Source organism: Rattus norvegicus, chromosome 5, assembly GCF_021556685.1.
Source record: "Rattus norvegicus strain SHRSP/BbbUtx chromosome 5, alternate assembly SHRSP_T2T, whole genome shotgun sequence".
Taxonomy (NCBI): Eukaryota; Metazoa; Chordata; class Mammalia; order Rodentia; family Muridae; genus Rattus; species Rattus norvegicus.
The window spans coordinates 14,774,592-14,846,580 of NC_141538.1; the positions used below are offsets into that span (position 1 = coordinate 14,774,592).

Genomic DNA, 71,989 nt, shown 5'->3' on the forward strand with positions numbered 1-71,989 from the left:
GTGGAATAGTTTGGATAGTATTGGTATGAGGTCTTCTATGAAGGTCTGATAGAATTCTGCACTAAACCCGTCTGGACCTGGGCTCTTTTTGGTTGGGAGACCTTTAATGACTGCTTCTATTTCTTTATGAGTTATGGGGTTGCTTACATAGTTTATCTTTTCCTGATTTAACGTCGGTACCTGGTATCTGTCTAGGAAATTGTCCATTTCCTGCAGATTTTCAGGTTTTGTTGAATATAGGCTTTTGTAGTAGGATCTGATGATTTTTTGAATTTCCTCTGATTCTGTAGTTTTTTTCTCCCTTTTCATTTCTGATTTTGTTAATTTGGACACACTCTCTGTGTCCTCTGCTTAGTGTGGTTAAGGGTTTATCTATCTTGTTGATTTTCTCAAAGAATCAACTTTTGGTTCTGTTGATTCTTTCTATGGTCCTTTTTTTTCTACTTTGTTGATTTCAGCTCTGAGTTTGATTATTTCCTGCCTTCTACTCCTCCTGGGTGTATTTGCTTCTTTTTGTTCTAGAGCTTTTAGGTGTGCTGTCAAGCTGCTGACATATGCTCTTTCCTGTTTCTTTCTGCAGGCACTCAGCGCTATGAGTTTTCCTCTTAGCACAGCTTTCATTGTGTCCCATAAGTTTGGGTATGTTGTACCTTCATTTTCATTAAATTCTAAAAAGTCTTTAATTTCTTTCTTTATTTCTTCCTTGACCAGGTTATCATTGAGTAGAGCATTGTTCAACTTCCACGTATATGTGGGCATTCTTCCCTTATTGTTATTGAAGACCAGCTTTAGGCTGTGGTGGTCTGATAGGACGCATGGATTATTTCTATCTTTCTTTATCTGTTGAGGCCTGTTTTTTGACCAATTATATGGTCAATTTTGGAGAAAGTACCATGAGGTGCTGAGAAGAATGTATATCCTTTTGCTTTAGGACAGAATGTTCTATAAATATATGTTAAATCCATTTGGTTCATGACTTCTCTAAACGTAGTCTATCTACGTTTCTGTTTAATTTCTGTTTCCATGATCTGTCCATTGATGAGAGTAGGGTGTTGAAATCTCCTCCTATTATTGTGTGAGGTGCAATGTGTGCTTTGAGCTTTAGTAAGGTTTCTTTTATGTATGTAGGTGCCCTTGTATTTGGAGCATAGATATTTAGGATTGAGAGTTCATCTTGGTGGATTTTTCCTTTGATGAATATGAAGTGTCCTTCCTTATCTTTTTTGATGAATTTTAGTTGAAAATCAATTTTATTCGATATTAGAATGGCTACTCCAGCTTGCTTCTTCAGACCATTTGCTTGGAAAGTTGTTTTCCAGCCTTTCACTCTGAGGTAGTGTCTGTCTTTGTCTCTGAGGTGTGTTTCCTGTAGGCAGCAGAATGCAGGGTCCTCATTGTGTATCCAGTTTGTTAATCTATGTCTTTTTATTGGGGAGTTGAGGCCATTGATGTTGAGAGATATTAAGGAATAGTGATTATTGCTTCCTGTTATATTCATATTTGGATATGAGGTTATGTTTGTGTGCTTTTCTTCTCTTTGTTTTGTTGCCAAGATGATTAGTTTCTTGCTTTTTCTAGGGTGTAGCTTGCCTCCTTATGTTGGGCTTTACCATTTATTATCCTTTGTAGCGCTGGATTTGTAGAAAGATATTGTGTAAATTTGGTTTTGTCATGGAATATCTTGGTTTCTCCATCTATGTTAATTGAGAGTTTTGCAGGATACAGTAACCTGGGCTGGCATTTGTGTTCTCTTAGGCTCTGTATGACATCTGTCCAGGATCTTCTGGCTTTCATAGTCTCTGGCGAGAAGTCTGGTGTGATTCTGATAGGTCTGCCTTTATATGTTACTTGACCTTTTTCCCTTACTGCTTTTAATATTCTTTCTTTATTTTGTGCATTTGGTGTTTTGACTATTATGTGACAGTAGGACTTTATTTTCTGGTCCAATCTATTTGGAGTTCTGTAGGCGTCTTGTATGCTTATGGGCATCCCTTTCTTTAGGTTAGGGAAGTTTTCTTCTATGATTTTGTTGAAGATATTTACTGGTCCTTTGAGCTGGGAGTCTTCACTCTCTTCTATACCTATTATCCTTAGGTTTGATCTTCTCATTGAGTCCTGGATTTCCTGTATGTATTGGACCAGTAGTTTTTTCCGTTTTACATTATCTTTGACAGTTGTGTCGATGATTTCTATGGAATTTTCTGCTCCTGAGATTCTCTCTTCTATTTCTTGTATTCTGTTGGTGATGCTTATATCTACGGCTCCTTGTCTCTTCCTTTGGTTTTCTATATCCAGGGTTGTTTCCCTATATTCTTTCTTGATTGCTTCTATTTCCATTTTTAATTCCTTCAACTGTTTGATTGTGTTTTCCTGGAATTCTTTCAGGGATTTTTGTGATTCCTCTCTATAGGCTTCTACTTGTTTATTTATGTTTTCCTGCGTTTCTCTAAGTGAGTTCTTCATATCTTTCTTGGTCCTCCAAAATCATGATCAAATATGATTTTAAATCTAGATCTTGCTTTTCTGGTGTGTTTGGATATTCAGTGTTTGCTTTGGTGGGAGAATTGGGCTCTGATGATGCCATGTAGTCTTGGTTTCTGTTGCTTGGGTTCCTGCGCTTGCCTCTCGCCATCAGATTATCTCTGGTGTTACTTTGTTCTGTTATTTCTGACAGTGGCTAGACTGTCCTATAGGCCTGTGTGTCAGGAGTGCTGTAGACCTGTTTTCCTGTTTTCTTTCAGCCAGTTATGGGAACAGAGTGTTCTGCTTTCGGGCGTGTAGTTTTTCTTGTCTACAGGCCTTCAGCTATTCCTGTGGGCCTGTGTCCTGAGTTCAACAGGCAGGTCACATGGAGCAGAAAAGTTGGTCTTACCTGTGGTCCCAAGGTTCAAGTTTGCTCATGGGGTGTTGCTTATGAGCTCTCCGTGAGGGCAGCAACCAGGAGGACCTGTGCCGCCTTTTCCGGGAGCCCCCGTGCACCAGGGTTCCAGATGGCTTTAGGTGTTTTCCTCTGGAGTTAGAAATGTGAGCAGAGTGTAGTCTCTTCTCCCATTTGTTGATTCTTGATCTTAGATCATAAGCCATTGGTGTTCTTTTCAGGAAATTTCCCCCAGTGCCCATGTGCAAGGTTCTTCCCCACTTTTCTTCTATTAGTTTGAGTGTATGTGGTTTTATGTGGAGGTCCAAGATCCACTTCGACTTGATCTTTGTACAGGGTGATAAGAATAAATTGATTTGCATCCTTCTACATGTTGACCCCCAGTCAAACCAGCACCATTTGTTGAAAATGCTGTCTTTTTTCCTGTGGATGGTTTTAGCTCCTTTGTCAAAGATCAAGTGTGGGCTAATTTCTGGGTCTTCAATTCTATTCCATTGATCTACCTGCCTGTCTCTGTACCAATACCATACAGTTTTTATCACTATTGCTCTGTAATACAACTGGAGGTTAGAGATAGTTATTCTCACAGAAGTTCTTTTATCGTTGAGGATAGTTTTCAATATCCTGGGTTTTTGGTTATTTCAAATGAATTTGCAAATTGCTCTAACTCTGTGAAGAATTGACTTGGAATTTTGATGGAGATTGCATTGAATCTGCAGATTGCTTTCCACAAGATGGCCATTTTTACAGTATTAATTCTGCTAACCCTTGAGCATGGGATCTTTCCATCTTCTGAGATCTTCTTCAATTTCTTTCTTCAGAGACTTGAAATTCTTGTCATACAGATCTTTCACTTGCTTGGTTAGAGTCACACCGAGGTATTTTATATTATTTGTGATTATTATGGTGTCATTTCTCTCATATCTTTCTCAGCCTGTGTATCCTTTGAGTAAAGGAAGGCTACTGATTTGTTTGAGTTAATTTTATATCCAGCCACTTTGCTGAAGTTGTTTATCAGGTTTAGGAATTCTCTGGTGGAATTTTTGGGGTTGCTTAAGTATACTATCATATCATCTGCAAATAGTGATATTTTGACTTCTTCCCTTCCAATTCATATCCCTTTGACCTCTTTTTGCTGTCCAATTGCTCTGGCTAGGACTTCAAGTACTCTATTGACTAGGTAGGGTGAGAGGGGGCAGCCTTGTCTAGTCCCTGATTTTAGTGGGATTGCTTCAAGTTTCTCTCCATTTAGTTTGATGTTGGCTACTGGTTTGCTGTATATGGCTTTTACTATGTTTAGGTACGGTCTTGGATTCCTGATCTTTCCAAGACTTTTATCATGAAGGGGTGTTGAATTTTGTCAAATGTTTTCTTATCATCTAATGAGATGATCATATGTTCTTTTCCTTTGGGTTTGTTTATATAGTTGATTACATTGCTAGAATTGAACCATCCCTGCATTCCTGGGATGGAGCCTATTTGATCATGATGGATGATGATTTTGATGTGTTCTTGGATTTGGTTTGCGAGAATCTTATTGAGTATTTTGGTGTAGATATTCGTAAGGGAAATTGGTCTGAAGTTCTCTTTCTCTATTGGGTCTATGTGTGGTTTAGGTATAAGTGTAATTGTGGTTTCATAGAAGGAATTGGGTAGTGTTTCTTCGGTTTCTATTTTGTGGAATAGTTTGGAGAATATTAGTATTAGGTCTTCTATGAAGGTCTGATAGAATTTAGCACTAAGTTGAACTGGTCCTGGGCTTTTTTTATTTATATGTTTGTTCGGGAGACTTTTAATGACTGCTTCTATTTCTTTAGGTGTTATGGGACTGTTTAGATGGTTTATCTGATTCTGATTTAACTTTGGTACCTGATTTATGTCTAGAAAATTGTCCAGTTCATCCAGATTTTTCAGTTTGGTTGAGTATAGGTTTTTGTAGTAGGATCCGATGATATTTTTAATTTCCTTGGTTTCCATTGTTAAGTCTCCCTTTTCATTTCTGATTTTGGTTTTTGGAATCTGTACCTGTGCCCTCCGGTTAGTATGGCTAAGGGTTGTTCTATCTTGTTGATTTTCTCAAAGAACCAGCTCCTGCGTTTGTTGATTTTTTTTTTTTTTTGGTTCTTTTTTTTTTTCCGGAGCTGGGGACCGAACCCAGGGCCTTGCGCTTCCTAGGCGAGTGCTCTACCGCTGAGCTAAATCCCCAACCCCGTTTGTTGATTCTTTGTATAGTACTTTTGGTTTCTACTTGGTTGATTTCAGTCCTGAGTTTGATTATATCCTGCCATCTACTACTCTTGGGTGAATTTGCTTCTTTTTGTTCTAGAGCTTTCAGGCATGCTGTCAAGCTGTTAGTGTATTCTCTCTCCCAGTTTCTTTTTGGAGGCACTCAAAGCTATGAGTTTTCCTCTTAGCACAGCTTCATTGTGCCCCATAAGTGTGGGTATGTTGTACCTTTATTTTCATTAAATTCTAAGAAGTCTTTAATTTCTTTCTTTATTTCTTCCTTGATCAGGTTATCATTGAGTAGAGCATTGTTCAGCTTCCATGTGTATGTGGGCTTCCTGTTGTTTTTGTTGTTATTGAAGACCAGTCTTAGTCCATGTTGATCTGATAGGAGGCATGGGATTATTTCAATCTTCTTGTATCTGTTGAGGCCTGTTTGTGGCCGATTATATGGTCAATTTTGGAGAAGGTACTATGAGGTGCTTTTGTTTTAGGATGAAATGTTCAATAAATATCTGTTAAATCCATTTGTTCATAACTTCTGTTAGTTTCTCTATGTCTCTGTTTAATTTCTGTTTCCATGATCTGTCCAGTGATGAGAGTGGGGGGTTGAAATCTCCTGCTATTATTGTGTGAGGTATAATGTGTGATTTTAGCTTTAGTAAGGTTTCATTTATGAATATAGGTGCCCTTGCATTTGGAACATACATATTCTGGATTGATAGTTCATCTTGGTGGACTTTTCCTTTGATGAATATGAAGTGTCCTTCCTTATGTTTTTTGATAACTTTTGGTTGAAAGTCAATTTTATTCGATATTAGAATGGCTACTCCAGCTTGTTTCTTCAGACCATTTGCTTGGAAAGTTGTTTTCCAGCTTTTTACTCTGAGGTAGTTTCTGTCTTTGTCTCTGAGGTGTGTTTCTTGTATGCAGCAAAATTAGGGTCCTGTTTACATATCTAGTTTATTAGTCTATGTCTTTTTATTGTGGAGTTGAGCCCATTGATGTTCATAGATATTAGGGACCAATGATTGTTATTTTCATTGTTAGAGGTGGAATTATGCTTTTGTTGCTCTCTTCTTTTAGGTTAGTTGAAAGAAGTTTACTTTTTTGCTTTTTCTAGAGTGTAGTTTCCCTCCTTGTGTTGGAATTTTCCAGTTATTATCCACTGTAGGGCTGGATTTGTGGAAAGATACTGTGTAAATTTGATTTTTTTCATGGAATATCTTGGTTTCTCCATCTATGTTAATTAAGAATTTTGCTGGATATAGTAGCCTGGACTGGCATTTGTGTTCTCTTAGGGTCTGTATGACATCTGCCCAGGATGTTCTAGCTTTTATAGTATCTGGTGAGAAGTCTGGTGTAATACTTATAGGTCTGCCTTTATATGTTACTTGACCTTTTTCCCTTACTCTTTTTAATATTCTTTCTTTGTTTAGTGCATTTGGTTTTTGACACTATTATGTGACAAGAGGAATTTCTTTTCTGGTTCAATCTATATGGAATTCTGTAGGCTTCTTGTATGCTTAATGGGTATCTCTTTCTTTAGGTTAGGGAAGTTTTCTTCTATACTTTTGTTGAAGATATTTAGTCGCCCTTTAAGTTGAGAATCTTCACTCTCCTCTATACTTTTTATCTTTAGGTTTGATCTTCTCATTGTGTCCTGGATTTCCTGGATGTTTTGGGTTAGGATGTTTTTGCTTTTTGCATTTTCTTTGACTGTTGTATCAACGTATCTTCTGCCCCTGAGATTCTGCCTTCTATCTCTTGTATTCTGTTGGTAATGCTTGCATCTATGACTCCTGATCTCTTTCCTAGGTTTTCTATCTCCAGGGTTGTCTCCATATGTGATTCTTTATTGTTTCTATTTCCATTTTTAGATCCTGGAGGTTTTGTGCAATTCCTTCACCTGTTTGGTTGTGTTTTTCTGTAATTCTTCAATGCATTTTTGTGCTTCCTCTTTAAGGGCTTTTACTTGTTTACCTGTGTTATCCTGTATTTCTTTAAGGGAGTTATTTATGTCCTCTAACATCATTATGAGATTTGATTTTACATCAGAATCTTGCATTTCTGCTTTGTTGGGGTATCCAGGACTTGTTGTGATAGGAGAACTGGGTTTTGATGATGCCAAATGGCCTTGGCTTCTGTTGCTTAGGTTCTAATACTTGCCTCTTGCCATCTGTGTATCTCTGGTGTTAGCTGGTCTTGATGTCTCTGACAATGGCCTCATTCTCTGTAAGTTTGTGTGTCAGCACTCCTGGGAGACCAGCTCTCTTCTGTTGGAATCTGGGTACGGAGAGCTGTGGCACAAGTTCAGCTCTGGGTATAGATGGAATCTGAAAGGATCCTGATACTATAATTTTAATCTTAGACTTTTGAAGACAATTCTAAATTAAGGGCACTAAAAGAAATTTGGGTAATGGCAGCATTAATGGAAGGACTGTGAAATCCCTTAAACAATCACCAAGAAGACATTTTAAAAATTTTAGAGAGAGAAAATTTTTTTTTTGGTTCTTTTTTTCGGAGCTGGGGACCGAACCCAGGGCCTTGCGCTTCCTAGGCAAGCGCTCTACCACTGAGCTAAATCCCCAACCCCGAAAATTAATTTTTTTAAATGAACCAAAATTTTATTTATTTATTTCTTGCATTTGAAGTACTCCTCGATGACATCCTTGGCCTGAGATTCTTTGCCATAGTCCCTAACCACTACGTGACTGCAACCAACCACTCTCCGTGGTTTCCCCTCTTTATCGATTTTACAGAGGCCTACCCATTCCCCTGGTTTCTTGTTGTCATCAACCTTTACCTGGTTGATCTGGTGCTCAGCAGTGGCAGAAAAAATGGGGAAAAATAATTTTTAAAATTACTTTAAAAACTACTTTTCCTTGAGGACTAGGGGTGTAACTCAGAGGTAGAAGGCTTGTTTCATATGCATAAGGCCCCAAGTTTGATCCTAAACCCAGAGGAAAAAAACTTTAAAGTAGTTGAAATTTTTCTTTTTACATTGTATTGTGTGAGTTTGTGTGTGAGTGTATGTGTTGTCACATAAACACATGCCACAGAACACACGTGAAGTTGAGAACATGAAGGAGTCTCTCCTACTATATGGGTTCCAAAAATAGAACTCAGGTCATCGAGTCTGGTGGCATGTATCTTTACTGGATGAGTCATCTCACTGACCAATGACATAGTGTTATGTCAAGAGGAGAGTTCAAAACAAAGATGACACAGTTGCCACATGCTCTTTGTATTAGTTACTGTCCTTGTTGCTGCTATGGGTGCTGGGAACTGAACTTGGGTCCTCAGCATGAGCGGCAGGTGCTCTTAACTGTGGAGCATGGGTACCATGACAAAATCAAGCCAAGGCAGAAAGGATTTATTTTGGCTCACAGATGGAAGGTGCAGTCCTAGCAGCAGGAGCTTAAGTCATCCGGCCAGAAGAAACAGAAAATGACGAGTGCTGTGCTCGGCAGGCTTTCTCCTTTAAATTTTGTCAAGGACCTAACCCATGGAATGGTGCTGTCCACATTCAGGGTGGGTCTTCCCATTTCAACTCTTATAACCTACAACATAGTACTTATAGACATGCCCAGTGGCTTATCTTCTAGATGACTCTAGAGCAGAGGTTCTCAACCTTCCTACTGCTGTGACCTTTAATACCATTCCTCATGTTATGATGACCCCAAACCATAAAATCATTATGTTGCTACTTCATAATTGTAATTTTGCTACTGTTATGAATCATTATGTAAATATCTGATGTGCTACCTACCCCAATGGGTGTCAAGACATTGGTTGAGAACTACTATTCTGGATCCTGTTAAATTGACACTGTTACCTGCAATACCCTACATGGTTATGGTATATAAAACAAAAAAATTAATGTTGGTACAGTACTATTGACCAAACCACAGATATAATTGAGATTTTACCATTGTTTCCACTAATGTACTTTTCTTCTTCCACCATTCAGCTTAGAACACCATGTTGCATTTAGTCACTATGCTAAATAGAAGATATGTCCATTCATATGTGGTCCTAGAGTAGCCAAATTCATAGGCATAGAAGGTAGAGTAGTGAATGCTGGAGGCTGGGAGAGAGGGAAGGATAGCTATAAAATTGCTCAGTAGCTATAAAATTGCAGTTTAGTGAGATAACAATTATTCTGGAAACTGGGGACGTACTTACTACTAAACTATACACTTAAAAATAGTTAATAAGAACCCAGATGCTCTTCAACAGAGGAATGGATACAGAAAATGTGGTACATCTACACAATGGAATATTACTCAGCTATCAAAAACAACAACTTTATGAAATTCGTAGGCAAATGGTTGGAACTGGAAAACATCATCCTGAGTGAGCTAACCCAATCACAGAAAGACATACATGGTATGCACTCATTGATAAGTGGCTATTAGCCCAAATGCTTGAATTACCCTAGATGCCTAGAACAAATGAAACTCAAGACGGATGATCAAAATGTGAATGCTTCACTCCTTCTTTAAAAGGGGAACAAGAATACCCTTGGCAGGGAAGAGAGAGGCAAAGATTAAAACAGAGACTGAAGGAACACCCATTCAGAGCCTGCCCCACATGTGGCCCATACAAATACAGCAACCCAATTAGACAAGACGGATGAAGCAAAGAAGTGCAGACCGACAGGAGCCGGATGTAGATCGCTCCTGAGAGACACAGCCAGAATACAGCAAATACAGAGGCGAATGCCAGCAGCAAACCGCTGAACTGAGAATAGGACCCCCGTTGAAGGATTCAGAGAAAGAACTGGAAGATCTTGAAGGGGCTCGAGACCCCATATGTACAACAATGCTAAGCAACCAGAGCTTCCAGGGACTAAGCCACTACCTAAAGACTATACATGGACTGACCCTGGACTCTGACCTCATAGGTAGCAATGAATATCCTAGTAAGAGCACCAGTGGAAGGAGAAGCCCTGGGTCCTGCTAAGACTGAACCCCCAGTGAACTAGACTGGTGGGGGGAGGGCGGCAATGGGGGGAGGGTCGGGAGGGGAACACCCATAAGGAAGGGGAGGGGGGAGGGGGATGTGTGCCCGGATACCGGGAAAGGGAATAACACTCGAAATGTATATAAGAAATACTCAAGTTAATAAAAAATAAATAAATAAATAAATAAATAAATAAATAAATAAATAGTTAATAAGCCAGTGACTGGAGAGATGGCTCAGTGGTTAACAGTATTTTCTGCTCTTGCAGAAGACAAAGGTTCAATTCCCAGCGTTTCATGGTGGCTCACAACTCTCTGTAACTACAGTTCCATGAGATTTGACATCCATACATGATGTTCATATACGCATGTAGGCAAAACATTCATATACATAAATCTATAAAACAAATCCTAGAGTTAAACCAATAAATTACATATTATGTACCTTATCATAATTTTAAAAATAATGAAGGGAATTGGGGAGAGGGGTGAGCAGTTAAAAGCACTTTCTGTTCTTGCAGGGGACCCAAATTCAGGTCCCAGCACCCACATCTGGTGGAGGATCAATCCAATGCGGCTGCTCTCCTCAGGCACCTGCACACTCCCTATACATGTAATTAAAATGAAATAAAAATAAATCCAAAATGAATTAAACTATGGCTCTAAAACTATCCTGGGGCAGGGTGACGGCTTAGTTGGCAGAGTACTTGAGGTCCAAGTTCCTCCCCTGAGCCCACATAGGAATACTGAGCTTAATGGCCCATGTGTACAGGCAGAGCCAGGAGGATCCCTGGGACTTGCTGGCCAGCCACGGTGGTCTATTTGGTTTCGGGTCAAAGGAAGACCCTGTCTTGATGGAAGTAGATGGCTTTTTTTAAAAAAAGATTTATTTATTTATTATATATAAGTACACTGTCACTGTCTTCAGACACACCAGAAGAGGGCATCGGATCCCATTACAGATGGGTGTGAACCACCATGTGGTTGCTGGGATTTGAACTCAGGACCTCTGGAAGAGCAGTCGGTGCTCTTAACCTCTGAGCCATCTCTCCAGCCCAGTAGATGGCTTTCTTGAGGAATGACAAACATGCACTTGCATGTGTACACACACACACACACACACACACACACACACACACACACACACTTCTTCCTTGTCTCTCATTTATTTGGAAGTTCTGTTTGACTGTATTATTTTTGGGTAAAATGTTAGAAACATTGCCATTACAGTCACATTATGTCTATACCTCTGGCAAGAAGGAAAACCACAGGCACTGGGAGGAAAGGTTTGGGGATTTTCAGACTTAGACAAGTCGCATTTTATTCTGGAATGAGTGGAGGACCAGGCTTGAAACAGAGTCCAGAAATCAGAAAGTCTTCCCCAAATTTTTGAAACATTTTGTTGTTGTTGTTTGCATATACAGAAGCAAAAAAAAAAAAAAAAAAACCAACTAGTCTAGAGCCTGACATAGTTGATATCCAAGGAATCATAGTAATTGTTCTTCCTCACTGGACTCCTGCAATCTCCAAATTCTCATGTACTCTTACTATTATTGAAGATTATTCTATGTTAAATCCAGAAATTACTACAAATTCCACAAGGGCAGAGATAATGTCTTGTTACCTTCAAATCATGAATCGTATCTGACATATAGGATATTCTCAGTAAATGCCTGGTGAATAGATGAATAAAGATTCAGGCCCATATTTTGTGATAATTATAGGATGAAGAGGTATCAGGCAATCTAATTAAACAAACATTTATCAATCTCTTATTATATAAAATCTCTGATCTAAGCTTAAGAAATTGAATAAATAAGCTGTGACCTGAGCTCTCAAGATAACTTCAGCGAGCCTGGGAGATGGCTCAGCGACCTTCTCTCGAGTGCCTTCTACCTAGTCTAATGGCCTTTCTTCATCAAACTGACTGTAGGCACGCCTGTGGGCATTTTCTTGATTAGTAAGTGACGTTGTGAGGGGGCGGTTCCGCTCCTAGGCAGGTGGGCCTGGGCTGTAGCCAAGCACGGAGAATCAAGCCAGTGAGCAGCACTTCTCCATGGCCTTCGCTTCAGTTCTCCTCCAGTGGCCTGCCCTTGCTTGAGTTCCTGCTTTGGCTTCCTTCAGTGGACTATGACCTGGGATAGATAAGACAAAAAATACCTTTGGTTTCCCATAAGTTGTTTTTGGTAAATGTTTTATCATAGCAATAGTAAGTAAACTCAGGTCATATGACAACATGTTGAAGCAACAGAACCAAACTCCAGGGCTCTGATTCTAGTTACGACAGGCATGAAGATCCTTGTGCCATTGACCTCAGAGGCTAACCACAGCAAAGCATTCTTTAGGGAGGACTTGTATCCAGTTGAAGAGAATACATATTGTTTGCCCGGTTTCTTCTTGTATGTATATTCTTAAGGTAGAAAATCACTTGGCTTTTACTGATGCTATCTCCAGTTCAACTATTTGTCATTTTCTAGCTTTAGAGATTAAGAAGACCATGGTCAATGAACTGAAGTATCATCTTAATTGTTTTAAGAAGGGCTTGTGAAGCTCTCTGCTATTTCCAGATTCTGGTAATTCAGTAACAGCTGGCAGACCTGAGGGTGGACGACAACATTAAAGCATTGGGATGTGGGGATGTGGCCTCATGGGTAATCTGCTTGCCTGGCATGCATAACACTCTGGATTTGGCCTCAGGTGACATGCAAATGATGTATGGTGGTGAGTAGCTGTCATTCTATAATTCGGGATGTAGAAGTTGAAGAATCAGAAGTTAAAGATCATCCTTGGGGGTTGAGGCTCACCTAGGTTATGTAAGAACCTGTCTCAAAAATATTAAACACTAGGCACATTCTTATTAAACAGCTTGGATACAGGTGCCAAGTGTGGTGAGCTTTATGGTTCTTTGGGTGTCCTGGATGCCCGATACTTCAAAGAACATTCCAGAGATGGTGTGACTTACTGGCAATTTCAAGCTAAGCCTCAAACTCTATATTTTGCTCTCTTCCTTCTCTCCTTTCTCTTCTCTACTTTTCTCCTTTTTTAATTAAGATACTATAAGACTATACTTACAGGGACCATTTCTATAGTTCAGTACATTAAGGGCTTTTGTTATGAAGTGGTGAGACATTTTGCAGAAAGCTCTAGTTTCCATAAGTCAATGACATAAATCTTGAAATTGAGAGGTAGATGGGGAGAGGGGACAGAATAAAAGAGAATTAAAAGTTCTATGACATCATTTTTATCCTGACTGAACAACTGTAAAAGGATTTTTTTTTTAGAATTACATTTCTTTTTTAAGATTTATTTATTTATTACATATAAGTACACTGTAGCTGCCTTCAGACACACCAGAAGAGGGCACCAGATCCCATTACAGACGGTCGTGAGCCACCATGTGGTTGCTGGGACTTGAACTCAGGACCTCTGGAAGAGCAGTCAGTGCTCTTAACCGCTGAGCCATCTCTCCAGCCCGTAAAAGGATTTTTTTAAGAAAATCAAGACTATTTGGTTATGAATGGGGCTGGAGAGACAGTCCAATGGTCATGAGCACAGGATAGTCCTCCTCAGGCTTTCTCTAGATGATACTTAGTTGCCCTAAGTTCTTAATTTAAATTGTGGCTTAAGCCATTCTTTCCACTCTCAAAGCCATTAAAGAAGATTTTTCCAGGAGCTGAAAGGATGGTCCAGCAATTAAGAACACTGGGTTCAGGCTGGAGAGATGGCTCAGTGGTCAAGAGCACTGACTGCTCTTCCAGGGTTCCTGAGTTCACTTCCCAGCAACCACATGGTGGCTCACAACCATCTGTAATGAGGTCTGATGCCCTCTTCTGGTGTGTCTGAAGACAGCTACAGTGTGCTCAATGCCTACATGGTGCTCACAACCATCTGTAACCACGAATCCAGAGTATCTAATGCCTTCTTCTGGCTTATGTGGGCACCACATACACACACACACATGCAGATAAAACATTCACACACATAAAATAAATAAATCTTTTTTAAAATTTTAAAGATGAGCCTGACATGGTGGTACACATCTTTAAACCCAGCCCTTAGGAAGCAGAGGCCCTGTGAGTTCAAAGCCAGCCTGCTCTACAAAGTGAGTCCAGGATAGCCAGGGCTACACAGAGAAAACCTGTCTCAAAACCACACACAAAATTTCTTTTTGAAGAATATTTGCTAATGGAACTGGTATTAGACCTTATTAATTGCTGCTAGTTTTTCTGATATGTTATTACGTTATATAAGAAAATATTCATATTTTATGAAGGTTTTTTAAAAAAATGTATGTATGTATGTATGTATGTATGTATGTATGTATGTATGTATGTATCTGTTTGTGGGTATGTGCAGAAAAGTTGCAGGTGCCCTAGAAACCAGAAGAGGGCATTGAGTCCCCTGGAGCTGGAATTAAAGGTGGTTCTGAGCTGCCAGATGTAGGTTCTAGAAACCAAACTCAGGTCCCCTGAAAGAGCAATGGGTATCCTTAACTACTGAGCGACCTCGAAAGCCCCAGAAAATGTTTATATTTTAGGGATGAATGATTAATACACCAAAGGACAAAATCCCACATCTCGAAGGTGTTCTGACATAGTTCAGCAAAGGAAGAAGACGAGGGCAGGCAGATGAAAACATCAACATAACGAATAATCTGATTGTTCAGAATAAAAATGGTTAAGATAATTCTTTTCTTTTGCGATAGGGTCTTCCTACATAGCCAGGCTGGCTTACTTCCCTGCGTTTCCAGGTCCTGGGATAACCCATGTGCCTCGCCACACCTGACTTACAGAGGTTGTCACTTGGTACTTACAACTTCCTAAAGTTGTCCTGAGTTGGACACTTGCTTCTATCCAGACAAAGTCACTTTCCACCTACTAGCTACAGTTATACTGAAAAACAGAAACCCCTGTCACTGAGGTCATGTGGATGTCTGTGTTCTGTAAAGGACAAGGAAGCTACTTTGGCAGTATTATTGATGACTGCAGACTTACAGTTAAGAGGGACATAGAAGGCTTCTATGACAACACTAAACCCCCAAAGTAACAGCCTAACAATTTCGATAGGGATGCTGAAGTGAATCTCTCCACAATGGAAGGCTTCTGGTGGAGGGAGGGGAATGTCGGGGAGAAGGACTCAGTTTTGCTTTGTTTTTTGTTTTGTTTTGTGTTGTTTTTTGCCACCACGCCGACTTTACTGAATCCAGTGTAGATTCACAGGTCTGTGAAGACAACATTTGCGTGTGTGTAGTGTAAAGGGTCGAGGCCTCAGTATGATGGGAGAAGCCAGATGTGGACTGGAGCATGGGACAGGACTAGAATCTAGAATGTTGTGTCCTCTGAGAAAAGACTTGAGCGACTGCCACAGAGGTGGTGGAGACAACAGTGATGCAGACGATGACCATAAGGATGTGACGATCGGGGAGCTGACGTTCTGGTACTTTCCAGTAGGGGCATAGGCCTGGGCTCCAGTCACATCATCTACCTTCTTCCTGTCCTTGAATTCCACAGTGAAGCCCAGGCAGCAGCCATTCAAGAATAGTGAGTTGGACAGGGACCAGACCACCTGGTCAGGCACAGAGACCTCTCTGGGTATGTTGATCATGGTGGTTCTCACAATAGCTGAGTTGTGGGGTTCCTCCCGCTTAGTCGTCCCTTACTCCTCTTTGATTATCTCATAGTTTGGAGAAAGTCTGGCACTGGTGGTCAAGAAGGCTTAGGAATTGTGGCTTATGGTGTTGACTCTAGAACAAGGAGCTCAGTTATCTTTCAGGACTGGCCACTGGGGGTTGGACCATGCTCCAGTGAGTATAGGGGCACCACAAATTGTACTTGTGTTTCTTCTCTGATCAGAGTTATGATGTGAAATTCCCAAATAACTAAAAATATTATGTTGAAAAACAAAACACAAACCTTTTGTTTTATTCTCTGCTTAAAATCTTTCAAAGGATTCTTGTTCCTGAAATGTAACCAGAAGTTCCTGTGGGAGCTGGCTGTCTCAGCTATCTCCCTCAATCAGCCTGCCCTTGCTGGCTTCTTTCAGATCTTCGGGGCCAAGGTCTGTATGAGCCCCTGACCTTCCCTGAGATGGTCATGGGACACCCTCCTCTACCCATTGTTTTCTCTGCTCTACGATCCAGTAACGTTTATCCACAATTTTTAGAACTTGTTCTTTTGTTTCATGACTGTTTTTTCCACTTCTGAAATCTCCGTGTGTATTCTATTTACTACAGTACAGACACCAGCACTTCATTTTACGGAGTCACTAAGAAATGTGTTTTTCTAAACTTCAATCTTGTGTCACAGAAGTACACTTGAAGTGTAAGCGTAAAAGTGTTAGGAAGAGGGAATTTGGTGAATGCTATCTAAAAGGTTGGCTCAAACTTGAGAAGAAACAGGGCTGAGGAAAAATAAGGGGCAGCTGAATGAAGCATCGGAGGGCAGTAAGTGGTAATTAGACTCCTAAGTGAATTATTAGAAACAGGGACACCAGGCAACCACAGTGGTTCTCTGTGTGTCTCATTTCATTGATTTCTAGGTCTGTGATGCCCCATCTGCTCAGTCAGTGCCTGAGCTGCAGCTGAGTTCTCTGACGTGCAGGGAAGGAAGCACAGCCCCTCACTAATGGGCTGAGTCAGGGGACAGGAGGCACATGAAGGGCATGGGCTCTCCCTTGCAGCTGGAGGGCCAGAGTTGAAGGAGACACACACAAGTGTACCACTGCACAAACAGAGAGAGTCGAACACCACGTTCTAGAAACAAGAATAGGCAAACACACAACATTCTAGTAAGAGAGTTAACAAACTGGAGCCTATAAACTTATGCGGAATTGCATAATCATATTTAGTTTCAAAACTCACCACTGGTAGTGGCTATTCCTGGTTGTCAACTTGACTATATCTGAATGAACTACAATCCAGAATTGGTTTTAATTCTGATCTGGAGACTTGGAGATACACGTTTCTGACTTGGATCTTGGTATGGAGATCTTGAGGCAAAGTGGCTAAGGATCCCAGGAGCTTGAGGCAAGGAAATCTCTGAGTTCCAGGTCACATGGGACACAGCAAGTCCCAGACCCAGGTGTGGTGGTACACAATTTTAATCTGGGACACAGCTTCTGCTGGAGATTTACATAAGGACATTGGAAGAAGGAAGATCTCTCTTTTTCACCTGCCTGCCTCGTGAGACTAAGCCACTGCTAGGTCCTTGGACTTCCATTCACAGCTGCTGCTGATTATTGTTGGGGGGTTGGACTACAGACTGTAAGTCATCAACCAATTCTCTTACTGTCCGTAGTCCTGAGACTCTAGAGAACCCTAAGACACCACTACATAGCATTTATGGAGAGGGTACTAGAACTCATTTAAAGAGTTAGAGAGTAACATTAATTTCCAGGCTCTATGGAACACTTTGAAAAGCACCACACACAATCTCCACCAGCAATTCAACACTGACAGGTCTAATGAGAGGGAGCTCAGACAATGAAAGCATGGAAGAGTGCTGTCCTTGACAAAGGAAAATAAATACGGGATGACAGAGACGACTGAGGAGGGGATAGATGGAGGGAGGGAAGTGGGGGGAGAAAGAAATCAGAATTGAGAGACGTTCTACACAAGTAACTGTCTGGCACAATAAGAATGTCAGCATTGTGTTGTCCATTGTGGTACACACACACACACACACACACACACACACACACACACACACACACACACACATCCTAAGCACTTGGAGAACAAGACGAGAGGATTGCCAGTCCAAGGCCAACCTGAGCTACACAGCGAAACTCTGTCTCAGAACCACCAGCAGCACAAGGCCAAAGAAGATAAAGGCTGAGAAGCTGACTCCTCAGAATTTAGAAGATTAAACACACAGATCACGAAACAATGCCCAATCCAGGATCTTCTGTAGCCATGAAATAGACATGTTATTAGGACAATTGGTGATCTTGTAGACTAGTCTTTTATAAACATCGGCTTCCAGGATTTTAAAAATTGGTCTATGGTTATGGAGAAAATGTCATTGTTTTAAATAAGGACTGGGGTACTAGGGGGTGGGAATCCTTATGCCTGTAAATAAGGTAGTTCAGAAAAGGTCTGTACATGTAGTACAGAGATAAAGACAAAATAAACAGGAGAAACTAACCTCAGGGAAACCATAGTGGGCAAAAGAAAAAATTTCATTATATTCCTTCAATTTTTCTTTAAAAATTTTAATATGCATGTATGTGAGTGTGTGTGTGTGTGTGTGTGTGTGTGTGTGTGTGTACTTCCTCCCCCACCCCCCAACACCACCCAAGAGCACACTATGGAGTGAGAGAACTACTTCCTGGTGTCTCCTTGTCTCCTTTCACCTGCTTTCCTGGGCAGGGTCTGCCTCGAGGCTGCCATGCTGGGCTTTGTATGCAGGCTAGCTGGCCCTGAGCTTTCTTCCTCCCTCCCTCACCAGGTGCAGGGAAGCTAGATTTACAGATATGCACCATGTTATCTTTTTTACCAAGATTCTGGGGACTGAACCACGTCGTCAGGTTTGTACAGAGAGAACCTGTAGTCATTGAACCAGTTCTTTGGCCCCTCTTCCAATTTCTCTAAAACTTTGAGATGGAATGAAAAGAAATGTATATATGTCAATATGCGTCAAAAAATTTAAAGTTACTGCATTCAAAGGTCTCAGTTTTGCATAAGTAGGTATTTTATTATCCCTTGTATGTTTTAAATAGTTTATAATTTAAAAGGAAAAATTTAATCTTGCCATTAAATCTAGGCTTTGTTCTTAAAGGGAATGCCCTGAGTCAGAATTGCTGAGCGGTTGTCACCCCACAGAAGGTCACCTGTAGGTAGGACAAAGTGCCCTCTGGGCTGCATTCCTAAGGCTTTAAGCATACAGGATGTGCTGAAGTGACCTGTCCAGTTCAGCAGCTCTGGCCTGACATCTTATCTGTAAACAGTAGGGGCTCTGTTTTTCTCTTTATGTTACAGGATACAAAGGTAAAAACACTTAAAAAAAAAAAAAAAACCTTTTAAACCTGTTTACTCCGTCAGTTCCTGTGCATTTGCCAGTCCAGTCAACATTTATACATCACACTGTAGCTGAAGCACTGTACTGATATAGACAGGTTATCAAAATAAATAAAAGGGGCCTTTGAGGTGGCTTAGCAGGTAAAAACATTTGCCCAGCAACCTGCCGGCCCGAGTCTAACCTCCAGAACCTGTGGTGGCAAGTCAGAACCAGGTCTTGAAAGTTGTCCTCTGACTTTCACATGTGCACTGTGGTACAAACATGCCTTCACACCATACACACACACACACACACACACACACACACACACACACACACACACACACACACACACATTGAGTAAGCAATCAAATAAAGACACCGTGAGCTCTTACTCCAAATCCACAACCCAGGATAAGGGCCTGGAACATGGAATCCAAAACCAAAAGTGAAGTCCAAGAGGAGTCAACTCGTTCCATGTTACATACCTCGTGACTAAGAAAGACAAGATTTGCCGTCTTTCTGACTCCAAGCCTTCTGCACATCACAGGGCAGAATTTCACAGACCAGCTGCTTTTGGGGTGAGTCATGCTGGAGAGAGACATAAGTCAAAAGCCACCCTCTGAGGAGCTACTCAAGGTGAGAGCAGAAACTCCAAAATCACCACGGGGAAGGTTTCACCCCTAAGTCATTGTTACTTCCTGAGATTCTGGGATTAGAAGGGTGGCATAGCTAGTCTTTATAGAGAGTCTCCTTCAATCTTCTGGCAGAAGATGGCTAAAAAGCCCTTTAAACAGTTTTGTGCTCCCCCAACCCACATGAGACAAACTGATATTCCAGTAATACTTTTAGTATATAAAAGAAGACAAGAACATCTGCAAAAACCCCCAACCAACATTTCAAACAGTTAGGTTTGCTGATCTGCCACACATTTTCCTGTATGTTAAACCCCCTGAGGTGTTCCAGAGAGCACACCTGCCCTGCCCTGGGAGGGGATTCCAGAAAGCACGTGGTTCCATAGAACTGTCTGAGCACTTCTGCCCTGCCATATATATATGCCTAGTTTGGTCTTGAACTCATGATCCTCCTGCCTCAGCCTCTCAGGTGTCAGAATTATGGTTATGTACTGCTGCTTCCTCTCTGATTAGTATTTTGCTGTTTCCTGGTTAGGAAACTTTGAGTATTTACCAAGAGTCCTAGAAAGTAATCTAATGAGTCACTCCACTCTTCAATATATAATCTCCCTGGTTGTAGTTTCCTTGTCTGTATAAAAAGAAATAAAAGCCTATCATTCCAGCACTTGGGAGACAGAGGTAGGAAAATCAGAAGGCCAGCCTCAGTTACATAAGTTCAAGGCCATCCTGGTCTTTGTGACATCTTATCTCAAAACAACAAAAACAGGTGCCTCTTTTAATCCTAGCACTCAGCAGGCAGAGGCAGGCAGATCTCTGAGTTTGAGGCCATCCTGGTCTACAGAGTTGCAGGACAGCCAGGGCTACACAAAGAAAACCAAACCAAATTAAACTCTAAACACCAGAAACCTTAAATCAAACCAATTCAAAGAGCAATGGGCACACAAATGCAAACAACAAACAAATAAACAAAACCCTGAACTTATGAAGATCAGTGGGGAAAGCACACAGGTCTCTGATACACAGTGGGTACTCAGAAGCGGTTCTCTTCTCCACCTCTCCACACGTATCTAACAATAATGATCGTATGACGACCCATCCTCAGCACATGGCCGATGATGTTCTAAGCACTACCCAGGATCTCCCTAATTTAGTCCTCACTGCAACCCTCAGAATGAGCACCTTTATTTTATAAATGAAAATACCGAAACACAAGTTTACTGGAGTTCAATCAGGCACTAAACAACCGAGCCAGGACTTATTCTAGGCTCAGAACCAGCGTTTGTAACCAATTCTGCAGTCGGAGGCAACCCTCCACACTTGCTGTATACATCCTTCTGGTCCTTCTCCCCAAACAAGGAAACATCTGTGAAGGTAGATTCCTGTAGGGGAAGGAACAGCCAAACACAGTCATTTTTATTTTTTATTCTTTATTTTTGGCTGTTGATATTGTTGTTTGCTGCATAATATTTTTAAATTTTCAATATCAAGCTATTGAAATTAGAACCTCGAGAGGACTTATTAAATCTGCACTCTATCTTTTTTTTTTTTTTTTTTGGTTCTTTTTTTCGGAGCTGGGGACCGAACCCAGGGCCTTGCGCTTCCTAGGTAAGCGCTCTACCACTGAGCTAAATCCCCAGCCCCAAATCTGCACTCTATCTATACAAACAAATATGTAGGCTGCTTGTGCAATCTCCACACCTTTGTGGATGATGTCTATTAAGGCTTATAAAACATAAACAATTGAAAGTTTATGAATAACTTGCTATAACTAAAATGACATAAACACATATACATAAAGCAAATAGAGAAATTGGTGAGTGAGTTATATATCATATGCTTTTAAGTATGAATTTTTTTTAACATACCAGTCCCAAAAAATGTGTTTTAAATTGCTATTCTATGCCAAGGAGGATACAAATGCTTGCTCTCTTATTCTCAAGATAGAAATACCAATTTAAGCATCCTTTCTACAAAAACAATATAAAAATGTAACCTTTTAAGCTGTCTAGGAAATTTTACCCTAAAATTCTACTTTCTTAAAGGTTTCTTTTGAAGAACTGACAATGTAGAAAATAAACATAAATCATAGCAGAACTACAGAAGCAATTCTGGTGATAACCAATTCTTTGTACTGTATTTAATCCCAGCACTTGGGAGGCACAGGTAGAGGCAGGCAGAGTCCAGGTCAGCCTGGTCTGTAGAGCTAGTTCCAGGACAGTCAAGGCTAAACCAAGAAACCCTGTGTCTGTAGGGAGGAACTTGCATAAAAGAGGGAGTTATAATTTTAACGGCAGTATGTTGCTTGGAAACAGCACTTTATTAGTAGTGAATGTTTTCCCATTATTAGGTAGTGTTTTAGAACATGTGATTGAGAGCAGGTATGGGCTAATTACAGTAACCCTGACTCGTAAGTTGTTTAACCGCCTCCGTCACTGCCTTCTTTGGATGTTTCTCATCTGTAAGCAGAGATCTTGCTTATCTATCAGTCAGGGTCACTGTAGACTTAGGACAATACAAGCAAAGCACTCACCCCTTCCTCAGGAGCACTCAGCAGTTTTCCTATTGCGTGCGTTTAATGGCTGAACAGTGTCTCTTAGGGGAAATACCCAGACTCATTTAATCAGGCCCAAACCTGTCACCTACTTTCACTATTGGCAACACAAGCGAGAGGAACATTTCCCACACAGTTCCATTTATTATTTAGGATTAAATCCTTCTAGGATGATCACTGAAAACTTCTGACACATCAGAACTACCTATCAATATCTATTTACTAAGTTAAATATTCTCATGTTGCTTTAAATATCTATTCAATTCTGGCCCATACTGGATTTTTTTTCTTTAAGAAAGATCTATGCTAACTTTTAAGGCAAAACCCTGCCCTGCTTTGCACATTTCCTTTTGTGCATCTCAGAGTTTTTTCTTTTGTTATACTCTTTAAAGTATGAGAATGGCTCAAAAAGAAAAAGGTGAAATAGATTTTTTTTTATTTTTTTATTTTTTTATTTTTTTCGGAGCTGGGGACCGAACCCAGGGCCTTGCGCTTCCTAGGCAAGCGCTCTACCACTGAGCTAAATCCCCAACCCCTAGATTTTTTTTAAAAAGTTAAATCTCTTCTTCATACTATCTACAATACAATTCATGTGGATTAAAACGTTAGTGGGACAGGTTTCTGTGTAATTTATAAGAGAGTATGAGCCAGCATAAACTGGATTTTAAAGGCTACTGATAAAAGTGGAAGCCATGAGCAGGGTGCCATTTGTACTTGGTTTTCCAAATGTGTGCTTCTGACATGGTTTAAAGTGGTTCAGTGGCTAAAGCTAGGGAAAATGCTACTTATCAATCATGCCAAGAGGATGGCTTCAGAAACCAATACCACGATTGCCTCTCCCTCTCAGCAATCCAAGATCGCCATACAATATACACTCTACACAATGGAAACCCAGCAGAGTATCTAAAGGACATGGCCCAAAGCATATTGTGTGTGTGTGTGTGTGGGGGTGCACAGAGATTCTCTGCATTCTCTAAGTACCCTAAACCAGGCCAGTAATCTTTATCTTTATCTTCCTTCCCCACCCTTCGGACAGTCAGGAGCAGCCACCACACCTGGTTTCTTAAAGGAGACACATGACAGACTCCTGTCTTCAGACATTCTGGAGCCACCACTTGTCCTCTGCGAAATGAAGTCATTAGCACGGGAGGTTTGGAGAAGAACTACCATGGAAAACAAGTCAAACTAACTGCATTCCTTACTTTTGGTTGCTGTGATAAAATGCTATTATTAAAGGTAACCATGGAAGAAAGAGTTTATTTTGGCTGGGGGAGGTGTGTGTGTGTGTGTGTGTGTGTGTGTGTGTGTGTGTGTGTGTAAAAGTCCATCATGACATGACAAGGGGCAGCGTGGACATAGCAGCAGGAGTAAGGAGCTGAGAGATCACGTCTTCAGCCATTAATACAAAGCAGAGAGAGCAAACTGGAAGTGTGTGGTAGGTAGCTATTAACTTTCAAAACCTGCCCCCAGTGACTTGCTCCAGCAAGGGTACACCAACAACTGGGGACCTACTGTTCCACTGTCTAAACCTACTGGGGACATTTCTCATTCAAACCACCACACTGATTTTGTCTGACTTGACTAGAGAATCTTTCCTTCACTTTGATGCTACTCACCTCCACATGAGTCACGGTGTACACCCTAAAACATACTTGAGTAGGACAGCGCAGTTCTTTGTAGGAAGTGCTATTGTCCCTGCATTGTAATCTTATTGATTGAGGCTCCATTTGAAAGACTTTCTGACATGCCCTATTGAGACTCAGTGCTGATGTTGTAAATACTCCACATTAACTTGTTGCTTGCCACTGCCTCCAGAAGATTGCTTTGGACTTAATTTTTGGTATATCATCATTTTGATATACTCACACGTTAAAAAATACAAAATGATTTACATTAGTAACCAACAGTTTTAAAACGTATTTTGAATTATACTCTTGCTCTTATCCATTAAAATATCTCTTATGCAAAAATAGATACAAAAAATCATGAAGTACACTTTGTTATGATCTTAAGTGTCGCAAAATTAGAACGAGGTATACGTTTAAGAAACAGAGCTAATGGGGCTGGGGATTTAGCTCAGTGGTTAGAGTGCTTATCTAGGAAGCGCAAGGCCCTGGGTTCGGTCCCCAGCTCCGAAAAAAAGAACCAAAAAAAAAAAAAAAAGGGCTGGAGGGATGGCTCAGTGGTTAAGAGCACTGGCTGCTCTTCCAGAGGTCCTGAGTTCAATTCCCAGTAACCACATGGTGGCTCACAACCATCTGTAATGGGATCTGATGCCCTCTTCTGGTGTGTCTGAAGATAGTTACAGTGTACTCATATACATAAAATAAATCTTTAAAAAAAAAAAAAGAAACAGAGCTAATGAGAGAGAAGGAAAAAGGAAGGGAATTGGAAGGAGAGGAGTAGAGACTAAGACCTTCGAGGAAAATGCAAGGTTATTAGAGTTAAACTATAGCTGTTAAGTGACCTTGTAAACCTTATTTTCTTTCCTAACAAAAGTATATATTGTGTACCATGTAAAATGGGGGGGGGGGAGGAGAGAGAGAGAGAGAGAGAGAGAGAGAGAGAGAGAGAGAGAGAAGAGGAAACGAAATACAAGTGCAGTCACAAGCAGCCCTGGGGCACTGGTTACTTAGACTGGCTATTTAAATTAATATTAATTTGAACTGTAAAATGTTAGGTTTTATGCCCCTTAAGATTCAACCTCAATCCAGGCACAATGGTGCATGCCTTTAACCCCAGCAATTGGGAGGCAGAGGCAGACAGACCTCATAAGTTCTATGCCAGACTTGTCCACAGAGTGAATTACAAGTCAGTTATGATTACATAGTGGCAGCCTGTCTTAGGAGGGAAAGAGATTCAACTTCAGGCACATGTTGTATCTGTAATCAGAACCCACAAGGTGGTGGTGGGAAGACTGAGTTTGAGGCCAGCCTGAGCTAGGGGTCAAGAATGATAGCCTGTGCTACATAGAGAGACCCTGTCTAGCAAAACAAAATATGACAAAAACAAAGCAAAGACAAAGCCTATGGAGCACATAGTGTGTGCCTATGGAGCACATAGTGTGTGCCTATGGAGCACATAGTGTGTGCCTATGGAGCACATAGTGTGTGCCTATGGAGCACATAGTGTGTGCCTATGGAGCTAGTAATCGCAGCAAGCCCAGAGGCATACACAGGAGAACAGAAATTTCAAGGGTCTATCTGGGCTTCAGAGCGAGTTCCAGACCAGCTTAAGCAACTTGGACCTTGTCTCAAAACAAATAGTAAAAAGAAACCTAAGGTTCAGTCGTACAGTTCATTTCTAGCTTCCATGAAGTTCAATCTTCAACATTTCAGATAAAAAGACAGGTTTGGAACTTCTTTACATTTCTTTATGCATGCACATGTGCAGCATACATGTGGAGGTCAGAGAATAACTTACGGGGCTCTGCTCTCGCCTACACCATGTGAACACCAGGGATCAAACTCAACCTTGCCAGTGAGGGTCTTTACCCACAGCACAATCTTTCCAGCCCAGATCCATTTGTATCTTAAAGGTGTGTGATTGTATACCCAGAATCTTTTACACATGGATTTGCTTTTAACCCTAATCATGTGACCAATGAGGAGTCAGGCACTGAGTCTGTTAACTTCCTGTTGCTCAGTTTCTCCATCTCCAAAATAGAAATGATTATGATGGCACCTGTTTCAATGATATTTTAACATTAACTCTAGAAAGACGCTAATGTACAGTTGATGGGAGGTAGGCATTAATAGCTATTATTGTTGTTACTATTATTATTAAACAATTTTGATTCCTTTAAAAACAATAGTAAGGGGGCTGGGGATTTAGCTCAGTGGTAGAGCGCTTACCTAGGAAGCACAAGGCCCTGGGTTCGGTCCCCAGCTCCGAAAAAAAGAACCAAAAAAAAAAAAAAACAAAAAAAAAAACAACAGTAAGGAAAGCTCATATGGCCTCAGCCCTACACAAAGAACTCCAGGCAGTTAAGGAATGCTGAGAGGAGATGAAACAGTCTTCTAGTCTTATCCCATACCAAATAGTCAACCTTGAAAACATTCATACAACATTACACAGACCGAACAGGTTGTATCTATGTATTTAGAAATATGTAACCATGAAAAGTAATGAAAAAAGCTATTATTAATAATCAGATAACTTCAAGAAAACAAGTGGACAGAAATAAACATAGAGAATAATTATCCTGAATTTCAGAGAAAAGATAGTTTATTTAACACAAAGAACAATTATAGATCTACATATGTACACACACACACACACACACACACACACACACACACACACACACACAGTTTGAAAAATGCATCAGTTGAGACCACAAATTTGAAAGAGAGCAAGGAGGGGCATATGTGAGGATTTGGAAGAAGGAACGGGAAGGAAAAATGGAATTTTATTACAGTCTAAAAAAATAAGGGGTTGGGACTTTAGCTCAGTGGTAGAGTGCTTGCCTAGCAAGGGCAAGGCCCTGGGTTTGGTCCCCAGCTCCGAAAAAAAGAAAAGGAAAAAAAACAACCAAACAAAAAAACAAAAACAAATTGAAAAGCTCCTACATATTATGCAAACTGGGGTTATATCTCAGTTAGCTTGCCCATCATGCACGAAGCCCCATGTTCAGCCCTTAGCACTGCATTTCCTAGGCGTGGTGGTATGCACCTCTGACTTTGACATTTGGGAGGTGGAGGCAGAGGACAGAAAATTGAAGGTCATCCTCCACTATAGGGAGTTTGAGGTCTGCCTGGGCTCAATTGCTGATCCATTTACTGAATGATATAGAAACACAAATGTTTTCTGGACTCAAGAAGGTAATTTGTCTCAAGGTGTTTTGATGTTAAAACCTTAAAAATCTAACTTCTTAGGAACTGTTGTTCACTGTTCAAACACATGTTTAACGACAACAACAACAATATAATAAATTTAAATTTCTTGTGATCCAACCAAAACAGCCAGATTTTGCCACTGACCACCAGTTGTTGCTCACTTCTTGTTAACTTTCTCTCACATTAGAGCAGTGGAGTACATTTACGAATGTAAATGTGGATTAAATTACGAATAAGGTAGAAGCTCAGTTATAGCACTTGCTAGCTAAGTGGTAATACAAAAATGATACCGTATTTGAACAATAAATATACTAAAAAAAAAAAAAAAGCCTCATAGAAAACTCCCTCTCCCACTTTCTTAGGACCTTTAACCCGGACAAGCAGCGGTGGTGGACTTTAGACCCTCTTCCACGCCATTCCTTTTCACTTTTCTTTCCTCCAAGCACACTCCTTTCGGCGCAAGGGGAAAGTACGGCGGGACACTACCCATAGCATCCTAGGAAATGCGGTTTCTCTGACTCTTTCTCCTGGGCCATAGAATGGGGGACCGGGGAGGGGGGAGCAAACTACAAAAGGGATCCAGTTAAAAATACAACTACCGACAATCCCCGCGAGTCATCGACTTCCTTTCTGCCCCCACCTTCCGAGTGCCTTCCTCTTCCTCCTTCCCGCGTGCGTCGAGTTGCTTTGCATCACGGTATTTGAAGTTCTTTGTGGACAGAAGCGCCTAACACTCCTTCGCGAGAGGGGAGCCGGAAGACTCTCGTTCCCAGAGGGCAGTGCGGAAGCCACGCCTGCGCAGTCTCAGTGAGGGCGTGTATGTCTGTATCTGAGGGAGAGAGCGAGAGTGAGTGAGTGTGAGTGCGGGGTGGGGTGGTGGCCGTTACGTTCGGGGCAACGGCTAAGGCTGTGGAGAAGTGAGAAGAGAAACAACGTCCGGCGCTTCCGCCTTCGCCTAGGAGGAGGAGGAACTGGTAGGGAAAGGAAAGCCATTCGCTCTGGGCCTGGACTAGACCTCGTCGGGCCGGCGGAGGTCTGGCTATGTGCCTTTGAGGGTCGCTTGGGACGCAGAGCGAGAGCCGAGAGCGATGTCTCAGCCGCCGCCGCCTCCTCCGCTGCCGCCGCCGCCGCCTCCCCCCGAGGCTCCGCAGACTTCGTCGTCCCTGGCGGCGGCGGCTACTCCGGGGGGCCTTTCGAAACGAAGGGACCGGAGAATCCTTTCCGGGAGCTGCCCGGATCCCAAGTGCCAGGCGCGGCTCTTCTTCCCGGCCTCAGGTTCTGTCAGCATCGAGTGTACCGAGTGCGGACAGCGGCACGAGCAGCAACAGCTGCTGGGAGTGGAGGAGGTGACCGACCCGGACGTAGTGCTGCACAATCTGCTGCGGAACGCGCTACTCGGGGTGACGGGGGCTCCCAAGAAGAACACGGAACTGGTAAAGGTGATGGGCCTCTCCAACTACCACTGCAAATTATTGTCGCCCATATTGGCACGCTATGGAATGGACAAACAAACGGGCCGCGCCAAGCTTCTCCGGGACATGAACCAAGGCGAACTGTTCGATTGCGCGTTACTCGGTGACCGGGCCTTCCTCATCGAACCAGAGCACGTCAACACAGTGGGCTATGGCAAGGACCGATCTGGAAGCCTCCTATATTTGCATGACACTCTCGAGGATATCAAACGGGCCAATAAAAGTCAAGAATGCCTTATTCCAGTGCATGTGGATGGGGATGGACACTGCCTAGTGCATGCTGTGTCTAGGGCTCTAGTAGGCCGAGAGCTCTTCTGGCATGCCCTGAGGGAGAATCTGAAGCAGCACTTTCAGCAGCACCTAGCCCGATATCAAGCCCTGTTTCATGACTTTATTGATGCTGCAGAGTGGGAGGACATTATCAATGAATGTGACCCTCTGTTTGTGCCACCTGAAGGTGTCCCCTTAGGCCTGAGGAATATCCACATATTTGGCCTTGCCAATGTGTTACATCGTCCCATAATTCTCTTAGATTCCCTCAGTGGCATGAGAAGCTCTGGTGATTATTCAGCCACCTTTCTACCTGGGCTCATACCTGCAGAGAAGTGCACTGGGAGAGATGGTCATTTGAACAAGCCAATCTGTATTGCGTGGAGTAGCTCTGGTAGAAACCATTATATTCCCTTGGTAGGCATAAAGGGGGCTGCCTTGCCCAAACTACCCATGAATTTGCTACCTAAAGCATGGGGTGTGCCTCAGGACCTTATTAAAAAGTACATCAAGCTTGAGGAGGATGGTGGTTGTGTTATTGGAGGAGACAGAAGTTTGCAGGATAAGTACTTACTTAGGTTGGTTGCTGCTATGGAGGAAGTCTTTATGGACAAACATGGTATCCATCCTAGTTTGGTTGCTGATGTACATCAGTATTTCTACAGAAGGACTGGGGTGATAGGAGTTCAGCCTGAGGAAGTTACAGCAGCTGCTAAAAAAGCAGTAATGGATAATCGCCTTCACAAGTGTTTGCTTTGTGGTGCCCTTTCTGAACTTCATGTCCCTCCTGAGTGGTTGGCTCCAGGAGGAAAACTGTATAACCTGGCAAAAAGTACTCATGGACAGCTGAGGCCTGACAAAAATTACAGCTTTCCTTTAAACAATTTGGTTTGTTCATATGATCCAGTGAAAGATGTTCTGTTACCAGACTATGGATTGAGTAATCTAACAGCTTGTAATTGGTGCCATGGCACATCTGTGCGAAGAGTCAGAGGCGATGGCTCTATTGTATATTTGGATGGAGACAGAACTAATTCTAGGTCTACTGGTGGCAAATGTGGTTGTGGATTCAAACACTTTTGGGAAGGTAAAGAATATGACAACCTTCCAGAAGCTTTTCCTATCACTTTGGAGTGGGGAGGAAGAGTAGTCAGAGAAACAGTATATTGGTTCCAGTATGAAAGTGATCCATCTTTGAATAGTAATGTTTATGATGTTGCAATGAAACTTGTTACCAAGCACTTTCCAGGTGAATTTGGGAGTGAGATCCTAGTTCAGAAAGTTGTCCACACTATATTGCATCAGACTGCAAAAAAAAATCCTGACGATTACACTCCTGTAAATATAGATGGTGCTCATGCTCAGAGAATTGGAGATGTGCAAGGACAAGAATTGGAGTCTCAGCTACCAACTAAAATTATTCTTACTGGACAGAAAACAAAAACTTTGCACAAGGAAGAATTAAACATGAGTAAAACTGAAAGAACTATTCAACAGAACATCACAGAACAAGCTTCTGTGATGCAGAAACGGAAAACAGAGAAATTAAAACAAGAGCAAAAGGGGCAACCCAGAACTGTTTCTCCAAGTACTATTCGTGATGGGCCTTCATCTGCACCTGCCACCCCCACGAAGGCTCCCTACTCACCTACCACTTCTAAGGAGAAGAAGATTCGCATAACAACTAATGATGGACGGCAGTCCATGGTTACCCTTAAGTCTTCAACAACCTTTTTTGAACTTCAGGAAAGTATAGCCAGAGAGTTCAACATTCCTCCATATTTACAGTGTATTCGATATGGTTTTCCTCCTAAAGAGTTAATGCCACCCCAAGCAGGAATGGAAAAGGAGCCAGTTCCTTTGCAGCATGGTGACAGAATTACCATAGAGATCTTAAAAGGCAAAGCAGAAGGTGGTCCATCCACTGCTGCACACTCAGCCCACACTGTGAGACAAGAAGAGATTGCTGTTACTGGCAAGCTGTCCTCCAAGGAACTTCAGGAGCAAGCTGACAAAGAAATGTATTCCTTGTGTCTTTTAGCAACATTAATGGGTAAGAGCAATTGAACTCTGATGGTATATATATATTTTTTTAAAGATTTATTTATTTATTATATATAAGTACACTGTAGCTGTCTTCAGACACACCAGAAGAGGGCATCGGATCTCTTTACAGATGGTTGTGAGCCACCATGTGGTTGCTGGGAATTGAACTCATGACCTCTGGAAGAGCAGTCGGGTGCTCTTAACCGCTGAGCCATCTCTCCAGCCCCTGATGGTATATTTTAATTGTGAGTATAAAATACTGAGTTGTTTTGTTGTGAAGAGGAATAAAACCTTGTTATCATAAATACTTGATTCTATAGAAAGGAGAAAGTTATTTTCCTTAGTGTTTGGTAGTAGATAATAATATGATTATTGAGTGAATATTAGAACAGCATGAAACTACAGAGTGAAAGTAGTTACTCAACTGTTATCAGACTAATTACATATATATTAAACTTGCTTTTAAAAAATGTATTTATAGTTAAAGCCCTTTTTCACCCTGTCTGAGCTCTTAGGTCTTTCTATCTTGATCCTTTTTCATTTATTTTTAATTTCATTTTCCTGTCTGTCATGTGATTTCAGGACTTCCTGTTTGATGAATTGCAGTTTCTGGTGTTTATAGTGTGACTGCACTCCCACCTACTAGCCTATCTCCTCCATTTCCTGTTCTTCCTTCATCATGTTTTTCTTACGTGTACGATAGGTTTTGTGTTTAGTTTTATGGTTCAGGGACTGCCATAATTACAGTGCATATCTCGGTAAGAAACAAGAAAGATGACAATGCGGTTAGAAATTTTTTTGATAATTTAGTACAAATTGAAGGAAAATATATTATCAGCTAAATACGGTAACTTTAGTCTTTAGATGATTTGGGATCCTGCTTCAGTCTTTAGATGATTTGGGATCCTGCCTAGTGGTATGCTTTTTACATTATTTGCTTAACCTTTGTCTTTAAGTTGGTGTTAACATAAGCCTTATACAAGTTTTCAAGTATGAAGTAAAATTTAAAGGATAGTTGTTAGAAGAGACTTAATTTTGTTGCGATTAGAATTTTTAGCTAGAAAAATGCTGGCTTTTGATTCTGTTTTCTCAGACTACTAAATAGTGAATTGGCCTTGGCCTACGATAATGATTTATTACTGGCTTATTAAGTTGGAAGCCTACTAGTTTATGGGAAATATAAAAATGGTACAAACTTTCAGCTTGATATTGTTGATTTTAGTTTGCTATGCATAAGAACTGAATTAGAGAAACCAACGTAGGTATTTTCCGTATTTCTGAGACATTGTGGTTTCTTAGAGACTTCATGGAATAGAGGAATGGCTGTATGATTTTGGAAATCAGAAGGCACAATCTGACTTTAATATGGTCTAATACTTATTAGTGATTTCAGGGAAACTATTAACTCCTCAATACTTCAATTGCTTCTGTACCAAAGATCACTTGTAGTTGATTTGAGCATAGATAAAGTGTTTCCAGGATTCTGAAAATAACATCCTCACAAAATGGGCAAAATTAGGTACATACAGAAGACATTTTAAGACTGGCGGTTTCTCAGGTTAAAACAGGATGATAATGTCTGTCTTAAAAGAGGATAAATGAACATTTTTGTGGCGAATATCTCCTATTGACTCTATATCCAGTAGCTAGTGCCTAACGAGTAGTAAGCAGTTTGAAGGGATTTGTTTTGTTTTTAACTGAATTTAACATGTCTAAAAGAAAGACTGTATCTGCAGAAATGGAATGGATGGTCAGCACTCAACATTGAAAAAGAGTCGGAAAAGCAGAATTTGGCAATGCTTATGCACTGTCGTACAAAGGAGAAATATATCACCTGGGGTTCATGATAATTCTGGTAACTAGAAAGGTAATCTTTGCTGAAGAATAGGAATATTTTTGTGAGTCCTGGTTTTGGCCTCTCTGCCATAACACCCTCTTTATCTGATTCCATGACTCCATAAAAGGATTTACTTTTACCATTCATTTAGCTTCATTTGGTAACAGGTGAGAGAGAGTATAGGTAAGGAGTCCATTTACTCCATTGTAAATTAATACATTGGCATGAGTCACATTATAAATCAGTGGTCTTAAGTACTTGCTCAGTATAGTAATATGTTCTGTAACGAAAGTTAGTAAAAATACTAGCTTATAGTTACTTTAAAAAAATTGATTTATGCTTCCTGCATCTAATTTTCTAGGAACTAGTATAAACTGTAATGAGTTCCCCAATATACCACTTCTATTCTGATCCTTTGCCTCTTCACCTTTGATACTTACATGGCTGTCCATAAGCCATAAGATTTTTTTTTTAAAGATTTATTTATTTTTATATATGTGAGTACACTATAGCTGTCTTCAGACACACCAAAAGAGGGCATCAGATCCATTACAGATGGTTGTGAGCCACCATGTGGTTACTGGGAATTGAACTCAGGACCTCTGGAAGAGTAGTTGGGTGCTCTTAACCGCTGAGCCATCTCTCCAGCCCTAAGATTTTTTTTTATATGTATCCATTACCAACACAAAATTTAAGTATAAAGGAATTTTGCTAATTTAAAGTAGTAGCATTTGAGAAATTTTTGCTCTAAGAAATAACACAAGCCTGGTAATCCTAGCATTCCAAGCTCTTGGAAACCTAAGGCATAAAGATGATGTCTTGAGCCTGGATTACATAGCAGTGCCCTGTCTCCAGTGATGACAGCAACATTAAAAAAAAAAAAAAATCATCAAAACCCCAAATAAGCAAAGTACTAAGACTGGCTGCGTTGTATATTAGTCTTCTCTTTCTAATTGTTTTTTAATTATATAGAAGGTACTCTCTAAATGTAATGTGTTTGTAAAAATATTAGTTTTGGAATAGTTATATACATATGACTATATATATAGCAACTTGGTGTTTAGATTGGTGATGCTAAAAAAAAAGGAGTTATTTGGAAATTTGCAAATTTCAAAATGTAAAAATTAACTCCTTTTATGTTTGTTTAGAAATAGCTTGAAAATCAAGCTTTACAAAATTTATTTGCCTTCTCCCTTGTATTTAGTTTTGAATACATCCTCTCAAGTTTGACCAACTTCTGCTTACTATTCTAAGTAGATCCTCTTTATTTTATATCCTATTAGTTTTCCTTACAGTACCTATTGCAGGCTTAATGATCTTATTTATTTAATTATTTATTTGCCCCTTCCCCACTAGATTTGAAGTCTACAAACATAGAGAATAGAACCTGTTTTAATGGATGCCTTATCACCTAGTACAGTCCTGCCACATTTTATGATACCAAGCAAATGCTACTGAGTGAATGAACACTCAAAATTAATGTATGCTGTGAGCCTGAGACTACTTCAGAGGTACAAAGATGTATGGAGACATAGTTCCTGCCTTCTGTGAACTTATGTGCTAGCTATTTATCTATTGCTATGCTAAAGCACAATGACCAGGGCCACTTAATAGAAAAAGGGCTTATGGGTCTGGAGGAACAAGAGAGTACATTACCATCATGGCAGAAAAATGTGGCAATATGCAGGTATGGCATCTGCAGCAGTAAGCTGAAAGCTCACATCTAAAAAAAATGACAGCAGGAAGCAAAGAGCTTCCTGGGAATGGCATAGGGAGGCTTTGAAACTGAAAGACCTCACCTAGTTGACAGACTGCCTCCAGCCAGCCCACACCTAAATCTATCCCTAAACAGTACCACTGACTGGGAACCAAATAATCAAGTGCTGGAGACTGGGGATGTGGGGGAGGCATTTCTCATTCAGATCATCACAACTTGCCTGGCAGGGTCTCTGCTGAGGGTCTTCTGATTTTATAGCTTTTATCAAAACACGACCAACCTTCTTTTCTATAGACAAAAAAAAAAAAAAAAAAAAAAAAAAGATAAACCTCAAATATAGCCATCATAGCATTTTAGAAATATTTCCTATTTAATTCCACACACAAACACACACACAGATTGTATGTATTTGTGAAATGTTGCTGACTTGTCGGGGTTGTGTTTTTTTTCTTTTTCCTTTCTTTTTTTTGAGGCTGGTTTTGTTTTTTAGCTAATGGCTTCAGAAGGTTCAGTTTATCATGCTAGGGAGGGTGTGATAGAGCACAGTTTATATCATGGAGGTCATAGGGCAGAAAAGGGGACTGTTTGAGCTTTTATTTGTTTTTGTGGTGCTAGGATTGACTTAGGACCTTAACTTTCTGTTGTTTTTAAGTATAATATTCATTAAATAGATTTTGTATTATATCAACAAAATAATAGCTTGGTATGGGGCATTCATGGAAATAGTCACAGTTGCTTTGAAATATATAACGATAGTACAAAATATAATATTTTTCCTGTGATATTTCACATGTACTTTTAATACATCTTATCCAGACCATTGGATTTTTTTTTCTTTCTTTCTTTTTTTCGGAGCTGAGGACTGAACCCAGGGCCTTGCGCTTTCTAGGCAAGCGCTCTACCGCTGAGCTAAATCCCCAACCCCAGACCATTGGAGTTTATTTAACTTAGTTTTTACAGACTGCCATCTTCATTACTTATATAGTGTTTAAATCAACCCCCAACTATGGCTTTGCAAAATATATTAGTACAATTCCTTATAGATCACTTGTTTGTATTTTATTATATGGTAACTATGGTAGATATAATCTACCCTAAGAATTTGGCTCATTTCTTTTTTTCTTATTATTTTCTGATTATCATAGCATTATCAGGAGGTAAAGATATATTTAGTGAAAACAAAATTTGACTGTAGTTAAGTAAAAATGTGTTATTTATCTTAGTTCACTACCAACTTTTGAAAAATGGAGAAGCTTATTGGATTTTATTACACTGTTTTTCTTCCTGAAAGGACTGTGGCTTTTTACTATATACTTTTAAAATATAGGGCCTATTTGGATCAATCTCCAGCATCCAAAACCCTCATAACACTTGTAATTTCTTTTTTACTTATTGGTGAAGGTGGTATTGGTAGTTGAATCTAAGATCTCATGCATGCTTAGCAAACATGTTTCTACTTACTAAGCCTATCATAATAACTCAGGATTTTCCAGAATCACATTTGGAAGTCAGATAGATGGTTATTTTTTTAGGTGATATTGGATCTCTGTATTAGTATTCTCTTTTTATATTTTTCTTCAAATGCTAGGTAAAAGTTTAAAATCTAGATTATGGCTTATATATACTTTATTCTGTATTGCCATTGAATGGTTTTACTTACATGTAATACAACTGTAGTGAGAATAGTCATAAAGTTGAATAAAATGTTGATAAATGTCTTTACGCATACCTTACAGGCAATTTTTAAGTTATACTTTGAAGATTAAGTTAATCACTTTCTACGATTTAGCCATCTGATACATTTTATTTTTATTTTCTTCTCAAGAATTCCAACATATATATAAAATAACATGTGGTAGGTCTTCACTTTGTTTTTGCTTTTTGTTTTTTGAGACAGGGTTTCTCTGTGTAGCTCTGGCTGACCTGGTACTCGCTTTGTAGACCAGGCTGGCTTCAAACTCACAGAGATCTGCCTGCCTTTCCTTAGGATTAAAGGTGCATACCACCATACCCCACCTTGAAACAGAGTTTTTAATGTGAATTTAAAAATCGCTTCTGAAATAGAAAAAACCCTAGTAGATAAAGTAGAAGAAAATCATCTGTAGTATTTCTGCTACCTATATCTCTGTTTATAGAGCAGAACTGAAGGCTCTAGGAAGGATTCCAGAAGAAGACAGTGAAAAGAGGCTATTTATGGTGGTATATTTTCTATCTTCACACATAGTACATCAACTAGAAATGTTTTACTTTTGTACCATGAAAAACAGCTGATTATCAAGTAAAGCTAGTTGAGAGACTATCACAGGAAAACTGTTGATATAATGGAGATGTCACTATGATATTCTTCTCTTAAGAGTTTGTCCTAAAGAGATGGAGCCATTTTTGTGTTTGCTGCGTTTGTCCTGAAAACAGGTGTTGCTATTGGTTAGGTTTTACAGATTTGGTGGGAGACAGTTTTGTTACTTCCATTCTTTCTTTTTTTTTTTTTTTTTTTTTTTGGTTCTTTTTTTCGGAGCTGGGGACCGAACCCAGGGCCTTGCGCTTCCTAGGTAAGCGCTCACCACTGAGCCAAATCCCCAGCCCTACTTCCATTCTTTCATTTGCATGCATGTCTGTACCATTTTTTTTGCCTAGTGACCCCAAAAGCCAAAAGAAAGTGTCAGATCTCCTGGAACAGCTGATTATAAGTTACCAAATATGTGTTGAGAATTGAACCCAGGTCCTGTAGAAGAGGAGCCAGTGCTCTTAACTACTGAGCCATCTCTCTAGCCAGAAAAAAACCAAAAAACAAACAAACAAACAAAACCAACCTTATTTGTGGTACTCATTCTATGTGTTTACTCAACGAGTATTAAGAATGAAGTTGAGGGGTTGGGGATTTAGCTCAGTGGTAAAGGCCCTGGGTTCGGTCCCCAGCTCCGAAAAAAAAGAAAAAAGAAAAGAAAAAAAAAAAAAAAAAGAATGAAGTTGAGTCTAATGAACTACTGATCTTTCCCTGAATCTGAAAACCTTTTAGTTTAAAAGAAGAAAAAAGGTAAACTAAATTAGCCAGCGGTATAATGGTGGTCTTGGTATTTCTGTAAATGTTGACATCAAAGTAAGTATTACTCAACCATTCAGATGAATTGTAGAGGAATTCTATACTTTATGGTTGTTGTATTATTTAATCAGTGTGTGTACGCTCGCCTGCTTATATGTGGAGATCAGAGGACAGCTTGAGGGAGTTGGTTCTCCTCCCACCATGAGGGTCCTGGGATTGAATTTGGATTGTCAGGCTTGGCAGTGTGTTCCTTTACCTACGAGCAATTATTGAATTTATCACAATTTATAAATTATAAATTTATTCTGTAAATTGCCTTTTAAGGAATACATAACAATTATTGGCCTTTGGGCACTGGAATAGTTTGTGTTGCATCATAAAAATCAAGGCAGAGGGAACTGGGCTTGATGGTGCATGCCTGTAATTGCAGCAGTCAGGAGGTGGAAGAAGAGAAAGGATGACTGGGAGTTCTAAGCTAGTCTCAGCTACCTGGTGAGACCCTGTCTCACAACAACAAAACAAAAAAAGTCAAGGTAAGGTGTGGTGTGAGGATGGTAGAGAAATACTAGCTCTTGTATTATATAAGAAAGGATCTTGGACTTTATCTATGTTCTTTTCTTTTCCCTTTTTTCCCCTTTCCTTTCTTTATTGTCCTATAGCTTACACTGGCCTTAGGACTCCTGTGTAGCTGAGGATTTCTTTTGGACGACTTTGCTGCAGTATGGGAGATTTAACTCTACATGAACAAGGGAGTTGGGGAGGACGGACTCAGGGAAAACTGTTGAGTGGGGCCAGTATTCTCAGCAGGAGGCCAAGACAGCAGTACTATAGATGGAGAAGGTGCTATGGAGAGCTTTATGTGACTGTGGTGGACTTGTACAGAGATCCTGACCTCTAGTCTCCTCTCTCGTTTCCCTTACCAACAAAGATAACTTATTGGAGGTATTTATATACCGAAGGAAATAATTTCTCCTTTCTACAGCCAGGTGATACCATACATATTTATAAAACAGGATTATGAATAGAGCATGTTTGTTTTAACATGATTTGCACTTAGTAGATGTTTAATTTTAGTGTTATGTATAAACTTTTGATTGTGTAAAGATTCATACCCTATCTTGACACTTATTTGCTGCATGATCTTGGGAGAATTCTTTAATCATTGTTCTGAGCTTTGCTTGTAAATGAAGTAGAGAGAACTTGGTTGTGACAGTAGAAGAAGTGTTAACAGTACCTTCTCAGCTTAAAGACCGGTAAATAATAGCAGCTTAGATGATGTTATACTTCCTTTAACCACAGAGTGATGATGTAGTATTACCCTTCCCGGGGCAAAAATTTCTTGGGGGATAGAGAATGAAAAATTTTACCCTTAATGTATAAAATTAAGCACAAATATATAACATAAACAAAACAGTATAGTAGAGTATCTGCTGTTTGTACTTTATGGGGAATGCAGCTGATTTGGAAAGTGTCTGGAGAATCTTTATGTGGAGATGATGGAAACAGAGATCCATGACTGCTTAATAAGAAAAGACATGGTCTGGGTGTCAAGTGCTAAGAAATGTGATTTCTCTCACTACTCTCTCTTTGGCACCTGTTCACAGTATTAACCCAAAAAGAAAAACAACAACAAAAAACCCCAAACCAACCCCAAACCCTGCTACCTCTACTTTTTGATGTTTTCCAAAATAATAATATCCTTGAGTATTTTAGAAAAACTAACTATTGAGGCTAAGAGTGACCATAATTAAATGAAAGGTTATCACCATAGAAATACATTTTCTAGATAAAATTTGGTCAGTGTAGCTGTTATTAGTTAGGAGTTATTAGTATATTTGTACTTGTGGGGATTTGATATTTTAAATCAAACTTTTCTGCATGTCTTCATTTAAATAGAGCCATTTTGGTAATAGTACTGTATCATCAGTAAAAAGTGTTAGTGTAACTGAATGTTCTGGTTAGGCAAAGGTTTATGTGCCAAGGCTTTAAACATTTTATATTTTAAATTGATTAACTAAAGATAACTAGGTGAGTATTACACAGCTTCATATCTCTCTGGTATGGGAAAGGATTGCAGACATATGATTAATTAGCATCACTTATTTCTATACAAGACGCAGGCCCAACAGTATACTTTTCTAGTAGGAAATGGACCCATTATTGCTCTGTGTTCTTATTTTCTATGATGTAATTTAATAATGATGAAAATAATGAAAATATAAAGGAGCACATCAACATAGTTCTGTTCTTCCACTCTGATGCTTTCAAACGCTCTTATCTTTTTCCCTTTTGTTGGTAGGGAGTGAACTCTGCCCACTTACGTTCTCACTGGCTATTTCTTTTTCTTTTTACTCACTTTTAACACACACATACACAGTACAATTTTATATTCTAGTTAAAAGTGAGTATCTTTTCATAATCTTTTCCGTTCCTGACCAGTGTTTACCAGCAAATTTTCCTTGAGGTATTCTGAAACTTCAAATATATTTTGTTTAGTATGATTAATACTGATTTGTGCAGTTTTAAGGATTTTTTTTTTTGGCTCCTATATTTAAAAATTGAGGGAACTTATTAAAAATTTAGGTTGTTATGGTGTCTTGAAAAGTGACATGGGCCTTCAAACACTAGGTTAGTCTCCTCTGTGATAGCAGTTGGCAGTAGCTCTCACCTTTCCGTGGCCCTCCATTTTCTGGAATGCCATTGTATCACATCTGTGTAGCACTCATTCTGGATCTGGGCCTTCAGTCTCTGTTCTAGGTTAGCTAACCTGGGTCAGCATAGTCAAGGATGGCAGTCTTGTGTTTGAGCTAATACTTTGTATGCTTTTGTCTTTCAGGAGAAGACGTGTGGTCTTATGCAAAGGGACTTCCTCACATGTTCCAGCAGGGTGGTGTATTCTACAATATTATGAAGAAAACTATGGGTATAGTTTAATTCTGATTTTATTCTTGGATAATGTTTCCATCTAAGCTGTTATAAATTTGAGAACATCCAAATAGGGGCCAAGTGAGATGGCTCAGTGGGTAGAGGCACCTGCTGACAAGCTTGACAACCTGATTTCCATCCCTGGTACCTACATGGGGGAAGGAGAAAACTGCTGCTGCAGTTGTCCTCTGACCTCCACATGTACACCATGGTACATGTGTACCCATGCACATACACACACACACACACACACACACACACACACACACACACACTAAGTAAAATGTGATATTATAAAAACAGTCATGATATTTTTAAAAAAATATTGACAGTTAGGCCTAGTACTATATGCCGATAGTCCAAGTTGGGGTATTGATACTAGAGAGCCCCTTGAATCCAGGAGTTCCCAACCAACCTAAGCAACATAATGAGATACCACCTACCATCTGCCACCTACCACCACCTTTTTTTTTTTTTTAAATCTAGTTTATTTCTTGGTTACACTTTTTTCCCCATAGTATCTTTATTGATTATTTTGGAATTGCACGTCATAAACCATGATCACACTTCCCAGTCCTCCCAGATTTCCCCCTTCTCAATCCTTGTGGCTTTACCTTCCACTCCCAAAAGAAAGAAGGAAAAAAAAAACAAATCCAGTTTGCGTTGCCCATATACTCACTGGAGCATGATCAAACTGCCAGTGGTTAGCCCCTTAAAGAAAACTTGAGTCCTTCCCTATCCACACCCCTGCCAGAAGCCATAATTGTGGAGAGCTATACTTCAGCAATTTTTGTGATTTCTTGTCAGTGGTTTTCTGTTTGAAACAGGCTCTGTTCTGTTTTTGAGGGAGGTGGTGTGGTAGGGGTACGGGTTGTCATAGAAGCCTTCCATGCCCCTCTTTATCAACTGTGAGTCTGCAGTCATTAATAACACTGCCAAAGTATCTTCCTTGCCCTTTATAGTCAGCGGGAGCACGGATGATGGACTTCCACATAGTTTCTTACAACACCATGGACCATGGATATCCACATGAGATGCCCCCCACTTCAAGATTTATTTTATTTTAAATTATACGTATACATATGTGTGTGTGCACATGAGTGCAGGTATCTCAGACACCAGAAGATGATGTTGGATTTCTTTGAACTGTCTGACCCTATGTGCTAGGGACTGAACTTGAGTTCTTAACCACTGAGCCATCTCCATTGCAAGAGACGACACCCCCTATATTCTTTTTTTTTTTTTTTAATTATTGTTGTTTTGTTCTTTGGGGTTTTTTTTGTTTGTTTGTTTTTTTTTTTTTTTTAAAGATTTATTCATTTATTATATGTACACTGTAGCTGTCTTCAGATAAACCAGAAGGGGGCATCAGATCTCTTTACAGATGGTTGTGAGCCACCATGTGGTTGCTGGGAATTGAACTCAGGACCTCTGGAAAGCAGTTGGCACTCTTAACCGCTGAGCCATCTCTCCCTATATTCTTTTTATTTATTTATTTTTTTTCCTTTTTCTTTTTTTCGGAGCTGGGGACCGAACCCAGGGCCTTGCGCTTGCTAGGCAAGCGCTCTACCACTGAGCTAAATCCCCAGCCCCCCTATATTCTTTTTAAAGTGTGTGCATGTTTGTTGCTTTTTTTTCCTCTAGTGCTAGAGATTGAACCAAAGGCTTCACTCATGTTAGGCAAGTGCTCTACTACTGAGCTTCATGTATGTGGGTGTGTATATATGTATAAGTGTCCTACCACTGGGCTACATTCCCCCAGCCTTGTATGTATAAGTGTGTGTACATACATATATATGAATGTGCCTATGTGTATGAAAGCCAGAACAGAGCCTCAGGTGTCATTTGTTCCTCATGTGCTACCCACAGGGTTTTTGGGGTTTTTGTTGTTGTTGTTGTTTTGTTTTGTTTTTTGTTTTATTAAGCTAAGGTCTCTTGGCCTGGAACTTTCCAAGTAGGCTAGGTTAGCTGGCCAGGGAGCCCTAGAAATCCACTCATCTGTCTTCTGCATTGGTATATTAAACATGTGCCACTTTTTTTCTAACATAAGTTCTGGGGATTGAACTCAGGACTTCATGTTCACAGCAAGTGCCTTACTAATAGATTCATTCTCTCCTATGAGTGTGTGTGTGTGTGTTTATTTAAATATATTTTTTCTTTACCAATCTGACTTGTTGTTCTTATGATGTGGTCAGGTATGTTTCTGTGGTGTAATTAATACATTTTTATGTTGCTTTCTTGCTTCTATTTTGGTCCCTTTTTTTTTTCTTTTTTTTGGAGCTGGGGACCGAACCCAGGGCCTGCGCTTGCTAGGCAAGCACTCTACCACTGAGCTAAATCCCCAACCCCTCTATTTTGGTCCTTAATGATGAAAGAATACAAGCTATGAAATTAGAGGCAAAACTGATTACACAGCTTGTGACTGTCACAGAACCAGATAATACGGTATTTTTATTGTTTTGTTTTAGTGGTGACTGGCATATATTACTGCTTTTTAGGTTTCGGGAAACAGCTTGTTTTACATTTAACTTCTTTGTTTATAAAGATAAATACAACTGTATGTAAGTGTACAGTTATACCTTTAGGATTTAAAGATCTTGAGAGAGAAGTTGGCAGGGCATATATTTGACCTCATGTGTTTGCAGTGATGTATGATGAGTTCTTTTGGCTTCAGATTTATCATTTCTGGTTTAGCTTATGTCTCCTACCTATCTTTACAGACATTAAATGCAAATTTTTGTAGTGTACACTTATTTTTTGAACTTTTTTTCTTCAAAACAACAAATCCCAAGTAGGCTGCTGTAGAAATGTTTAGACATAGAAAATAGCAAGGATGTTATGAATCCCATGTACCTGTTACCTGGCTTCCACAATTACTAGTCCATTTTGACTTTCATCTCAGCTGGGCTGTTTAAGCTAGTCTCAGATATATAGTTTCAGAACTAAGTCCTTTTAGTATGTATATAAGTGTGAAATACTTTAAGCAGTGTTTAAATATCAAATGTTTTCTTTCAGTTCATTTGAGTCATGGAACCAAAGAATATCTAAAAAAAAGGGGTTATTGTTGTTAAACATCTTAATTTTATTGGTATTGTGTATAAAGTGGTATGTGTGTGTGTCTGTGTGTGTGTGTCTGTGTGTGTGTCTGTGTCTGTCTGTGTGTGTGTGTAAGGGTGTCATATTCCATACCTGGTTCTTCATTTGTGGTCAGCAATCAAGTCTTTCCTTTCCCCTTGGGTCCCGGCATTGGTTGGGACATATATATGTAGGTCTCCTACTCTTGTTGTCAGGCTTGTTTGTTAAGCACTTTTCATATGCTCAGTCATTGTGCCAGCCCAGAGACAGGTATAGACTAAGTATCATATGCCTGAAATATTTGGAACCAGAAGCATTCCAGTCCTTGGAACACTGTGCATATACATCATGATCTATTTGACTCAAGTCAAAAATTCATTTGTGTGTCCTACCTGCCTTAAACACATCACCTGCAGATAATCTCACATAATCTCCTTAAGTAATATTATAGTAACATGAAGTAATTTTTCAGTTAAATGAAGCCAGTTTCATAGTGTGGAGTCTTCTACTAGTGGCATAATTTTTGTGCTGAGGAAACTTTCAGGTCTTGGCACAGTATGGATTTTGGATTGTTGGATTAGAGGTGCTCAGAACCTGTATATTCTTTAATACACTGCATGTGGATTTTGAGAAACATACAGTCATGTATCAACCCCAGTAAAAATACAGAATATCTTTCATGAGTCCGGATTTTTAGCCAACCCCCATTTCCCAGTCCCTATAAACTGGCAACCATGGATTTGAATTCATTTATTTTCCTTTTTTATATTGCTGCATTAAGGTAACTTTTTGTGCATGGTTGTTTTGCTTAGAATAGGTGTTGGTAAATTAGCCTGAGGCACATGTCGCATCTGTTGCCTTGTGAGATTTTGTTGGCATGTAGCCATATTCCTGTCTACATACTACCTATTGCTGCTTTTGCAGTACAGCACTACCTTACCGTCCACTGTAATCAAAATGTCATAACAGTGTCCTTTAGAGAGAAAAGCCTTTTTATTTTGTTTTTAATTATATAAAGGAATTTTATTTTTGCACACGGAAGTCAAATGTCTATGGTCTATGTTCTGGTAAATAGCCTTCCTACTAGGAAAGTCCTGAGGCTGTATAGGACACAACGTGGCAGGAAACAGATAATGAATGCGTCTTATTTCTGTTTTAGTGTACATTGGCAGGTATCAGTAGTTGATTTCATTGTCATTGCTGAATAATATTTCATTGATTAAATCTATCACATTAAAACATTAATAATAGAGGCTGGAGAGATGACTCAGCTGTTGATTGGGCGTGCTTTTTGCTCTTACAGAGGATCAAAGTTCATTTTCCACACCGACTTTGGGCAGCTCACAGTCCTATAACTCCAACTCCAGGGAAGCTTTTTTTGCCATGCTTTTCTGGCCTCTGCAGGCACCCTTATACATGGAATATGAGGTCACAGACATGCACGAATGCACACGCTTTTAAAAAAGATCTCAACCAAAAGACATTTGAACTGTTTTCATTTTTTAGTTACTATGAATCTAGCCCTGTAAACATTTATCATGTATGTACAGGCTCTGTGTTCATGTAAGCTTTTCTTTTTTTATCCTTCCTTCTCTCTTTTCCTCCTCCTCTTCCTCCTCTTCCTCCATCATCATCATCATCATCATCATTATTATCATTATCATTGTTATTATTTTGAGATGTCCTGAACTGACACTATAGACTGGGCTGGCCTTGAATTCGAAGGTCTGTCTGCTTCTGCCTCTCCAGTGCTGGGATTAAAGGCTTGGGCCACTACACCTGGCTTCATGTAAGTTTTTCATTTCAGTTTGGTAAACACTTAAATGAAATATATGGTCATATGGTGAGTATTCTTTATCTTTATAAGAAACTTCTATGCCTGGGGAAATGACTCCATTGGTGTAAAGTGCCTGCTACCTAAGAGTGGGGATCTGAGTCCAGATCCCCAGCACTCATGTAAAGGCAGAGCATGGTGGCATGTGCCTAAAGTCCCAGCAGAGACAAAAGTGTTCCTGCAGCTGGCTGCTCAGCCAGCCTTGCCAAATCAGTGAGCTGTGGGATCAGTAGAAGGAATCCTGTGGGGAATGAGAGGAAGATAATCAATGCTGACCTCTGGCTTCCACATGCACACATATGCACACACTCAGCCACCATGAACATATACATATATAGCATTCACACATACATTCATACACAAATACTCTTACTCATAGAAATTTCCATATTATTTTCCAATGCAATTAGACCATTTTTCTTTTCTATTAGAGCTATATGAAAGTTCTATTTGTTTTAGGTTTGTTATTGGCATTTGGTAGTGTCATTTGTATGTGCATGTGCTTGTGTGTGTATGGGTATGTGTTCATGCATGTGGAGACCAGAGGACAACTACTTGCCAAATGTTGTTCTTCAAGAGTTGCCTACGTTGATTTTTGAGATAGGGCCTTTCACTAGCCTACAGTTCACAGTTCATTCAATAGGCTAAGCTAGCTGGCCTGTGATCCTTCTGTCTCTGGCTGGGATTACAAGAGCATACCACCATTCCTGGCTCTTTTACATGGGTTCTTTTTTTTTTTTTTTTTTTTTTTTGACTTTTTTGTGATAGGGTTTCTCTGTGTAATAGACGGGCTCCTGGACTTGATTTGTGGACCAGACTGGTCTTGAACTCACAGAGATCCACTTAACCTCTGCCTCCCGAGCACTGGGATTAAAGGTGTGTACCACAATGCCCAGCTTAATTGAAGTTATTATTTTAAATTATATGTGTATGGGTCTGTGGATATGAGTGCAGATTATTCAAATCCCCTGGAATTAGGATTATTGGCAGTTGTGAGACACCAATAAGGGTTTGGGAATCAAATTCTGGTGCTCTTGCAAGGGCAGTTCTCACTCTTAATCACTGAGCCATCTTTCCAGCTCCAGTTGTCTTTTGGTTTGGCTTGGTTTGATTTTGAGACAGCGTCTCACTGTGTAACTCTAGCTGGCTTGGAACTTGCTTAGAGAACTGTCTGGCTCTCTAACACTGAAATGCAGCTGTACCATTTGAGGTTTTGTTCGTAAAACAAAACAAAAAAATCTTTTCATAGGTTTGTAGCATTAGCCCACTGTGGTTTACTTGGCATTTCTCCAGTAAAGTGATGTTGAAGATCCTTTGATGTATTTCTTTTTTTTTTTAATGTGTTTTATGTATGCGTCATTGATGAAATGAGTGTTTAGCAAATTTTTTCTTACAGTCTATAACTTGTTTTTTCATTCTCTTGATATCTTTTGAATATGTAAATTTTAAAATTTAGATAAAATCCAATTTTATAATTTTTCATTTTATACTTCATGCTTTTTCTTTTTATACTCTGTTTTATTCTATAAGTTTTATAGTTTTAGATTTTTATATTTATTTTCAGGTATACTTTGGATATTAATATGAAAAATGCCATAAGTAAGCTGGGTGGTAGTGATGTATGCTTTTAATCCCAGCAAGTGGTATGCAGGGGTAGGCTTTGTGAGAGTTTGAGGCCAACCTGGTCTACAGAACTAGTTCTGGGACAGGGCTACACAAAGAAACTTTCTCAAAAAACAAAAAAAGAGAGAAAGGAAGGAAGGAAGAAAAGGAAAACGAAAAGTTATAAGTATAAAAGGAAGCTAATTTTTAATGGATATTTTTTATTTACATTTCAAATGTTATCCCCTTTCCTAGTTTCCTATCCATAAAACCCCCTATCCCATCCCCTCTCCCACTGCTTCTATGAGGGGGTGTTCCCTCACTTACCCAGCCACCCCTTCCCATCTCCCCAACCTGACATTCCCTACACTGGGGTATCCAGCCCAAGGGTTTCTCCTCCCATTGATGCCCCAAAAGGCCATCCTCTGCTACATATGCAGCTGGAGCCATGAGTCTGTCTATGTGTACTCTTTGGATAGTGGTTTAGTCCTTGGGAGCTCTGGTTGGTTGGTATTGTTGTTCTTATGGGGTTGCAAACCCCTTCAGCTCCTTCAATCCATCCTCTAACTCCTCCAGTGGGGGCCCCATTCTCTGTTCAATGGTTGGCTGTGAGCATCAGCCTCTGTATTTGTCATGCTCTGGCAGAGTCTCTCAGGAGACAGCTATATCAGGCTCCTGTCAGCATGCACTTTTTGGCATCAGCAATATTGTCTGGGTTTGGTGGCTGTATGTATATGGGCTGGATCCCCAGGTGGGACAGTCTTTGGATGGCCTTTCCTTCAGTCTCTGCTCTAAACTTTGTCTCCATATTTCCTTCTATGAGTAATTTTGTTTCCCCTTCTAGGAAAGACTAAAGCATTCTTGAGCTTCATGTAGTCTGTGGATTGCATCTTGGGTAATCTGAGCTTTTGTGCTAATATCCACTTATTAGTGAGTGCATACCATGTGTGTTTTTCTATGATTGGGTTACCTCACTCAGGATGATATTTTCTAGTTCCATCCATTTGCCTAAGAATTTCATGAAGTCATTGTTTTTGATAGCTGAGTAGTACTCCATTGTGTAAATGTACCACATCTTCTGTATACATTCCTCTGTTGAAGGGCATCTGGGTCCTTTTCAGCTTCTGGCTATTATAAATAAGGCTGCTGTGAACATAGTGGAGCACGTGTCCTTGTTATATGTTGGAGCATTTTTTTTGGGTATATGCTTAGGAGTGGTATAGCTGGGTCCTCAGGCAGTACTATGTCCAATTTTCTGAGGAACCTCCAGACTGATTTCCAGAATGGTTGTACCAGCTTGCAATCCCACCAACAATGGAGGAGTGTTCCTTTTTCTCCACATCCAGATGCCAGCATCTGTTGTCACCTGAGTTTTTGATTTTAGCCATTCTGACTGGTATGAGGTGGATGTTTTGATTTGCATTTTCCTGATGACCAAGGATGTTGAACATTTCTTTAGGTGTTTCTCAGCCATTTGATATTCCTCAGTTGAGAATTCTTTGTTTAGCTCTGTACCCTTTTTTAAATAGGGTTATTTGATTCTTTGGAGTCTAACTTCTCGAATTCTTTGTATATATTGTATATTAGCCCTCTGTCAGTTGTAGGATTGGTAAAGATCTTTTCCTAATCTGTTGGTTGCTGTTTTGCCCTAATGACAATATCCTTTGCCTTACAGAAGTTTTGCAATTTTATGAAGATCCATTTGTCTGTTCTCAATCTTAGAGCATAAGCCATTGGTGTTCTGTTCAGGAAACTTTCCCCGGTGCCCATGTGTTTGAGGTTCTTCCCCACTTTCTCTTTTGTTAGTTTGAGTGTATCTAGTTTTTTGTGGAGGTCCAAGATCCAGTTGGACTTGAGCTTTGTACAGGGTGATAAGAATGGATGGATTTGCGTTTGTCTATATGCTGACCATCAGTTGAACCAGCACCATTTGTTGAAAATGCCGTCTTTTTTCCATTGGATGGTTTTAGCTCCTTTGTCAAAGATTAAGTGATCATAGGTGTGTGAGTTCATTTCTGAGTCTTCAATTCTATTCCATTGATCTACCTACCTCCTTTGTACCAATATCATACAGTTTCTTATCACTATTGCTCTGTAATAGAGCTTGAGGTCAGGGATGGTGATCCCCCCAGAAGTTCTTTAATTGTTGAGAATAGTTTTCGCTATCCTGGGTTTTTTGTTATTCCAAATAATTTGCTAATTGCTCTTTTTAACTTTATAAAGAATTGAGTTGGAATTTTGATGGGGATTGCATTGAATCTGTAGATTGTTTTCCACAAGATGGCCATTTTTACAATATTAATCCATGAGCACGGGAGATCTTTCTTCTGAGATCTTCAATTTCTTTCTTTAGAGACTTGAAGTTCTTTTCATATAGTTCTTTCACTTGCTTGGTTAGAGTCACACCAAGGGATTTTATATTATTTGGGACTATTGTAAAGGGTGTCATTTCCCTAATTTCCTTCTCTGCCTGTTTATCCTTTGAGTAGAGGAATACTACTGATTTGTTTGAGTTCATTTTATATCCAGCCACTTTTGCTGAAGTTGTTTATCAGGTTTAGGCATTCTTTGGTGGCATTTTTGGGTCACATTTTTAGGGTATACTATCTACAAATAGTGATATTTTGACTTCTTCCTTTACAATTTGTTTCCCTTTGACCTCCTTTTGTTTTCTGATTGCTCTGGCTAGGACTTTGAGTACTGTATTGAATAGGCAGGGAGAGAGAGGGCAGCCTTGTGTATCTAGTCCCTGATTTTAGCGGGATTGAAGAAGCTAATTTTTTGATGAGTTGCAAAAGCATAAATCAAGATTTGTTCTTAATTGTGGATGTTCATTTGTTCTTGTACTATTAAAAAGCCTATATTTCATCCATTGGGTTATTTTGATGCCTTCTCAAAAATTAGTTAACAAGTTATATATTTGAAAAGTATAAATTATACCATATGCAAATATCCCACAGTAAATTTGCTTTAAAAGTCACTTGAAGCCAAGTGTGGTGACATAAACTTATAATCATAGCTATTTAAGAAGCTGAGACACTCAGGAAGTTGAGGCAAGAAATTATTACAAGTTCAAGGTCTATCTGGGAAACTTAGCAAGACTATCTAAAAATAAAGAAAGGGTTGGAAATGTAGTTTAGTGGTAGAACACTTGCATGCATAAATGTGTAAGACTCTGGGTCCAACTTTTAGTATTGCCAAATTACCCAAACCAAACAACTCAAGCAATTAACTATTTTATGTACACAGTTTCCCCTTCTAGGAAAGACTAATATATATGTGTGTGTGTGTGGAGGGGGGGTGGTCTAATTCTAGAGTTTCTGTTTTGTCTTTGTTTTTCTAATGTCATGACTTGATTATTGTATTTTTATAGTGATTCTTGAAATAAATCACTGAATATTCCTTTGACCCCTAAATGTTGTTTGGGTACTTCTGGTCCTTGTTTAGCTGCACAAGCTTTAGGATCAGGTTGTTTATTTCAACAACAAAATAATCTCATGGGATTTTTTTTTTTTACTGTTATTTCATTGACTGTATAGACAAATCAGAAACATCTGATAGATTAACAAATACCGTTTCATAATTTATGAAAATGTTTCTCCATTTACTCTCTCTTACCCAGATTTTATAGTTTTAGTATACAGATATAGGTATTTTATTTTTGGACTTATTAATCCTATTATTAAGAGATGCTTCTTAAAGTTGTTGTTTGTTGTTATTTTTCACTAACTAGAAATAAAATTGACTTCCTGTGTTAATATTGTACCCTGTGACCTTGGTATTAATAATTAGCTCATAAATACTGACTTTTTAGTAGTTTGTTTCTCGACTGTGTAGGACAACATGGCCTTTGTAAATAAAAGATCTCTTCTTTTCACCTGTCTTTTATGTTTTCCTTACCTTATTGCGGTAGCTAAGACTTTGAGTTCAATATTGAATAGAAATGAAGACCATGATGGTGTCTCATCTTGGAGAAGTCTTCCGTCTTATGCTGAGGACAGTCCCTTGCATTTCCTTATTTACCAACGGTTCCTGTTAGGAATGAGTGCGGAGTCATGACAAATGTTCCTTTTCATTTATGGAGATAATTGTGTTGCTTTTCACTGTTTGTTGAGAGGGTGAGTTACAGCAGCTGACATTTATTTATTTTGAGATAGGGTCTTATCTGCACTGACTGCCTGGAACTCACTGTGTAGAGCAGGCAGACCTCATACTCACAGAGATCCACTTGCCTGTGTTTCCCAAGAGCTAGGATGAAAGGCACACCCAGGAATTGATTTTTTATTTTATGTGTATGAGTGCCTTGCTTGTGTGCATGTATGTATACCATGTGTTTTGAGGAGGCCAGAAGAGGTCATTGGATTTCTTTGTACTGGAGTTACAGATGGCTGTGAAATATATTGTGGGAGCTGGGAACTGATTTTGGGTTTTCTGCAAGAACAGAAAGTTCTTTTAGCAGCTGAGCCATCCCTCCAGTCCCAATGAAACGCTCAGATATTTGACGAGTGCTTTGTGATTGTTCATGATGAATAATGATCTTTAGTTTTCTCCTAATAACTGTTCGTTTAATCAGAGTTACTTTGACTTCCTAAAATGGATTTAAAAAATACTTCCTTTTGTTTTCTTCCTTTTGTTTTTAGATTTCATTCTCATTTGATAGATGATGCTAGGTAGAGTTGATTGATCAGCGAGGTCATTATGTTTAGAGTTTTCTTTATTGGACAGTTTTTTAAATAAAGGATTTATTTTATAATTTAAAATTTTTCTGTATATATTTCAGTGTGTATATGCCATGTATGTAAGGGTGCTTTCCGAGGCTAGAAGAGACATTGGATCCCTTGGAGCTGGAATTGTTGGGTGTTGATCCACCTGATGTAGGTGATGGAATTGAAAGGAGAAAGCACACTGAGCTGTGAAGCCATGTCTCCATCCTCCTGTCAGGCAGACTTTCACTGTGAACTTAGGTTCTAGAATATGTAGTACTCGTAAACTTATTTCTTCAACATGTCTGTTCATTTCTTCCAAGTTGTCAAATGTAGTGGCATGGGGTTGTTTTATGATATTCCCTTGTTGTCCTTTAATGCCTAACAAGGCCTGTAGCCATTTCATTTCTAATGTTAGTCATTTGTGCATTCTCCCTCCCTCCGTTTTGCTTCTGGTCTGGCTAATATTTGGTTTATCAGTTTTATTGGTATTTTTCAAAGAAACAACATTTGGATTCATAGGCTTTTCTCTTTTGCTTGCTTTAGACAGGAGATATGAAGGAAGACAGAAAGCTAATTGGTTTTTGGTTCTAATTCTCTTGTGGGTATTTTTGTTGTTGTTTAAAAATAAAATATAATCAATATTGAAAGTGTAAAATTTAAAGTGAAGCCTCACAGCTTCTGTTTTGAATACCTATTCTGACTTTAGTTCATTAAGTTGTATTTTTATTTTCAAGTTTTTCTTTAATAGTAAGGTTTGGATTTAAAGTTTCTTTTCCTTCTGGTTCTCTAAGTAGAAGCTTAGGCTATTATAATTTATTTTTGTTTTCTAGTTGTAAGCATTATTTAAGATCTTGTTTTGTGTGCACATGTGAACATGCATGAGTCACTACATGTGTATCAGGACACCTGTTGGAAGCTCTCCTTCCACAGTGGGATCTAGGAATCAAACTCGGGTCTGCTTGTGCAGCTAGTGCTTTTATTACCATGCAGGGCCTGAAGATTTTTTTAAATGTTAGGTATAGAATTGAGAATTGAAATAAAAGTCTATTTTTAAAATGGTATTGAGACAACTGGATGTCCACATAAATGAAAGCAGGGAATAGTGGTGGAATATCGAGTCTCCTGGCAGTTTTTTCAGGCAGGCCTTGAACTCCTGATCCTCCTGCTGAGTGCTGGGATTCAAGGCATGACCACCATGCCTTTTTTTTTTTTTTTTTTTTTTTTTTTTTTTTTTTTTTTTTTTGGTTCTTTTTTTCGGAGCTGGGGACCGAACCCAGGGCCTTGCGCTTCCTAGGTAAGCTCTCTACCACTGAGCTAAATCCCCAGCCCCCACCATGCCTTTTTTTAAATAAGTAAATGGCCACTTAGATCTGACTTGCTATGTTCTTTCTTTCATTTGTGTGGCTTGGTTTGGCCTGAGGATGTGCACAATGGAAGTTCCGTTTTCCTGAGCCACAACTCTGGCAGCAGCTACAGTCTTTCTGTCAGTTGACTATGCCAGAAACATGTCAGGAGAAATTTCTACCTGGAGTTTTATTAATTCACATTTTTTTCTACTATTGAAATTAATATTTGTTTGTAATTATAATTTTAATTTTAATAATTTTATTTATTACATTTTCTTATTGATTTACTTTATGGTTAGGTTTCGTTGTTGTTGGGTTTTTTTTTTTTTTTTTTTTTTGGTAACTCAGTTAAACTTTTTTTTCTTTTTTCAGTTAAACTTCTTTTCCTAACTTTGCTATAGGATAATGCTATATATATATTCCTCATTCCCTGGGAGAAGTACTTTAAGGTCTTACTGATGCTTTTTTTTATTTTTTGGTAGTAGACTCAATTATTTTCCAGCAAATGGTTTTTTGATGTATTCTTTTTCTTTCTATCTTTTCTTTCTTTTTTCTTCTTTTTTTGGTTTTTGGTACCAGGAGTTTCACTGTGTAGCCCTGTAGACAGAGCTGACCTCCAGCTCAGAGGATCTACCTGTATCTGCCTCCTGTGCTGGATTTAAAGGCATGCATTAACACTGGCCAGTTGCAAATCATTTTTTGAAAGTTGTTTGTCAGTTGCATTCAGAAATTTTGTTATTTTGGACATAAATATCTTTGCTATGCATTTGATAGCATTGTAAACAAGATCTTAACGTGAAATATCTTTCTTTTTCTTTAGGCATGGCTGATGGCAAACATTGTACTTTTCCACATCTACCTGGCAAAACCTTTGTTTATAATGCTTCTGAAGACAGACTGGAGTTGTGTGTCGATGCCGCAGGACATTTCCCCATTGGTCCTGATGTTGAAGATTTAGTTAAAGAGGCTGTAAGTCAGGTTCGAGCAGAGGCTACTACAAGAAGTAGGGAATCAAGCCCTTCACATGGGTTATTAAAACTAGGTAGTGGTGGAGTAGTGAAAAAGAAGTCTGAGCAACTTCACAATGTAACTGCCTTTCAGGGGAAGGGCCATTCTCTAGGAACTGCATCCAGTAACCCGCACATGGATCCCAGAGCTAGGGAAACTCTGGCTGTAAGAAAGCATAATACAGGGACAGATTTTAGTAATAGTTCCATTAAAACAGAGCCTCCTGTGTTCACAGCTGCTTCTAGTAATAGTGAGCTTATTCGAATAGCTCCTGGAGTGGTAACAATGAGAGATGGTAGGCAGATTGATCCCGATGTGGTTGAGGCCCAGCGAAAAAAATTGCAGGAAATGGTTTCTTCTATTCAGGCATCAATGGACAAGCACTTGCGGGATCAAAGTACAGAGCAAACACCATCTGATCTTTCTCAAAGAAAAGTAGAAGCTGTGAGTTCTTCTGTGAGGCCTGGGAATCTTCAGACTGGCTTGCCTGAATCTTTTTCTTTAACTGGTGGCACTGAGAATTTGAATACTGAAACAACTGATAGTCGTGTAGCAGATGTACTGGGAGCAGCATTTGCCACAAGGTCAAAAGCACAAAAAGAAAATTCCATGGAGGAACCTGAAGAGATGGATAGTCAAGATGCTGAGACAACTAACACAACTGAGCCGATGGATCACTCTTGATTTAATTTAGAGGCTAATAAAGGCAGATGTTTATTGTGAATATGTAATATTTGTTGGCTGGGCCACATAACTTGAGTAGTCATTAAAAATCTTGTACGTATATAATTCAAAGATTATATCTTGTTATTCAGTGCATGATAGCAAGTGTGTGATTGGCAATAGCTTTTAATATACTGCTGCCCAGGCTGGCTCTGAATTCTTGTAAATTAGTTTAGATCTTTTGAAAGGGTTTATTCCATGTATGTGGTTCATTGAAAGTTCTTTGTCATTTTTAATTCCATGAAAGTCTTAATTTTCAGACATGAAAATTCTCTTGCTAAATATTTGGTTTCTGCAGAGACCAGAATTGGAGAGGAAATGACAGTTGGTACACATTGTCATCAAGGTAGCCATCCTACATTTCATGAGAATGTTGATTTCAAGTTTACCTGAACTAAATGTATCTTAAAATACATAAAATACTTTGACTACTTAAAAGTTATAACGTTATAGAGACAGCTATTGTTGGCAAAAATATTTTGACAGTTGAGAGTGACACATTTTCCTGAATTGAGCCGAGTTGGGGAGAAGTATCTACCCTAGTATGATAAAGTCGGTGTGACTCAGTCTGTTGGTCAGAGCCAGTATGGCTAGTTCTATGCTCTTGTTGATAATATGTTGCCATTATTTTTTTAATCTTGGCCTTGTCAAGTTCCACCTATTATTTTTTAAATCTTACATAAAAGAGAATGGCATTTTGTTCTAGAATATTTAAAAATAATGGTAGCAGTAGTTAATTTCTAACTTTCAGAGTATGTCAGAGTCACAGAGAATTTATCTGTATGAATGGTTATATAGTTTTGACACAGTGGTATGTAAGCCTGTATATGCTAAATGTGTCTAAGCCCCTTTCAACCAAAAATGTTTTCCTTTTTTCTTAGAGTCCGTAAGATTTTTTTTTTTGTCCGCTTCACTTGAGTTTGGATGCATAGTTTGTTCCAACATACCATTAGCATCTGCTTAAATAGTGCATTCATTAACTCTTCCGTGCCAGTTTCCTCCTCCAAGCAGCTTTATGCTTATTTAGTAAACACAGTGTATATTCCTGAGATTGGTACTGGACTATTGTATTCTGTTCTGTAGACTTGTATTTGTAAGTGTATTTCAGTCCATCATCTTCCTTCGTTTACTGAAATTAAGTTGAATTTGAATGAACGAATGACAAATGTATGTTAATATAATCTCTTAGAGCATTCAAAGCCTGGCTGTCTCTGTTTGCACATGTAACAGATGCAGAACTATTTGTAATTCTACAAAAGTGTATGCCCGAAAATACATTATCAGGTGTTTAAAAATCTCTTCCTGTTCATTCAAAAGGGATGTTGTACTTTAACTTTTTCTAGATAAGGAGGTTTTGTCTTTTTTTCCTGTGACAGTATCTTTAACTGAGTCTACAGACTGATTAACCCACTTTGTTGAATGAGGAAGGAAGGAGAATCTAGAGGTTTAAAAGTGTAGCTGAGGTTAAGATAATGTACACCACTACACACACACCTGGATTAGTGTTTATCATATCATACTTTGAAATATTTTATCTCCACTCATCCATTTATATTAAAGTACCAGGAAAATTTATAGCTTTTATATTCCATACTAATTTTGCATGAAGTAAGATTGCTACCAAATTCTTAACAATTATCTGTGCTTTAAAAAAAGAAAAAAATCCCTCCCAAGCCCTTCACTAACCACTATTAATTATTTTAGCCTAGTCAGCTATTGCAATATTCTTCTTTAAATTTTTTTTCCTGGTTTAAGTACAAGAAAACTGCTCAATAAGCAGAAAGTATTCTGCTTCAAATAAATTATATAATCACCCTACTTTAACAGATGGTATTTGAAGTTAATAACTGGCAGGATCTCAAAGTAGCGATATCAATAACAAATTTTGTTTTTCTCAGACACTGTTTTACTATATAGCCTTGGCTGGCCTGGAGGTCACTAAATAGACTAGGCTGGCCTTAAAGAGAGATCTGCCTGCCTCTGCCTCCCAAGTGTTGGGACTAGAAAGCATACACTACCATGCCTGGCTAGAGACAAATTATCTCCTATTAAATACATGAATTTAGTGTAAATTATACACATGTGAACGTTAGAAGATGGATTTAAATCTGACAACGCTGCATTGTCTCTAGTGACAGTAGTGGTATTTAGAGTTAGAAGCTTAATTGGGTATAAATAACAGTTTGGGTTCTCCCTAGATAGAAAATACAGACAAATCAACCAACAACCAAACAAACAGGTTTGAGAATATATCAGAATTCTTGAACATATTTTAAATCAGTTGAGATTTGAATGGAATTATTAGTGGTTTGGGGTAAGTTTTGAGAGGGTTTGTTTTAAACACCATTCGTGTATTTATGTGAGTGTAGATGCTTTTTTATTGTTACGAGACCACTGTGCTGCACCAGTGGAGCACAATAGCTTGTGATCTCCAGTAAAAATGGTTTTTTAGCCCTAGATGTAACATAACTAATTCAAACCTATTCAGTTATATTTGCAGTGTTCACTGAAGACTGAAGTAATATTGTAAATATTTTTCTTCAGTAATCCACTTTGTAATCATACCAAGTTTGAGTTGATGACCCGAAGTCCAGGCAATTGAAGGTAGTGTATGTCCAGAAAGCTGGTAATGAACAGTTGCTCGAGTTGAAGGAACCAAGACACTGCCAAGTATTATGAATAGTATACAATTAGCTCCAAGGGAACGGTCACTCAGGAACGAAAGAGCAAGCCGAGACCGCCCATTCGTCTCCCACTCCTTAAACTATGTTTCAGGTGTTTATTGGAAATTATTAGGAAAGAGGCCTGAGAAATTTAGCAAATGCTAGTATTCGAAGTGCTTTATACCTTCCTATGGTTTTAGTTTTGTTTTTACAATTAAGCTCTACCGCTGCAGTGGAGACAGCATCCTGGAGTCACTTGTGAGACTAGCCCCAGGTCTGACAGGGACTTAGTGCCATTGTTTTAAGGATCATATTCTCTGCATATTAACAATGTCTTACATAGGGTCTCTTACCTCAGGGAAGACAATTGACTAGCAACTCCTATGTTATTGACAGGGTTTGGAGAACTACTTTGACATGTCCCATGTTAGCTACCAAATGCAAAAAAGTATTATTTTATGTAGTTACTTGCTGTCTGCTACTGAACATTTCTCTTGATATTTAGGACCCTATTATTAAATTACATTTAGGTATGAAATAAACTTCTAGGTTCTGTCATTAGTTATACTTTATCTTGTCACTGTAGTGATATTATATTTTTTTAAAATTTCAGAACATTAATACAGTTTTGTCCTCAAACAGTATTTCCAACAGTCAGTTTAATTGGCCCAAACTTAAATACTCAAGTACAAACAAATCTTGAGAATTTTATTTTTCTTGCTTTTTTAAAATGGATCTCAAAGCAAGGTCTCCACCTTAAGATTCTTATAAAATCAGAGCCCTTGCAAAATTGGTTTAAATTCCACTCATTTTAACATAGATTTGAAGTTACTTTTTATAACATAAGTAGATGGATATTCTAGGTTGGCTAGCTATTCTGATTTCCAAGACCTTAGCAAAATTGTACAACACAGAGGCTCTTCACAACTAGACTTTTTTTCAAACAAGAAGAACTCATAAAAATAGGCCATAGTAGTAAAATGTATTTAAGGAATAAAGTAACAAAGGGGAGATAGATCACTAATGTCACAGAGTTAATTGCAAGTTCTGCCATTCTTTGAGATGCCAAGTGTTTCAATTCATATTTAATGATACTCAAATCGTGGAAATTTTAACGTTTGTTCCAAAAATAGCAGAAACTGTAAAAAAAATTGTGAATTATTGGAGAAAATACCATTACTTGTATACCGGACATTTAAAGTTTTCAATTATGGAGTTGACATGTTTTGTAGTATAATAATACAATGACTATTCTCTTGTAAAACAAAAGGAAAAACTAGTAAAGACAAAGTTTTAGTTGATGTTATTTGCTTGTATCAATTACTAGTATTTTAAAATTTAAGGTATTGCAAACTTTCCTTTAGAATGCAGAAACCCTTCCTGGAGCCTTTATGCCTGTTGTAGAGCAATAAAGGACTGAAAAGCTTATCAGTATTTTCAGGTTTGTTTGACTTTAAGTATTAGTGCTAAAAATTGGAGAGTATCCTTTTTGGAGGGAAATGCTACTTAGACTAAAATGAAGCCGTAATAGTATAAACATTTAGGCAAAAAACTAGCAAGTACTTAACTTGGCAGTGAAGTAGTATAGATGCCGTGCCATCCACAAGGCAGCAGCTGTTAGACATCACTTTCTGGCTTCATGATTGTTTGTATATATTATGATTGAGAGTGAATTAATTGGTAACAGTGTAACAGTAGTGTTCTTGAGCACACTTCACTGTACAGTATTTGAAATTTTATATTAATAGTAAACTAAATTAATATATTACTGATTCTCCCTCAACTTCACCTTGGCTTTTTTTTTTAAAGTAATGTTCTTTAGTTTCCTTTTAATTAGACTTTAATGCATGAACAATTAGTTCAGTTTATAATAAAATTTTTAGCATAATAAAGTTGTTTTTAAAACTTATATGTGAATTATACAGGAACTACAGTTCTTAATGCAGGTGTTAATATTTGATGAAACATCCAATTATAAAAAATAAGCAAAGTTTCTTTAGAAATTTGGGTCATGTAATGCTTACTAAATATTTCAAAACAAGGTATGTTCTAATCAAGAATTTGCTTTTGAGAAGGTACTAGTGATGATGAGCCTAAGAAGGGAAAATACAGAAAACAGCAGTAAAGTCCTCATAGCTCACCACTGAACTATCCACTTTGATTTATTTAGTATCCATTAGATCACAGTAGGCCATTTATCTCAGTGGTTAGAACTGCCCTAGACTCTAGACTCAGGTCCAAGTCAAGCATACAACCTACTGTGTACCTCTGTTTCACCTCCTCTTGGGAGGGTGGTAATGGCATTTATCCCTAGAGCTGTGAGGATTGAAGAGTTACTACCTGAACACTAAAACCATGCCTGTCACGATGTACACTCAAATACTCGATGTGGCTAGTATGCTTTTAAAGTTCAGCTGCTACTGACGTGTAATACAGCCTTACGTGTAGGGCATGTATCTTAGATCTAAACCAATGAGTAGAAACTGGATGTTTTTACAAATAGGATTTCTGTGAGGGCTTAATCTCATGAACCACCAAGAACCTGGAAAACTGACACTGCTGTATGACGGATGAGCTTCGGTGCCTTTAGAGGCCCCTATCTGCTGTAACTGAGGTTTGCATTTGTGCCTCTGTGCTCTGGACCATAGGTAGCTAGGCTTGCTGAGAGCAGTGCTGAGACAGCAGGCACACGCTTGAGCTTGAGGTCATCTATGTGATGCCATTGGTCACGTGCCGTCAAGATAGAACACTCAAAACTTCAGTCAATAAAGACGATAAACATTCCACTTAAGATAGCTCTTTACTGGTTTTATTTCTATTGACTGTCACACCCCAGTAAATAAAATATGACTGAAAATTGATTGTTTCTAATAGTTAAAAATGTACAGGAAAGTGTTGGGGATTTAGCTCAGTGGTAGAGCGCTTGCCTAGCAAGCGCAAGGCCCTGGGTTCAGTCCTCAGCTCAAAAAAAAAGTACAGGAAAAATTTAAGTCAATTGATTTTCTACACTGTGGCACATGGAAAATGGTCTTCAAATTTGTGCTTTTTGGATCTAAACCAGCCTTTTGTCCACTTAACATACTCGTGTATGTGTGTGTATGTGATTATTTCTGTCTTGGTTTTATGTATAAAAATATAGATGAGATGTAGTGTACCTGGTAAAATTACTAATTTTACATTTGATTTATGGAGCTAGGATATTGTGTAGTCATTCTGCAATCATTCAAAACCAGTATTTGTAAAAAGCCACACTTTTCTAGGAGCTGGTGGAACAAGTCTGAACAACCAATTTTATGTGGTCTTGAGTGCCTACAGTCTAGTAAGTGGTGCAGTCTCGTAAAGACCACTCTTATCTCATTACAGTGATAAGTCACTACAACTGGTAGAGTGATTCTTTTTTTTTTAAAGATTTATTTATTTTATATATGTAAATACACTGTAGCTGTCTTCAGACACACCAGAAGTGGGCATCAGATCTCATTACAGATGGTTGTGAGCCACCATGTGGTTGCTGGGAATTGAACTCAGGACCTCTGGAAGAGCAGTCAGTGCTCTTAACCACTGAGTCATCTCTCCAGCCCCGATTCTTTTCTGTGTATTTAGACAACAGTTTACACACTTAGCACATGGTGATTAACCTAGATGTTTGTACTTAGCTGAAAGTTTATACAGATTAGGTAGTTTACCCATGAGTGTGGAATTGTGTCTCGGGACATGGTCCTCATGGTCTTGAAGTAACCAGCAGAAGACTAGCTCCCTCATAGAAATTGATTGGGTCTCAAGAACTCCTGAGATAGTGTACTGAAGGATACAAGGACTCTCCCTTGGGGCTACGTAAGCACTTGGTATAGTGGCTCATGCTCCTGTAACCAGCTTTTTATCCATGTTCTTCTAAGTAGACCTGATTCATCTCTTTACCAAGCTAGACTTGGGTGGAATCCTTTCTTAGGTTTGTTGCTGGTGCCCTGTTTGGCGTGAATTGAATACCATTTTTTTTCTTTTTTTTTTTTTTTTTCCGGAGCTGGGGACCGAACCCAGGGCCTTGCACTTGCTAGGCAAGTGCTATACCACTGAGCTAAATCCCCAACCCTTTGAATACCATTTAAATCTAAAATTCATGTTCACCAATCTGTTGAACTCATTTCAAAGTATAGTACACGGCTTTAGTAGTTCCCATTGTTTTGAAGCCCAGTTACCTACTCAAGTTCCTAGTTTGGGCTTATTTTCCTGCCTCCAAATGTTCAGGTTCTGTAGAAAAAAGTCTCATATTTTCCACAGTGACTAATTTGGGTAAATCAAGAGACATGAGATAAATGTCTAACAACCTTATTTCAAAGTCCTAGAATACTGATTTGCTAGATAGCTTTCTCTCTTTGGCTGGAGGGCTCTCTAAAGATCATGTTTGTCAGTGTAGTTTGTGTACTATATGCACTTCTTGGATTCTTGTGGAATTATGTGTCAGGAACTTTGCATTAGTAATAGGTGTGAGGATGTGGCGTGGTTGGTAGATCTCTTACCTAGCATGCACAGAGCACTGAGTTTCAACACTAGATGGACGGCATGGTGGTGCACACCTGTAATCTCAGTGCTTGGGAGATGGGGTTAAGAGGATCAGAAGTGCAAGCTCTTCAGCTACATTGTGTTCTTGAAGCCAGCCTGGGCTACATGAGAGTGGCTGGAGCAGTGGGTTGGTTCTACATGTTGTGGTGACCCCCAACCACAATATTTTCATTGCTGCTTTATAGCTCTAATTTTGCTTCTGTTATGAATCATAAATACTTTTGGAGATAGAGGTTTGCCAATGGTTATAGTCCACAGGTTAAAAAACGCTGGTCTGAAGAAAAATGACAAAAATAATAAGCTTGTATGAGCAATACATACTCCGTTTTCATTATGCTCACATTTCTAGTGAAGGAAAGGGACAATAAAACACGTTAATAGACAGAGGAGAGGAGGTGTTGTGGTATTATACTACAGGAAGGAAGAACTAAGCTGACCTGCTAATGATTAGGGAATGCTTTTTGAGTCTGTTAGTTGAGGCAGAATTATTAGTGTACTTAGAAATCAGCATCAAGATTGGACACCTCCACAAAAATTCTTTACAAGGCCAGTCCAACAAACAAAATTAAGTGGAATCAGGTAGCTATCTCAGAGGAGTAGGTACTGTTCTTGAAGACTGAGTTTCATTCCCACCACCTACACTGGATGGCTTATGGCTGTCTTCTGGCCTCCTCAGGTACTAAACTTGTGTATCTCTCCCCTTCCCCGCCCCCAACTAAAATTAAGTGAGATGCTTATGCTCACCACACTTTAGGTTCTAGTACTTCCTATGAGGAAGTAGTGATAATGGAGCAAGATGAGAATTTCAAAAGGCTTGTCAGAACAGTCTCTAGGGTCTGGCATGCTGACTCTGGGAAAGGTGTCTACTGCCAAGCCTGGTTACTTGAATTCAGTCTCAGGAGGTCACATGGCAGGTGACACTGAACTCTCCCCAGCTGTCTTCTGAACTTGGCACATGGACCATAGCATGTGTATACACACACACACGCACGCACGCACGCACGCACGCACGCACGCACACGAGTAAGAATAAAAGATAGTTGTCAGGAAAAGAGAAAAACTAACAGATAATGAGAGTTTGTACTGAGTACATGAAAACTCAGATGCATGTGCTTTGGAATCAAAAGCTGTCTCTGTTAGTAAATATATTCAATATATTTACACAATGCACACACAAGGATGTAAGCAAAGACATAAGGCAATCAAATTAGGGGAATAGAACCCAACCCTTGTTTTTTTTTGTTTTCTTTGTTTTTTTCTTTTTTTTTTGGAGCTGGGGACCGAACCCAGGGCCTTGTGCTTGCTAGGCAAGCACTCTACCACTGAGCTAAATCCCCAACCCCATCAGTGTTGTTTTTCAAATGGTCTCATAGCTCAGGGTCAAGCTCAAAGGTGACCTTGAATTCCTGACCTTTCTACCTCCACCGCCTCTATAGCAAGGTTACAGGCATGTGTCTGTTTTCAATGTTATGGGGAAGAGCTAGTAGGACTTCTTGATAGGCACACATTCTACCAGGCAAGTTGCACCCAATTCTAGAAACTGATCTCTTATGATTTCTTCATCCTTATAGAAAGATTCTAGAAGGATTGTAGAGATTCACTTATGGCCCTGTCCCAGTCTCTCACTTTTTCATGCTTCTCTTAAGCAGTGAATAGCAAGTATCTGAATTCAGTTTCATTACAGAAATTCTTGTTCAATTTAATATTAAATGATATTTCTTATGAACTGTTGAAATATCCTCTGGCTCTTTAGTAAGTTACATTGTTATCAGAGTTATTTTTGGTTCAATTGTAAACTGAGCATGGTGGTTCATGCCTCCATTATCGAGCAAAAGGGAAGCTAAGTTAGGGAGGTCAGAAGTTTAAGGTCAACCTGGACTATATAATAAGACTCCATATTAAAATATAAGAAAATAAATTTTAAAAAGGGCCTAGGGAGATGGCCTAGTGGGTAAACGAGCTTGCTCTACTAGCATTAGCATAGGTTTCAGTTCCACCATCCATGTAAAAAGCTGGGTATGGTTATGTCTACCTGTATCCTACGTAGTAGGCAGCCAGGTGAGTCCTAAGAGCTTGCTAGCCAGCCAGCTTAGACAAAAAGGCAGGCTTCTAGCTCATGAGACACCCTGTCTCAAATAATAAGGTAGACACTAGTAGAGGAAGATACCCACAGTTCTGGTTTGGCCCCCACAAATGCACACAGGGCTGAGTGCTTCTGCATACTCACATGTATGCCTGTACAAACATACACTACACAGACACATAGACAAATACACACACATAGTCCTCCTAATGGAAAACATCTGAAGCAGTAATATATAAAAGTTCTTATTTAGGTCTTAGCCTTTTCCAATTTAAAGGACTCTTTATCTATGTATCTATCTATCTATCTATCTATCTATCTATCTATCTATCTATCTATCTATCTATCTATCTATCTATCTATCTATCACAGTGGTTCTCAACTTGTGGGGTGAGACCCCTGCACCAGGGAGTAGGCGTAGAGGATGGTGGATGACCTATTTACAGAAATACAGAAAATTAGCATTTCTACCCAAATAGCCATTTCCAGTTTATTTTCTAGCTTTTAACAGCTATATTACTTATCAAGATTTGTGATGTCAAAATGATGGTCTTGGAGCCATAATTGCTTTTAATAATTATTATTACTACTATTTATATTTTATGCGTATGGCTATTTTACCTGCATATATGTCTGTGTACCATATATGTGCCTGCAGAGGCCAGAAGAGGGCATTAACTCTCCTAGAATTGGAGTTAGAGATGGTCATGAGCTGCCATGTAGGCTTGGGAATTGAACCCTGGTGTGGTGGTTTGAATATGCTTAGCCCATGGGAAGTGGCACTATTAGGAGGTGTGGCCTTGTTGGAAGAGGTGCATCATTGTGGGGGGTGGGCCTAGAAGCTCCACCCAGTGTGGGAGAGTCAGTTTCTCCTGGTTGCCATCAGGTTAAGATTCAGTACACTCAGCACCTACACCGTCCATGCCTGTCTGGATGCTGCCATGCTTGACCGTTTGATGATGATAGACTGAACTTTTGAACCTGTAAGCTAGCCCCAGTTAAATATTGACCTTTATAAGAGTTGCTTTGGTCATGGTGTCTCTTCAGAGCAGTGGAAACCCTAAGAATTTCTGGATCAGCATCCTTTTTTCTTAACCACTGAGTTATGTCTCCAGGTTCCTCCATAATTACTTTTTATTTGCCAGTCTGTAGTTGGACTAAGCTGACAAATAGCTGGAAGTGGTCTCAAATATTAAAATGAAAGGATCCCCACCCCACCTCCACCACCCATATCTACTAGAAGTTGGCACTTTCCCAAGGCAGATTGATACCTGCTTATGCCTGGAACTAAATGAACTGGTAGTTACTCCACAAGAAGATTGTTGGATCTGTTATGGGGTAGTTAACATAGCTGTTCCATAGACAATTCAGCCATTATGTTTTATGCCTCCTAGCGTTCTTACCATTAGACCTTCATCTCTCAGTCTGGAGCCTTATGATCGCATTAGGAAATTTAGTTTCCACTTAACTGCTGTCTTCTGTATAGCATCTGAACTGTGAAAAGATATGTATGGCCCAGGGCTTGCATCCTAAGTGCAATTCTGCTGAGCTACATGTCCACCCTCAGTTGCAGAGTGCTTTATACATCAGTATTTCCCGTTTCCTGTCTTCTAGAAACACATTAGTCAGAATATGTCCCTCCCTGCTTCTCTTAGATATTTCAGTTCTGGTTCCTTTATCTCCTTACTATAATAACATGAATTTGAGATAGAACATCAACTCTAATGACCCAACAGCCAAGATTTTAAATTTATAATGAAATTCGTAGGTATAATTCTAGGTTTTTGTTTTGTTGTTTTAAAAAATGATGTCACCATTTTGTAAACCAAAAACATTTGATCTCAGAGAAAGGAAGAAATATTAAAAATTAAAATTACTCTTTAGCTGTTTTGTTTGTTTTACTTTTTTGAGACAAGGTTTCTCTGTGTAGCCCTGGTTGTCCTGGAACTCATTCTGTAGACCATGCTGGCCTTGAACACAGAGATCTGCCTGCTTCTGCCTCCCAAGTGTTGCGACTAAAGGTGTGTGCCAGCCCTCGCTGCCTGGCTACTCCTTAGCTTTTATTTATCCTTTTAATATGTAAAGCATATACATACATGCGCGCGCGCACACGCGCACACACACACAGACACACACACACACAGACACACAGACACACACACACACACACACACACACCAGAGAGCACGGTAGAGAGCAAGAGAGCATGCTTTTATTGTTGTTCAGTTTTTCTCTGTCCCACCATTCTGTTTCATATCACAACTTACAATTTCAGCTGTGCTTTAGCGTTCCTCGCATGGCTGTTATTGAGAAAAACAGCCCTCCATAGCCTTCTTGCACTCCTACACAAATCTGATTGGCCACGTTTGGTAGGCCCTGGCTATTACTTTACCTGGATCATTTCTATGAGTTGTTTTGCAACTGGTAATTTTGAAATAACATGCCACCCCAAACAAAAAGCAGGCTCATGTACTACAAAAGCTGAAAGAAAAGAGGATGGGTTAAAAGTTTAAAAGCAATGGAGTCCTCTAAAGCTCCGTGTTTCTCCATTAAAGCACAAACTCCCTGTGTGTGCAATCTGGGCCCATTCACTTACTCCTCACCTTGGAGGGCTCAGGGATCTGGCATAAGTATGCTGGTGCTTATGGTGTTGGAAGCAAATGTGAGCCAGTCACAGGCTGCCTTAGGTTGTAAATGATGTAAAATCAAGTCCTCAACTCGGTTGATCCTGGATCAAAGTGTCATAAATAAAGGGGATTCCTAGACATTATGGATCCTGTGGTCCATTTTATTAGAAAGTTTCTACAATGTTCATTTTGGTTTTCAGAAGTTTCTGAATTTCTATACATGCATGTATATGTAAAAAATTCCATAAATTCAACTTTGATTGGAAAAGAGTGTAGTTCGGTAGTAAGATAACTTTGTAGCATGTGTAAAACCCTGGGGTCAATCTCCAGAATTTAAAAAAAATGTATGTATGTGGTTAAAGAGAACCTCAGAGGCTCTTGGTTGGATGTGGGATTACAGGGGCGTTGAGAGCATTCACACCAAGCTGATCCCTGTCAAAGATTTCCAACCGTTTCCTTTTTATATTATTGGATAAAAATCTCTGAAAATGAAAATCTGAACACTGATTTTTGTTTTAGAACTATTACTTGGTATATGGAGAGATGGCTCATTTGGAAGAATTAGGTAAAAGAAGGTTAAATTGGGCTAGCGAGATGCCTCAGAAGAGTTGCTTGTGCACAGAGCCTGATAACCTGAGTTTGATCTACAGATCTTGTAAGTTGACTGCCAATTACCAGAAGTTGTCCTCTGACTTCAACATGTGTTCCATGACATGACCACAGACATGCACATACAAAATAAACATTTTTAAAAACAGAAGGTTAAGTTATGTGGTTCTTATTTGAGAGGCTGGCTGGCAGCACTGTTGATTTAGGATAGGACATGTTTGTAACTACAGTTGGTGGGTTGGAAGTGAGTTCTACTCTGGACATGGCAAACTGGTGTGTTTAGTGCTTCCAGAAGGAAAAAAATGAAGTTGAAGTGTGAGTTTTGGACTGAAAGAAAATATTTGTTAATCATAGACTATAACTGAAGTCTTGAATGTGGATGAGACTTTAATAAGAAAGTGTAGGTTAAGAAAAGCTAAAAATAAAATGTTGAATTCTGAGAAGCCAGGAGAACAGCCTTTGCAAAGGAGTCTGGGGGATGCAAACTATAGACGTGATATCACAGAAATCAAAGGGTAAGTGAAACTGAATGCTATCTGTGGTGGAAGTGTGCCACTTTGAGCATGGGCTTTGAGACACTCCTCCTGGCTGCCTGGAAGACAGTTCCCTCCTTTCTGCCTTTGGATCAAGATGTAGAACTTTCAGTTCCTTCTCCAGCACCATGTCTGCTTGGATGCTGCCGTGCTTGCCGCCTTGATGATAATGGACTGAACTTCTGAACCTGTAAGCTAGCCCCAGTTAAATGCTGTGCTTTATAAGAGTTGCCTTGCTCATGGTGTCTCCTCATAGCAATGGAAAGCCTAAGACACTATACAAACTCCAAGTGAAATGAAGAGTCCCTCATTTTCTACAAACACTGAGATTGAGAGGATTTTGGCCACAGATGCAACTGTTTGGTGGTGTTAGAGTCAGAGTGCTAGAGGCTGTAAGTTTGATGGGGATTGGGGTCAAGATGCTCTGTAGGAAAAGACAGGGGTGGCAAAGGCAGGCTCGACTATGATGCACTTCATAGGCTACTTGAAACTTTTTGGAGCACTTTATTTCTTGCCTTATTCTGGATATGCTTGGAATGTCCCTCAAGGTTTCACTCATGGAGGTTAGGGCCTTATAGTAGCTGTTCTGGAAGATGAGGTCTTGTGGAAGTCTTCAGATCGTGCCATGTCTTCACAAGTACTCACGGGACTCGTCTTCTGACTTTCTGCTTTTGATGTGATATTCTCTTGCTCCTGTGCTTGGCATCCTGACCCTCTCTCTACAGTTAGGTTAATACCATGGGCCAAGTCAATGTTGCACTCTCTTGCTGAACTTGGAACTCATCAATTTGTCTACACTGGCTGGCTAGCAAGCCCCAAACATCCTCTGTCTTCACGTCTCCAGCATGGCGATGACAGGATTACAGATCTGCACTGCCATGTTTGGCATTTCGCTTGAGTGCTGGGATCCAAACTCAGGTTCTGAAGCTTACACAGGAAACCCTTTGCTGAGGCAGTTCCCAGCCCCTTCAACATTAAAAAACCAAAACCAAAAAACCCATCTATTTACTTTTCTGTTTGTGTGTGTGTGCACCTGAGTACGCTATGACCCATACATGTGTGGAAGTCAGAGGACAACTTGTAGGAGTTGGTTCTGTCCTCCCACGGGTTTCCGGATTAAACTGACATCATCAAGCATGGAGGCACCCTTAGCTGGTGAGTTATCTGGCTACTATGTTACAATGTAGTTTTAGGCAGTGTAAAAACCAGTCATGGACTCATCATGTTTATGTGTGAAAAGAAGTTAGGGCCTTGGCTTGAAGAAGTAATGTGCCAACACCACATCGGTCCTTCAAAGCAAGGTTTCCAACATGAGAAACACTGTCATGAGCATATGAGCTGCCTCTGTTCCATCCCGACCCTGAATGTTGTCACCTGCTGGTTTATCAGAGTCAATATTTCTTATTCCTTTTCGTCCTTGTCATCTCTATGGATTGCATGTCTAGGTGTTTCCACAGGGAACAATGAACTTTACAAACTCATTGGTTGGCAAGTTATTTCTGCTTCAAGTGTTGAGAGAGATTGTCTCTCCTGGCCTGGACTTCCTGTCCTCCATTTTCAAATACTGGGTAGTAGGATTACTTGTGGTAAATAAGTACAAAGTCAAAATATGAACACTGTGAAAGAACAATTTTTAAAGATTTGAAAGCACGATTTTTATTACTACAGATCAAACGTTGAAATGAATTAATTTTCTATTGGTGCAATAAACAGTTGCCACGAATGTGTAACTCAAAACAATGCAAATCTCTCATCCTGTGGCTCTGAAGGCCAGAGAAGGATCCCACGAAGCTAAAAGCGAGGCACTAGGGGGACTACATTCTTTTCTTAAGTTCTGGGAGAAAATTTGTTTTCTTGCCTTTTCTGGTTTCTAGAAGTTGCGTGAATTCCTTGATTCATGTGCCTTTCCCATTCCTTTACAGCCAGTGCTGTAACATCTTTGAATCTCTGTCTTCTGCCTCCCTCTTTTACTCTTTAAGTACCTTATGATTAGTGCCTCGGGGCTAACAAACAATAGTGTCTGCACAGCAAGATCTATGGAATCATCTCTGCAGAATCCTTCTTACCATGAAACATAATACGTTCACAGTTCAAGGGACCAGGACAGGAATAGATCTGGGGAATTGTATTCATCCCCAAAATTTACAGTGAGGAGACATGGCTTGAAACTGGGATCCTTCAGACATCTCTCTGCAACTTCTTGCAGTTCAATCACTTTTATTTTTAAACTTAAAACCTGAACTTAAAAAAATTCTGTAGTTGCTTGTGTTAGACAGCACGATATCTATTAAGAGCCTCCATCAAATTTTAAATAGCACTCTAAATATGGGGACCAGTAAAAATATTGGTAGTGGGGGAGTCAGGTTGGAGCAAACATTTCTGTATCCAAGATCCAGTTCTCAGCTGGAGTTTTGTTTTCAGATGAAATATGTAATGTTTAGTAATGTATGTGTAATAAATTGTTGTAAGGCCCCATAGTGGCCCTACCTCAGGAGCACCATCCACAGAGCACAGATTGACAAAGTGAAGGCTGCAATAGCATGAGGGTATAAGGTTTTTAATTCACATACGTGGGGTTGCTCATCCACACAGAGAGAGGCAACCCCAAACCCAAAAAGCACTCAATTTTTACTGTCACAGAGGGCAGACTTCAGCAACAGGGTTAGCTGGCCCATTCTCATTGGTGGTACACAGGACAAAGGATCTGGTCAGGTATTGGCTGGCCTGCTCAAGGGGCTGTTCTTGGCTCAATTAGTATCTTTCCTTGTCCAGCCCTACACCTGGCCTTGGAGAATCACTGGGAAAGGGCTAAGTTGGCACGTCCCTTTGGATGTGTGTGTGTGTGTGTGTGTGTGTGTGTGTGTGTGTGTGTGTGTGTGTGTGTACTGGGTGGTTGGGCAGGGTCAGGTTGACATCTTGTGTTTGTTCTTGGAATTTATCACAGAGACGGGTAGGGGGTCTTTACGGGAACGGTTGTTTTTGTTTAATTAGCTTAGTCAGAATCTCGATCACCAAAACTTTATCATATCACTGGGTATCCTGACGTCAGATCTATCTCTCAGAAAGGTCACAAGTTTGTCATAGGCATCCTGACCACCAGATGTATTTCTCAAAACCTTGGTTTTACAACTTTGTTTCTCACATCTATGAAACTTTATTTCTTCAAAATACGTCTCATCCTTTCTGCTGGAGAACATTTCTTCTAGCATTATAGATGCAGGAGCAGGTGTAGAGATCTTATCACCCTTTTGCTGCAGTAATGAGATGCCCAAGAGGACTTAACAGTTTGGGGTTTCCAGTCCATAGGTTGCCCTTGTTTTTGGGTTGATGAAGAAGCACATCACAGCAGGAGAGCATGGCGGGAGAACTGATTAAGTCAGAGCTAGGACCAAAGGAGAAGAAAGGAAGGGGCCAGAATCCCAGAGTCTCCTGAGGTATACACCTCCAATAACCACCTCGCAATGGCTCTACCGTCCATCAACAGTGTTGCTTTGAGAACAACACTTCACCCATGGGCCCTTGGGGACATCAGGATTCATAGAGTATGTATCACACCTGTGCTACTTCTAGGGTTTTCAGTTATTTTTAGTACTTAACACCATGTTAAAAAATTAAACTTAACATATAAATTAATGTTTTTCTAAGAGTCAAATAATACAAGAACAAACAGTAAAAAAGGTAAAGCTTCTTTTGCTTCCTTTGACTTTTTCCTTCACAGTTAGATATTATTAATAGTTTATGTAGTCCACAGGCCGTTCTCTAGTGTAATAGACATGTGCTCACTACATCACGCATGTCCTTGTAAATGATATCATACTTATTGTAAGCGCCATTGCTATCTCCTTGCTCCACACTATCTGTATACCCCATGCCTGCTGTATTTATAGCTGAACACCCATAGGCACTACAGGACTAGAAGTGGAAGCTTGGCTCTCATTCTAGTCTGCCACTGTATGCTCTTGGACAAATTAACCTTTGGGTGTCTGGTTTTAATAGGTGGAAATAAGAGCTACACTTCTTAGGGTTGTTAAGATGATCAAAGAAATTGTGACTTTTATCTAAGACAAGTGCATGTGAAAGGCTTTAGAAGAGAAAGAGCCATTTAGTGGGATCTCAATTGTATAAGATTTTTATTAGCCAAAGAAACATTTAAACCAGTCTAAGTGTAAGTGTTTCTCACTTTGGGTTATGGGGAAATATAATACTATAAATATTCAGACAC

At 39.4% G+C, this 71,989-nt stretch overlaps 1 protein-coding gene, 1 long non-coding RNA gene and 1 pseudogene across 2 annotated transcripts; 1 reads left to right on the forward strand and 2 right to left on the reverse strand.

Annotated features, from left to right (window-relative positions):
• Positions 1-11,374: 11,374 nt before the first annotated feature.
• LOC148005639 (uncharacterized) lies at positions 11,375-28,379 on the reverse strand. The gene is made up of 2 exons (XR_015620623.1): positions 27,732-28,379; positions 11,375-12,206 (listed from the first exon to the last, which is right to left on the reverse strand). It is a non-coding gene; the product is annotated as an uncharacterized LOC148005639 (long non-coding RNA).
• On the reverse strand, positions 15,386-18,229 carry LOC148005640 (interferon-induced transmembrane protein 2 pseudogene; annotated as a pseudogene).
• On the forward strand, positions 28,063-54,734 carry Vcpip1 (valosin containing protein interacting protein 1). Its single transcript, NM_176857.3, has 3 exons — positions 28,063-30,886; positions 40,310-40,396; positions 53,782-54,734. The coding sequence occupies exons 1-3, from the start codon at positions 28,180-28,182 to the stop codon at positions 54,651-54,653; spliced, it is 3,666 nt and encodes a 1,221-aa protein (NP_789827.3). The 5' UTR covers positions 28,063-28,179; the 3' UTR covers positions 54,654-54,734.
• The last annotated feature ends 17,255 nt before the right edge of the window (positions 54,735-71,989 follow it).

What these genes read in the sequence shown, in the direction of transcription:
- Vcpip1 (NM_176857.3), top strand. Translation starts at nt 28,180, where the DNA reads ATGTCTCAGCCGCCGCCGCCTCCTCCGCTGCCGCCGCCGCCGCCTCCC. An exon ending in TCTTTTAGCAACATTAATGG is followed by an intron (nt 30,887 to 40,309) that starts GTAAGAGCAATT and finishes TTTGTCTTTCAG; the next exon opens with GAGAAGACGTGTGGTCTTAT. An exon ending in TATTATGAAGAAAACTATGG is followed by an intron (nt 40,397 to 53,781) that starts GTATAGTTTAAT and finishes CTTTTTCTTTAG; the next exon opens with GCATGGCTGATGGCAAACAT.